Source organism: Lepidochelys olivacea, assembly GCF_965140295.1.
Source record: "Lepidochelys olivacea isolate rLepOli2 genome assembly, chromosome: 3".
NCBI lineage: Eukaryota > Metazoa > Chordata > Testudines > Cheloniidae > Lepidochelys > Lepidochelys olivacea.
Window position 1 is genome coordinate 143,583,445 of NC_140413.1, and position 72,089 is coordinate 143,655,533.

Below are 72,089 nucleotides of genomic sequence, written 5' to 3' on the forward strand. Positions count from 1 at the left end.
CTCTCCCTCCCTCCCTGGCTATGTGAAAGACGAATCTGAAAAATGAGGACCTGCTATTTCAGAAATACAAAACAAGTTACGAAAACCAAAAAGCAAATATTTTTTCTGAAAAGTTATGAGGACATTTTAATGTATCATAAAGGAGCACTAAAAGGCACAAACAACTTTGATTTCATTTTGCAACTCACTTGAAGTGTTTTAACTTTGATGCATTAAGTGACCAATTTCACTGTAACACATGAGTGAGTGATCACATTTGCCTATTATCTGGGTTACAATATCTTGACTAATGTTATTGCTGATCACTGCAAAAGGAGTCGTTGCTGACTCTGGAAGCTGTTAGTTGCAGAGGTAGATTGCCTACAACTGTGAGGAGTACTGACAACTGGAAATGCAATGTAGCCAGAATAGTGTGAATGGATACACCATCGTCTTTATGATAAGGAAGCACACACTTTCTAGTCAATAATATTGCAGCAGTGACTATTATATATCATGGGGGGCGGGGGAACTTACCATCAGTAGTTTCAATAAACCTGTTACTGGAAATATATATGCCAGGAAATTATAGCTTTGGGCAAAAGTACAGAATGTAAATATTGTCTACATATGCTCTCTCCAAACTTAACATAATGCCAAGATAGACAGAGACAGTAATCAGAGATATACTCTAAATCACGTTTAAAAGCAGGAGTTTATAGTTTGAACCTATTGTCTGTTCTGTTTTATATTATCATTTTTTTCCAAGTGTAAAACATTTATACTCCACCTGCACTCTAAATTTTGTGTACACCATGTGTGTCCTCTCAGTGTATTCTATCATTTCTTTTCAAAGATCATTGTCTTTCTAGTCTGGGAAGACTTCAGCTCCAGGCACTAAACGTACTTGGCCCTTCTTTGTGGGTCAAGAGTGCTGCATAAGGAGTGCACTAGGGCCCCTGGATGGGGGAAATGCTGCACAGTGTTCTCTGGGGAGCAATTCTGGCTGACTGAAGGAACACTGATGAAACTGTTGTATGATGGCCTCCAGAACCAGCCATGTCCAACCCTCTTTAAGGGACGGATGGTAACTATAACGCAGGGCTTTTAAGATTGTTGAGAAAAATAAGGCAGAAAGGAGGTATCCTCAGGATTCCCAAGGCAAAGAGAGGGGAGAAAGGGCCTGATTCAGTCCCCACTGAAGTCAGTAGGAACTAGGGTGACCAGATGTCCCGATTTTATAGGGACAGTCCCGATATTGGGGGCTTTTTCTTACATAGGCTCCTACTACCCCTCACCCCATGTCCCAATTCTTCACACTTGCTATCTAGTCACCCTAGTAGGAACCTTCCCATTGACTTCAATGAAGTGGATAAGACTTCAAATATACATAGAAGTGGCTTGGGTATCAATCTATAATTATATTTCTGTTGCTGATCTTTCTTTTCTTAACCACTCTCAGTTTTCTGTAGCTAGTGTATGATTTCTTTAGGTTTGCATTGCAGCAGGAACACAGTGTCCTGGGTCAGATATCTTTTGAGCCGAAGAGCTATATTCCAGTGGTTGCATAGGACTTTCTATCTACAATAAATATTAGAGGTAATTGGATGTAGGTAGAGACCACTCCCCTCCCAAACATTTGCTGACGGATGAAGCGTTGTTCATGTGACAGGAGTTAAATTACTCATATTGACTAGAACAGTCATTTTATTTCAGACCCAATTTAAAGAAAGCAGCACTCATTTAGTTCTTAGCGCTGTGATCTGGAAGTCAGGCTGGGAAAACATTTCTAACATTATATACAATGAGAATTCTCTTTGAAAATAAGAATTACAATTGGCCTTTCCAAACCACCTGTTCACAGCAAACATCTTTGCTGAAACATGATCTCACTTGTGACATTGGTACTGCTACATTTTAGTTAATCGCAAAAGAATATAAGCAAATGTCATGCTGCTTTAATACTGATTCATCAAGGCAAGTGGTTACCAGCTGAATATTCAAAAGTTTGATAACAATGCTGGGGGGGTTTTAAACACTAATTCTTTTCTCTTTATGTTTTCAGGAGTTTCTGAAAGTATCCCTATGCAAGAAGTTTAGTACAATTAAATATTCAAGGCACGAGAATGTGTAATATATGAGCCAAATTGTCATGGACCACAACCTGCTCCATGGTACATTGTTGAATTGGGTTGGAGCAGTGAAGGAGTTAGGGAGTCCCTTCTCCATCTCATTCTGTGCCAGCAGAGCAGCAGGGTCGCCTACAAACTTCTTGCCTAAGAAGGTGGTTTGCTGCTAGGAGACTGAAATGGCTACTGCATCAACTGGTGGAGCACACTCCTAAAGGGCCATGAGCTGCCAGCCAGAAGGCGTAATCAGCTCATCAACACATATGCTGCAACATGCAAAAACTAGCTAGGGGTATAGACTGCTCCTTTTTTAAAGGGCCTGACCATATTTCCCATGGATTTCAGTGGAAACAGGATCAGGAGGACTTGAAGCAATGTACACTGCTGCTCTTTTACACTGCATGTCAACCCCATCTGTCCCAAACCACCCAGCCTTGCAACAGCAAGATGGCTATGAGAGTTTACTCACACTCGTCACCACCTACAAAATAACTAGGGCAAGATTTGGCCTTTGCTTCATGTACAGGAAATAAAAATAAACACTCAACATTATTCTAAAATACTGTACCAAAAGATTAACAACCCGCAGGCCATTCTCTCTCTAGTAACTAGCCTGAGCAGACATTTTAAAGGACTGATATGCTTTGACCTCTAAAGGTAAAACCATGCCAGAGAAAACACTATTACTTCTATTACCAAGAGATGAGCACATCTACAGTGAAAAAAACATTTCTAATAGTCCCTGAATGGCACAAGCAACTACGGCTGAATTCTTCTGGACCTCTGAAAGTTGACCACATCAGCACTTTGCTTTTGAACCTAGGGAACTCATGTATGTAATGACTATGTACACAAGCATTTAAAAAGTAAGGAAAAAAAGACATCATGGATCATGCCTGTCCCTATGGTATTACTGTCACAAGAACTACTACTGTTTTGTTCTCATTTTCAGTAGCTCCATAGCCCACTGCTAGGAAGCTTCTCTGAATGGCATCAAGACTCACATCTCTCAAAAGTCTCATCACAAAAACTTTTTTCTCAATTTGAACATAATTTTACATCAGAAATTCTGAATCATGAAGTTGTTTTTAGAAAATATTGTTTATGCCAAAGTAATTGCTCTCACATCATTTTAACCTCACTGAACGAAATCATTGCCACAAAGACACAAAAAGCACAATACAAAGGGCCAGATTCTGGATCATTGAAGTCAATATAAATGTTGGCATTAACTTCACTAGACACAGTAAACAGTTCTTTTTGAATTAGCTTGAATGCAAGGACCCCTAAATTAGGGTAAAAAATTTAAACAGTAGATCAGCTACTTCTATTTCCTGAATCCTTTCATGATGCATATTTTCTTCTTGGTGCATACATAAATTATTATCATGAACTGGAACTGCATGAGTGGAAAGAGCATCCCTTGTGTATCAGACATGTTGGCTAAAGAGGAGTGCTTTATCATCAGTTCCTGATCTCGCTTCAGAATCCTGTAAGAATGTTCAACAGACTGGACTGTCTGCATTAAGACCAAGAAGATACATGTACTTACCTTTCATTTTATTTCTTTGAACATATGACAAAGGATTCTCATTCAGAGGGTTTGTGCTCCAAGTACAAGACAGGGCAGAACTCCTCTAAGGTTTTTGACCTTCTAAAGCAGGGGTTCTCAAATTGGGGGTCGGGACCCCTCAAGGGTCATGAGGTTATTACACAGGGGGTTGCGAACTCTCAGCCTCCACCCCAAACCTCGCTTTGCCTCCAGCATTTATAACTGTGTTAAATATATGTCAAAAGTGTTTTTAATTTATAAGGGGGGGGTCACACTCAGAGGCTTGCTATGTGAAAGGGGTCACCAGTACAAAACTTTGAGAACCACTGTTCTAAAGCAGTAATAGAAGTGGTCTTTGTGCATTCTCCTCATATTGCCCAGCACATGCTACCAATGGCCACTATTTTAGTGCCTACAACCTTCTTGTCAGTTCCTGAAGAGAGGAAGCAAGCACACCCAGCTAGAAAGAATAACTAATGTAAAAATGAATCCTTAAAAACTATCCCAACAGAATTATGGGTAAATAATTTTTCTGACTCTGAAGTCATCCTTTTACAGGCTTTTCACTCTTGGAAAATAAGCAGTGTGAGAGATATCTCACAATAACAATACTGCAACAAGGAGTGTACAAATTAGACTAATATTCAGCATGGAAGAAACAAGAACATTTGAAATTGTTAGGTAACAGTAGGGATAAAATATCCCTCAAAGAACCAAGGCACGAACAGAAAGCCTGGTTGGAGGTGTGCTCGAGAAAACAACTTTCAGAATTAAACAGACTTAAATAAGGGACAACCTGAAAGAAACAAAAACTCTAGGGATCTGGACAATTTGGGTAACAGGTTCTGCATTACTGAAAGAATAAAGCCGGATCCTCCCTAAAGACTGAATCCATGCTTTTAAGTGTATGTAGGACCATCTGGCTATCTTACATATGTCCAACATTAAAATATCCCTCAGAGGCACTACACTAGATTCTAAAGCTCAGTTATGCGTTGCAGCTGAAGTTGCCATCACTAATAAGGTGGCCTTTCATGTAAGAAACTAAGGCTTTCACACTGAGGACTTCTTCCTGGTCCAGCTGCAGGCTGAACTCATGGCAGTCTCTTGTGGTGGAGTGAGAGAGAATGGGGGTGTCTCTAGAATGGATTTGATGTTCTCCATGAAACTTGATGGTTTTGGGTAACTTTTCAAGGCAGATCTCTCTCTCCCCTCCTCCCCCACCTAAGTCAGGCTCAATTCTAAGGCTGAGGAACTAGTAGCTGCACTTAGCAATGACCAACATCTTTCTAAATCAAGCATTTCTTTTGAAACTGCTGGTTCTCTTCATTTCCTTGAGGGGATGGAGGAAGAGAATAACATCCTGAAAACAAAAGAAATGAACTACAGAAAAACCACACCAAACCATCAAGAGAAAGTACCAAAGTATTGGGAAACTATACATACCACCACTATCAAGAGAAGACACCCAGAGTTGCCAGAGGCACCAATTCAAAGCTCTGAGAAAAGTGTGTGACAAAATGCTGAGGCCTCAAGACAAAATGAAGCAGCACTGAATGGAATACAATGAACGATAGAACTGGGCACAGAAATGCTAGGATATGCTAAACAATTCTGAAAAAGCTCCAAGTGAGGAGTTGCAATGGACCTGAGCGGTAGGAGGATTCCAGGCTGAAATGAGAAGGCACTCTTGGATTCAGATCATCATGAATAGGTGCCATAGATTGTGTGAGAAATTAATTTCTAAGAAACAGGCTGTCAGTTGGTGAGAGCTAGCACAGCATTTGCTTAAAGTTCTCCTGAGGAGAGCACCTTTGTGGGCTATGGTCAGAAAAGGAATTGAGGGCTCCAGCAGGTAACCCACTTAGAGGGTGCGCTAACCACTGTTCCCAGCGCCACAGTAGGTCCAAAATCTTAGAAGAATTTGGCCCTGTTTCAAGCTGGAAGCATGAGATCCAGGAATAAGTATACTGCAGTGGTGTTATTTTTAAAAGAAACTAGTAACCTGTAGTCAAACAGAAAAACAGAAAGGTAATTCTGTTTTTGTAATCAATAACATTTTCATGTGTGTGTGTACACAATTATGTAACACAAACTGATTGCAAGAATCCCTTTCTTTAATGATATTTAATGTTATAAAAGAGGGGTCAAATCCTTCTCGCCTTTCTAAAGCAGTCCCACTGAGGTGAATGGGTCTGCTCATCTAAGTAAGGCAATCAGCATTTGTCCCAAAGAGTATGTTACCCTTCTTTGAATTAGAAGAGCATGTAATAGATCCTCAGTGAAGCTGGAACAATGTTGTTCTGGTCTTCAGTGAAGGTCCTTTTAAGATTCTTATATTTGGCCTCTTAATTCCTTTTCCTTTTTGACATATTTAAACAGGCACCTAGAAATTCTTCAAATTAAGCCAAAATCAAGGCAACCTTATAAAAAAAAAAGTACATGTATATCTGACACTAGAGGTGTCCTGTTCTCACAAGACAGGCGGTTCTATCACAAGTACTTCTCATTAAGGGTCTATGATTGCAACAGTACGGGAGGCTAGTCTGGGGGTTTTTCCAGCAAAATTATCAGCGTGATTAGTAGGCTCAGAAATTCCAATTTTAATTAGAAACTTTATTTGGAAATACATTACATAGTTTACATGTGGTGAGAAGTGCTTTCACCATGAGATATTTCAGAACATTGTGCTGAGCAAAATGGCTATAGATTTCCTTGGAACTTTCCTTTAAAAAAAACAAAAAAACAAAAGTATCTTCTTACAGAACGATGAGGCAACTTAAAAAATATTTGTATTTAAAGGCTAGGACTACATTTACCCGAGGGTAAAAATATGTAATCATTCCAAATACCTGCATGTTTCAGAAATGACATAAGTATTTGGCATTATGACCAACAGAAATTCAAGTTCTAAATAATCCTTGAATTCACTAAAATGTGGAAGAGAAGCAAACTAATGCTAATTTCAATGATCAAATCATTTTTGCTAAATAAGGCACAGTCATCAGAAACCTTTGAAACTTTATAGAAGAGTATACAAATTCAGATTTATTTGCACATATTTGTGAGATTTTCTTTGATAAAGCCTGAAAGATTATTTTCTATCTGCTGCTGAGAGTTTCCAGGAACAAGTCAGAGCAGCAAGGCAACTAATATAGAGAAGCCATGCAAAGAGTGAAGACTGATGCTTATGATGGCATAAAAATATCTGCAAAGTAGTTCATTTTATAAATGGAGCATTCACCTGATATCACTGAAGTGGTGACCATCCAATTAAGGGAAAATTAGATGCAGAATTATTTCTGCAAGTAGCGTCTACATACAAAGATGTTCTCTCCCACCCAAAAAAGCGACAAGTATGAGACATACAAAGGTCGCCTGACAGTAGACCAAATGTCAGGGAATGTTAACTCCATTTACTTAAACAGTAACTACTGCCATTGCAATTTGCTCTACTTAATAAACAAAATGAAGACGTCCAAAAATGGTATTAATTGAACAAACAATTACCATTATTTTGGTTGGATAAGTGCTCAAGAAACCCATAAGATGTAGTGATGTTTCAAGAGGTTGGAAGAAACAGAATTTTTTTAAGATGATTTCTTATTTAAGCATTCAAATGTGAGGAATTTTTTTTTTCAATCAAATCCTTAAGGAACAGTTGCATGAATGTAGCACTGTCTGGCACGTATGACCTATGAATGCTGAATATGTTTTCAGAATTACCTAATTGGCAGACTTCTGTTTTCAATTTTTCTTATTGCAATTAAAGTATTGTATCCATTATAATTGAATAATCAAGTTTTGACATTAAAAATGTCACTGAAATCATTATTTTGACACAGATTTGTATCACATACCAAAAGATAATTTTTATATGTAGTTCTGTGAAATAAATGCAAACACTAAAATATAAGAAAGATTTAAAAAATTAATTTGCAAAGCTGAACTCATACTTCAGCTTTGAGGTAAAAAAAATTCTGTAAATGAAGAAGTCATGACATAAATGTGGAATATAAAATACATTCTAAAGTATTTTACAGAATGGTTGAGTTGCTCATCAGGCATGAGAATCTGGAGGAGAATGATGTTAATGAGAAGCAGTTCACATACAGAACACAAAGCAATAAGTTTAAATCAGACTATTTTGGTTTGTGTAGCCCTTTATTAGCAACTAAAATAGAAGATATCTGTTGTACAACACGGCTAGTAACGGACTATACTGGAGTTTTATTATATTCTAATACAGGATCATTTATAAATGCTTTTTCTTCATTAAAAAGCTTCCACCCTTTTTCTGTTTACAACTGGCAAAACTATTCTGAAAGCTGAGTACATGTGCACAGGTCTGCAAAGAGTGCAAATTTAGGATATGGTAAATGCTTTACATGTTATATTTGAAAGGACTGTCTACCACCATGCCTTTACAGACATCATCTTTTTTTTTAAATCACAAAGTTTTGACACGAGCCTTCCTTCCATTGTCTTAACAAGAAAGCATTTTTAAATGAGTTGAAACTAAGGAAGGACTACACCTACTAGAAAAGAAGAAAGTTCTATTAGTTTGAGGTTTCAGTATACCCGAAGACCAGGAACCGTATCTTTGTAAGGGCTAGGCTGGGACCCCGTACATAGTATGTGTGCAGGTGGCATCCCTGAGTGTTCGGAGGTTCAGTGGACCATTAGTGCTCCAGCAGCATAACTTACTGAGCTGTCTTGCCAGTTTCGACACTGGCTTGACTGGGCATAATTCAAAAATGAAAAGCTCATATTCATTCCATTCTTCTGGAGCTCTGTTATAGCCTACATGGAAACAAAAAAAGAAAAAAACAAACACGTTAAGGACAAGTTATTCACCAGGCTCTGCTACTTTAGTTCCCACTCCCCTCCTTCAATTGGACTTAATGCATTCCTGCAGCTCCTTCCTTTCCTCAAAACCCCAAAATACTCCATGGACACCTTTTGGAGAGACCCCATCTATGTGACTCCCTATTATTCATGCAGAGAGACCCCTCCCTGACCTAATCTTTTGTGCAGTAGGACATTTTTACAAGAGGCAAACTGAATACTGGTGCTTGTAGTCTTTGAGACAGTTGAACCATTAAGAGAAGGAAAATGCAAAGCAAGAGAGACAACAAAATTTAGGGGCCTAGATTTATTGCTAAACTGTAGACTTATTCTTAACATAAAGACCTCCTGTGATTTTGGTAACATGGTCAGAGCTACAACATTTAACTTTTTTTTAAAATACTCTTCCCAGTAGAGACACTGCAAATAGAGATCTTTTCACAGGCCCCCTCCTGTAGAGATTCCCCAATGTGTTCTCCACAGAGATCAACCTCCCAATGAATAACACCCTCCCTGGTTAAAATAAAAAAAGAATAATGTCCCTCCCATTTGTGTTTTAAATTACATTTAAAAATACAGGGCTATACTCACCAGTACTGTCTAGCTGGTTTGCATCAATCCAGCAATGCTGTGAAGCAGCCACAAACCCACTGTGATCAGCTAATTAAGCCAAGTTTACAGCTGCTTTGTACCACTAGTGGAGCACACAATAGCCAGAATATAACATAGAATCTGGCCCATAATGGCTATTAATTTAGGAGCTAGTTCAGTAACGCTGTGTTCAACTCCCCTTTGAAATATTGTCAGAAGTGACAATACGTTCACAATCACCAGATAAATAATATATAGGCAAACATACTTTCTTTAAAATATATGTGCTACAACTATTGATTCAGGAATTGAAATTGTACATTTCACTAGGGATGGGAATTTCAAAGGAGAGAGTTAGGTGCCCATTTCACTTTGAAATTCAATGGAACTGGATGTTTATCTCCCTTAGGCACTTTTGAAAATCCCAGCCCTGGTAAAAGGTAAGTTTGCCTCGGTATCAGCCTAGAAAATTACAGAGTTTGAAAACTTGGGAAAACAAACTGGATTCAGACTTCCAGTCTCAGAGGTAATAGGCCCTCTAGCAATTTATTGGTGAGAGAAATTTAAACAAATTTGCAATAAGTCAACATTTTCACAAACAGTGGTACTTACATTTAATAATACCCCAATGGGATGTCTTCCACATATTGTATTATGGTATTTCTTCAAGTAATTGCTAAAAGATACAGGATCTAGCTGCTCTATAATGCTCATACCCTGAAAAAGAGTCAATAGCAATGATTACTGCCTACCTCGTTAAAATGTATGAGCCTTTTAATTAATGGACATCACAACTACATGATGTGTTTGAGAAGGAAAAACCTCAATTCTGAATCATGGGAATCTCAGTATATGAATAGGATTTTCTAATTGTGGGTTTGCCTTGCTCTCATCCCTTATAAAAAGAAGGGACGGGAGTATGACCTTCCAAAGCCATGAATGATCTGACATTCATGGGACTATCCTTCAAATCTTGAGACAGCCACATAAAGGTCTATTGCCTTCCCACTGCCTCTGCCTGTTCCCCTGGCAACACTACTCCCTGAGCAGTTTTACTCCTTTGGGCTTCTGAAGAGTAGTAGCACCAAATCCTAGGCAGGCTAAAATCCACGTGTGAAAATAAAACCTAATCACATATCCTAACATTTATGTTTATACAGGCACCAATAAAATCCCACCAGTGTTCCAGGCAAAGGCTGCTCTTTCCTTGTCAAATAAATGTAAAATAGCTTAAACAAATCTACCTTACTGCTTCTACTTTTCTCAGCTATTCCCCAGCTGCCTCTTGCCAAACCATGCTAGGTCCTGTCCTACATTCTCCTGTCTGAGAAATGCTTAGTCCTTAAAGTTGCCAATGGGTTAATGAGGTCCAGCTACTGATGGGTCAAGGAAATTCCCCCTGGAGTTCAGAACAGGACAGTAAAGTTGTCATGGGAGTGGAAATAAGTTCCTGGGGGATGGGGGGCAAGAGAGAGAGAGCACGTGTGCAATGTTCATGGTGAAATTCTCCGGAGGGGCTTTTTTTTGTTTTTAGTTTTAGGGGAAGTTAGATGCAAAGAGGAGAAATCATCACCCCAAGAGTGGCCATCCTCTCACACCCAGTCAAGTCCACCCATCCCCCACAACAACAAAGCCCTAAACATGGTGAAGGGTCTGCTGCAGAGTTGGGGAGATGACAATGCCACTTACATCTTCCCTCAAAACAAAGAATGGCCCGTTCTTCTAGAAATGCTGCAATTTTCTTGCTTTCCAAGCAATTTTCAGGAAGGCCTGCTCTGGCCCTTAGCATTTCAACTCATACAGTTATTTCCTTTCCTGCTAACAGTCAGCTAGGGTACCAACTGTGATGTGAATACTTGTCCACTAACTGGATTGTGACCAGCTTGGTTCACATAAAACTATTCAGTGGTGTAATAAACTTTCGTTCACTAATGACCTAGGAAGGATATGAACTGGTAAACAACAATTTGAAAGACAAGATAATCTCCTGAGCTGTCCAGTTTTCTTGTAAATTTTAATTATTGTACAGCTACGTAAAGTAGAATCAGCTTAATTGCATACCCAAAATGTAATGAGATTAGCCAACTGCAACTGTGATTATGAATAGGACACCATGTCTGTCAGGGATTCCGTGACTTTCCACGACCTCCATGAATTCTGCAGCGGCTCCGCAGCCTGCCGCTCGGGTGACCCTGCAGCCAGCTGCACTGGCACTGCTGGAGCGGCCCTGGGGGCAACCGCACCAGCTGCTGCTGGGGTGGCCCCAGGCAGCTGTCCCCAGGGACCACCTGAGCAGCAGCAGGTGCAGCTAGCCCCGGGGACCACCTGTGCAGAAGTCCTGGGGGCAGTGGTGAGTGGGTGGCCCCAGGAGCAGCTGCTGCTCAGTGGCCCCTGGCAGTAAATGCCACTGCCCCCTCCCCCACTAAGATTTAGTCAGGGGTACATAGTACAAGTCATGGACAGGTCATGGGCCGTGAATTTTTGTTTATTACCTGTGACAGTCCATGACTTTTACTGAAAATACCCGTGACTAAATAGTAGCCTTAATTATGAACAGGAGAACACATTTTGTAGATAAAAAAAAAATTATTTCATTAATGTAATACAGAAACCACGGTGAGGTACAAGATTCATGTCACAGCAATAAGCCACTGAAATATATGGAACCCTATCTGACAATTTAGCAGCTGTCCTCACTAAATGGTCACTGTATTTATCAGTGTCAAATAAGCTGATTTTGATACAAAAGTTATGACCATGGAACATTTAGAGTTGAGCTAATCGTCCCAAACGAATACAAATAAAACCTGCATTCCATGATACATCATCATGCATTCTCCACGTTTTACCGAAACATATCTATTTTAGCAATGGTTTATAGAATTTTAAAAATTGCACTGGGATTATTTTTTGAATCCTTGATTTCAAAATGAGTACTGCCAATCTTGATTCTCAGGCCAGTGTAATGTACAGGGGGCAAATCCCACAGTTTGACTGAATAAGGAAATGCTGCTGTCACCTGGTATTTTGTGTTTTTGTTCATTCTAAATGGCAGTTGCATTAAGCTGTTTAGAAATCTGCAGGTGTCGAAGGAGTCCATCTGGACATGAATTAGAGAAAAGAGTATCACACAGCTCTGCAATTTATCATGCGGATACCACAATACCACCATATATGTAGTATATATTGGTTTACCAAACACACATTAAATGACATCTGCAGTGCCCAGGGATAATGAGATGGAGAATATCTAACATAACAAAATTCATTTTTAACTTCTGGTTTAGTAATCAATGGGGCTACTCACATAAGAAAGAGTTTGCGAGATGAGGTTCTTATTTTATATATAGTATTTCATACTATAATGTCCAATAATATTATATTCAATTATATTTGTTGTCATTTTCCTAATATCTACTTTGTTTCTAAGAAAAGTAGGACAAGAGTAGATTATGCATAGAAGTAGAAATGTCCAAACAGTTAACAGTTTATGCAAATAATCTAATTATTTTTTCAGGTCCAACAGTCATTTTTCAAGTTTGCTCACTTTTCTCAGCTTATAACATATCCAGACCAGAATTTTCAAAAACCAGCAATGATTCTGGGTGTCTCAATTTTTTTGTGCCCAATTTGAGATGATTTTCAGAAGTGCTAGGCATCCTTAACTTAAACAAAAGTTAATGGGAGCTGAAGGTACATAGTACCTCTGAAAAGCACACCTCAAAAGCACCCACAATCAGTGGCTGCTCTTGGAAACTTTGGTCCTAGTAATGATATGAACTGATGGATTTGTAACCTGAATCTTATAAGTGAAAAAATAAAAGGTGATGGGATATTAAGTCTTCACTAGCAGATATTAGCAATATTATGGAAAATCATCAACACATTTCAACGCAGTAAATCTCCTTTTGATTGCCCTTTTCTCCCTGTTACAATGTTACTGAGATAGGGATACAACTGAAGGAAGAGAAATATTTTAAAAGAATGCCAATTCTTGATTAAATAGTTTAAATAAAATGCTAATAGCCCAAGCAAATAATACTTAAACTAGGCTTCAAGTGAAGCCAGATTCTGATTGCTATTACTTGGGCATTCCCCCACTGATTTAAATGGAGTTATCAGATTTACACCAGGTCAACTGAGGTGAACAATCTGGCCCTGATTGTGCCAGGTAGTTTTTTCTAGCCATGAGCAGAACAAATTACTCTTCATTTTTTTTCTAAACAAATGCTCCCCCACTTTTACATCAGTAGATTATGGCAAAATGTATATATCTATGGCTCTGCTTAAATCATAGCAATCCAAACCTCAAATTATGGATAACAGGCTGGTAAAACTGCAATGTAAATTATATAATCTAGTTACCTGCTAGCAGGGTGGATAAAAATCAATGATTTTTTTTAAGTTAAAAAAAATCTGATTTTTTTAATTTAAATTGAATTTTTCTGATAAAATGCTTTTTGAGGAAAAAACCTATCTAAAGATAGTTTTAATTAAGATACATTATAGCTCAAAGATATCTCATCATGGAATAGGGATTATAAATTATAATTCTATAGTAAGAGACAATATATTCATGTAATGTTTAAGAAAAGTTTTGTAAATGAGTTCCAATAGTTCATGGATTAGGGACCCAATCTTATGGGGATCCAGGGGCTTCTGGATAGCTTATTTAGGTTAATCTTTCTATCTACCCAGTGGGACTCAGTGCTCAGTCTAGAAGATACCATCAAAGATGCTTAGTTTTGCAGTTCTCAAACTGTGGATGTGTCTCTCCGGAGGTAACATGCTCGTTAACAGCAAAAAAAGTTTTTAAATAAATAAATAAATATATAGAGGTGAAAAATAACAGACCTCAACCCTACTGTTGCTCTGCAAATTTGTGTACACAGAGTCGATCCCTTACCTCTCTCTAAATGTGCAAAGTTTCAAAAACTTCAATGAATTTTTTGGGGGCGGAATAAGGAGAAGAACAAGGAGAAGAAATCTGGAAATAAATGTGAGAAGGGAGGGACAGGCAGTAGAAAGAAAAGTGAAACTGTTTGAGCAGCATATTCCAGAAGTCTTGAGGTCTTTCTGAGTGTAGCCTTCATTGATCTGAGATCTATCATACCATTCTCTCACTAGAAAGGAAAACCTATAATGGCTGCAGGCCGTAAAAGAGACCCAGTTTGGGAATATTTTAAGTTCCTCTACCTGTGGGTAAGACAGGCATGCATGTAAAATGCAAACAGTACAACAAAGAAATGTAAGGCCTGGTTGCCCGAATGAAACAACATCATGAGAAGTGTTACTTCTCAGGAGGAAGCTGTGTTGAAGATGATGAAAGAAACATGTCTGAACATGCAGGATCTTCAGGTTGGTAAACCTTTTTATTTCATACTTCTTTCTTAAGGACTGCCTGTCTTCCTTCTGGACTATTCTTGAATTCTCATGTTTGAGCAAAAAATATAGTTGTTACTCTATCATTTTAGATGCAGTTGTGATAAAAAGTAAATAGCTGAAATAGGCAGATCTTCCTTTTACAATTTCACCTTTAAAGTAGTACTAGTTGTCAGTGAATGCAATGAGTAATACTAAATGAGCAGTATGGTAATAATAATTAAATAACTGCATTGACTTATTTTGTTTAGGAAAATCCATCCTCAACATACAGGATTCTGAAGACTATCCACCTTCAAGATCACCATCATTTTCTATAGTTTCAGAGTTATCTGCCAATGATAGTGTTTCAGTCACATCATGTATGTCACGTAGCCACAGTATATCACCTGTAGCAAAAAGAAAAAAAAATCTCCATCATCCAGAAACATCCATAGATAAGTTTGTGATAAGAACCAGCAGATTACAAAAAGAGGTAATTGATGAAAAAAATTGCCCGGTTTGTTTATGCAACAAACTCTCCTTTCCGTATGATTGAGAACCCACACTTCATTAACATGGCTCAGTCATTAAGACCAGGATACAGTCCACCCAACAGAGCAGATGTCGCAGGCAAATTGCTGGATAAAGTGTATGAAAGACAAATGGAGCAGTATGAAAAAGGTCTAGAGGGTGAAATTGTTAACCTGAGTCTTGATGAGTGGAGCAATGTCCACAATGATCCTGTTGTATGTGCTTGTGTGACAACAGAAGAAGGGAATGTCTTCCTTACAAAAACAATTGCTACGTCAGGAAATGCACACACAGCAGAATACTTACAAGAAGTAGCAGTAAAAGCTACAACAAACTGTGAAAAAAAATTCAAATGTCTAGTATGCAGCTTGGCAACAGACTATACTTCAAATGTATCCAAGATGAGAAGAAATTATTTAGAAGAGAGTGAAGAGAGTCCCAAGCTAATAACAATGCTCATTTGATGCACCTCCTAGCCAAAGACTTCAGTGTTCCAGAAATAATGGCTAATGTTGTTGAAATTGCAAAATACTTCTGTAACAACCACTTTGCAGCAGCTGCTCTGAAAAAAGGGGGAGGAACCAAGCTAACTCTCCCACAAGACATACGATGGAATTCAGTAATGGACTGTTTTGAGCACTATATCAAGAACTGGCCTAAGCTGATGACAGTTTCTTAACAATATAGTGAAAAAATAGATGTCACTGTCACAGCCAATGTTCTCAATGTTGGGCTTAAGAGAAATGTTGAACACATGCCGAGTACCCTGAAACCTATTTCTGTAGCCTTGAACAAAATGCTGGGAAATAGCTGTTTTATTGCTGATGCTGTTGAAATTTGGAAGGAACTGAGTGAGACCTTAAAAAGAGAAATATGCAATGACCGAGTTAAATTACAAGCATTAAAAAAAAAATGGGACAAGCACTATCTCCAATATATTCTTGCAAATATTTTCAATACTCGGTACCAGGGTCAAACCTTAACTGCTGAAGAAGAGGCGTTGGCTATGACATGGACACCCAGCAATCATCCCTCCATAATGCCAATTATAACAATCTTCAGAGCTAAGGGTGAACCATTCAAGAAATATATGTTTGCTGATGATGTTTTAAAGAAAGTTACACCAGTGAACTGGTGGAAGTCACTTAAGCACTTGAATTCAGAGACTGTTGAAGTGATAATCTCACTTTTAAACAGCAGTAGCTTCTTCTGCTGGTGTAGAAAGAATATTTTCTTCCTTTGGACTAATTCATTCCAAACTGAGAAATCGTTTGGGACCTGAACAAGCTGGAAAGCTTGTTTTTCTTTTCCAGATTATGAACAAACAGGAAAATGAAGGTGAAGATGACTGAGTTAGCTGCAGAAGCCAATATTTTAAGTTTCTCATGTTCACCTGGCTGACATAGTCAATTTAATTTTTGTGGGTTTTTTTCAATATCTCATTTAACTATTTTAGTTAAAAACAATTTTAACAAAAACATATCTGATTTTAAAAAACTTGAATGTTTAACTAAATTCAAAAATTCATAGGCTTGTTTTGTTAAAATATTATATGTTTGCTGTTGAAGAAAAAAAATCCAGAATACATAACGTTGTTGTTTTAGTTAAATAAAACAATGTAAATGTCTGTCTGGTGATGTTCTCCTCCTAATACAGCATGGCAAGAAAATCCTCCAGATAATACACATTTCAGGGATGTGTGCCCTCCCCGAACAGTGAATACACTGGGAATGTGCATCACTGACTGGGATAGACTCCTGACGGGTGAGGCAGTGCTTAAATCCCAGAGATCCTGGCATACCCTGGAGGCAAAGGGGATGAACCCCAAAAGGAACTCTTCCTTTAAAGTGAAAAGAAGTATAAAACAAGCCTCGGGCACAAAAAAAATAAGCAAAAGCATACAGATGAATTAAAGGAGAAGTAAATAACTACACTAAACTAAAAATTAGAAGATTCTAAAGCTAAATTTTGAATGGTAGAAATGGCCATGCTACATGCTCCATCTCAGGCCGAGGCACTTGAGAAGAAACAAGGAGTGGTCTGCCTATATAGCCCTATATATAGTTGGTATGGGGCACAAGGATGTGCAGGGAGATGCACAGACCCAACGGGCACTGCTACTGAAAATCTCTGATCACCTGAAGTGAAGCACCCATAGGGACACAACTCAAAGAATGTAGTAACAGGACAGTATTTAGAGTATTTTCTCTGTCTTTTAAAACCATACAACAGCCATAAATAAGGTTAGAAGCCAGCCTACGTGACCATGCATCTTCCACAGCACGCCAGTGCTTCACAGACCACATATTGAGAATCTCTGCTCTAGAAGAATCTTCCTGGTTTCCAAAGGCCATTTTTTCCCCACTAGATAATAATTTAGAGATCTGAGATTCAGAACAGGCCTAAGTCCTCATGTATTTTTGGGACAAAGAAGAACCTGGAATAAATACCCTTTCCTCCTTGATGCAGTAACATGGTGTAGTGGGGTGGTCACCCGCTCTTGCCGGGAGGGGCTTAAACCAGCCCAGGAGAGGGCTGTGGCTGGGGGCAGGTAGCTCCCAAGCTGATTGGGGAAGTGGGCACAGCTGTGGCCATGCCCCAAACAGACCACAGCCGGCCCTTACAAAAGGGTTGTGAGCTAGATGCTCAGAAAGAGTCTCCTCTAGCTGTGGAGGGAGACAGGCCTAGCTCCTGGGGAGGTGAAGCAGGGCTGGGGAAGGCCAGAGGAGCTGGGAGGCTCCAGACTGGAAAAGACCCAGGCTGCAGGCCTGGCAGACAGCCTAAGACAGGGTACTGGGGTTGCAACAGGACAGCCCAAGGGTAGGCAGAGGCAGCAGGTCCAAACCCCCCTTGCCTATAATGACTGGCGAATATAGACTGCAGTCAGCTGCAGTGAAAGGGGGCTAGATGGTGACTGGCAGTAGCCCATAGGCTGAGGCAAGGTGGGGATAGAGGGTGGGGGGGTTCCCCGGGGAGGGGAGACCCAGATTTGTGGGGTATTGCCTGGAGGGGCAGCACCCCAGGAAAAAGGGCACCTGTGTCCGGGAGGGACATGGGGGCCAGCGACGGCAAGACACCAGCAGAGGGCGCTCCAGAGCTGGTAAAAAGAGCTATTCCCAGAAAGCCAGCAGGAGGCGCCGCAGGGGTGAGTCTCGCCCCATTACACATGGGCTCAGTGACATTCTCTGCAAGGAAGTATTGGATTTCCTACAATGTATCTTCATGATAATGTTGAACGTAAGTGCATTTCTTAAAGAAAGGCAGCTGACGTAATTTTTCTTTAGTAAATTCTGTGGAAAATGATCCCAGAAAATGATCAGGACATATGGATCTGAGACAACCATGAGTAACTGACACAAAAGGCTTCTATCGTTCCTCCAGGTTCCTTCAGAATGGATACTGACTGACTGGTCACTTCAGTACCTTAGAAAAACCTAGAAGGGCTTGCTGCTTTTGGGAAATTGTTTTTTTGGGATCACCCAGGTTCTCCTGGAAGAGAGATCAGAAGCTACCTGACTTTTGTGTATGGAGCACATCTAAATCCAGACCCAAATATAGGCTGGATTCTTAGGCCAGGTCTGCACAAAAAAGTTAGGTGGGCCCCACTACATTTGCTCAGGGGTGTGAAAAATCCTGAGTTATGTAATTAAGCAGACCTAAGCCCCTAAATACACAGCACTAGAGCAATGCAATAATTCTGTTGACCTAGCTACCACCTCTTGGGGAGGCAGATTAACTACAGTGACAGGAGGGTCCACACTTAAACCTGTACAGAAACACAGCGGTAGGCCTAGGCAGGTGCTTTTTGCTTCCATGTTTTACAGAAGGAGGAGAGGATGTGGGTGACAGTCCCATTGGAACACAAGTGGCTCTAGTTTCCTTGGCCAGTGTGACCCTTACTTTTTCCCCATGATAGCTGCATCAAATCTACGGGCAACAACAAAGGTATGATCCCTGTATAATGAAACTAGCACTATTACAAATGTAAGCTACCAAGACTTTACGTTCTATGTCATAAGGTTTATTGCTTCCCCTAAATATAGATCTATCTGCATTTAAACAGAAAAATTACACTAAGGGAATTTCAAGCAGTCAGGCAAGCATTTTTCCTAATAAGGAATATTTACATAATTACATCCACTATACATTGTGCACACTCAGTAAAGTGTATGATACCAGCTGCCAACACACTGACTACAGTACAGTAGTAAAAAACCCTCTGTATGACAATTGAGAGAGAAAAAGCATACAATCAACAATGTATCAAATCTTGAATATCTTCTTAGAGAGTCTAGAAGCATTCAAAGTCATGTGAAGGAGAAACTTATTAGACAATTAACTGACCCAAATCTGAAATCTTACCATTTTATCTAGGTGCTCAATGGATCTATAAATCTCTCCTTGGGATTCATCATAGTAACTGTAACGGAACCTTTGACCTTGAAACAAAAATCATGGACAAAATAAAAAGGGACAAATTAGTAGCTAGAACACCCCCCAAAAAATAATTTCAATTATGATGAAAAGCAAAGTACAGCTGAACCCACACCTCTGGTAGCCAATCTAACATAATATCAATTGTAAATCACAAACTGGAAGCGATACCTTTATGATATTCATTAAGGAATGGTATTTTCCATTATATCTTTCTGTTCCATTGAAGTCATTCCAAACACCACCACAGAACCTCACCAGAAACACAGAAACTAAAACGATACCACTTAAAGTGCAGTTATACTTTGAAAAATGACCATATAAAAATGGCATTGTGTGGTCCCATGTTAATTGCCTACCAATGACTTCATATCAAATTTGCTCAGTTTACAAGTAAACAGATGGTTTTTCTCACTGACAGCCCTGCAAAATCAATCTGGGATCTGAAAGTCATAGAATCATAGAATATCAAGGTTGGAAGGGACCTCATGAGGTCATCTAGTCCAACCCCCAGCTCAAAGTAGGACCAATCCCCAACTAAATCATGATGTTCTCTCCTGCCTGCACACCAGAACCAGTAATAAGGGGTGGGTACCTTTTTGAAACAGTCCCTTTGAATCAGCCATAACCACACATTAAAAAACTACATAAACAAAGTGTTATTGGTTAATAGAACAAAATGGAAGTCAGAACTCCTGGATTCTGACTCTGCCACCAACACCTGATGTATGATCCTAGGCAATTCACATAAGTGCTGTGCCTCAGTTTACCCATCTGCAAACAGATATAGTTACTTCCATCATAGGGATGTTGGGATGTTTCATAAATCAGTTAACTAATTTTGTAAATTTCTTTTAAATCAATAGAACAACAACATAAGAGCAAAGGACTACAATCACTGTTACCAGGCTGTAATAGTGCAGAGAAGCATGTAACACATACCTTTACTACCTCCCCTCCCTCTCCCATCCCACTGATAAATTAAATTTGGCAGCCTTTGAGTTAACATAATTTTCCAAATAAAAATTCACTTTTGGCCTTACAGAAGGCAGAAAAACATTTACGTTCAAAGGATAAATTTACCATAAAGTTCTAAGCACCAAAGAATGTTTAATAAAAGGGCCTGCTCAAATATAGCTACAATGTAGCTACCACATTGCTATAATACAAAGAAAACCTGCAACTTACCCCAATGGCAGAAGTCAGAAGAAACCACAAAGAGATTACTAGGATCTGCTAGGTATTTGCTGAAGAGTTTTCCAAATTCCTGTTCTTTTGACTCACTCAGTGCTCCAACCAATACTGGAACAATGGTAAACTCATCCTTATGGCTTATAAGCAAAAGAAAAAAGATTTAAAAATTAATATTTTAAATATAAGAATAGAGTTCTTTGTCAAGGTATGATAACTGAAATTATAAATCTGCTCCTTAAAAGGACACTATTACCTGAAATGTAGCTAATTAAAAAACACAATTAAAAATAGCTTTATATACTGCACCTTCCCCAAGACCCCTGTCAATGGTTTCCTATTTTGCAACATTTTCTTATTTTCAAAAATCTTTTTTCTCTCCTTAGTTGCAGTGTAAGAAAGCCACAAAACCAACAGAAGAAACCAACTCTATAGCAGAAACAGCAAAAAAAGTGACTATGGACAAAATCAAAGACGGAAAGTCCCCTATGTAGAGGAGCAGCACAATGGATACACACCACTGAAATTGTACTTAAGCCGCAAGATAGGACATAAGTGATGCGTAGTTATGTGCTGACCTTCTACACCAGTGGTTCTCAATCTATTTGTTACCTGGGCCGCAGGTTGAGAACCACAGCGCCCCTCCGCACCGACCCCTATGCTCAGCACCCCCTGCCCAGAGACCCCTCCACAGAATGGGACCAGGAGTGGAGTCCTGGGTAGGGGCCGGCAGCAGGGGCCCCGGACCCTGCGTGGCCAGCTGGCTGCCCTGATGCCAGCCCCAGACCCCATGGGACTGCCCCTGGACCCTGTGGGGTTTTCCTTACTCTCCTTTAGTTATAGTAATCATAGGAATCACCTGTAACAAAAGTAGCTATCAACTGACACTGATTTTTAAGTTGCCAAAAGTATATACAAATTTTGGAAGCTCAACAGAAAACAGAAAACACTATTTAAACTTTTTTTTTTAAATTGGGCAAATGGTTTAGTGAAACAGTCACAGAATGATAACATTTAGAGATATGGAAGACTTAAGTCATCTCTTACATATTTCAGGGCAGGACTGTTCCCTATTGTACATTTACAGTATTAGTATTTTGTCAAGTCTTTTACATATATATCTCTGCATGGGAGATTTAATTTTACCTAGCTTTGCAAATAAAAATTCACTTCTGGCCTTACAATAAGTAGAAAAACAATTTACAGACTTGTAGATGTCACTGTCAGGAAGTTTTCCCCAAAATTAACCCTATTCACAAGTCAATATACAATACTAACTACTTTCTACAGGATGGTCAGATTTGATTGCTCAGCTGCTTGCCCTGCTCCCAGTTTCCTTCCTACCAAGAAATATCAAGTCTCTAATTTATATTCTTAAATTTTTATGTTAAAAAATTATCATTCTCTCACCAAAAGAGGATCACTTCTTCCTACTGGAACACACATGCAGTTCAAATGTATAATTACAGGTGTTGCAAAATAAGCTTTTAGCCATATTACCTTTCCATGGCTTTAGCAGTATAAGGCAAATGCATTTCAATACTGTGTTCATCTTCATCTGTCTGCAGAGACATACGCTCAAACATTCCAGTCTTCCACAATTCTCCATAAACTGAAAAGATTTAAAAATATATTAAAATGCTTTACCAAAAATTACATTACATTAGCATATCTTGTTAGAAGTGACACAATAAAATAATACTCCCTGCCTCTGGGGGCTATGATCACAGAACATTCTCCATTGTAGCTTTCTAATTGAAGTGTAACTTGCATTTAACCCAAGTTACAACATTTTTAATTAAGTTTGTATCTTACAGTTAAGAATGCTGTGTAAAGCAGTGACATCTTTAGCATCTTCGAGATGCTTTCTACAGTCATTATGGTACAAAAGATTTAAACTGTACAAAAATATATTAAAACGTGTACTCATCCACATAATCTTTGTGTTTTTAGATTTCCACTAACCATATGATTCTATATTTGAGAGGAAAAGGTGATCAAGTGAGCTGCTGCTGGATGTGTATGTTTATTAATATAGCACCTTAGCCATCGGCCACTGCACAAAACACAGACTGCTGAATGTGACAAAAAACAGTTCTCTACCTGTTTATGAAGTTACATGTATTATCTTGCACTGGTAATTTATGGACTTATTCTTCTAAATACCCGCCCCACCCCAACCACCCAAAACCTAGGGCTCGTAGGTGTTGCAGTAATACGAATAATTTAAAAAATACAGAAATCTGAAAAATGCAAGCTTACTATATACATACTCTTTTGATCAATTCGAAGATCATACAGAGGTGTTCTATATAGCTCCACACTGGAAAGTGCACATCGGGAAAGGGGCACATGATGGGAAGGCCCAAGAATGAAAATTTTCCGGCTAGGATAATTAATACAAAAACCAAAATCAGAACAACTGTACTCCTACAAAACCCTGTGTTAGAAAAAAAAAGTTGAAAAAGAAAATGATAAACTGAACTAATTTTGGGGGGTTAGACTGGTGGCTAATGGTAGTGCTCTACTTTGCCAGGGGCAAGAGCATGATTCAATTCTTGGTCCCTTACACTCTGATGCTGCAAAGTGCTGAGTGTCTGAGAGGTGATCTTGAAGCCGGTTCAGTAAAAATTGGTTAAGGCCACCTTAAATGACCTAAAACAGGGTCTGCCCTACAGCACAAGCCAGTTTTAAAGCCTCCTTTAGATGATGAAAACTAGTTTAACTGAGCTGGTTAGAAAATATCTCTAGCATAGTGCAGGCCTTTACTGATAGATGATATTTGATTCTCCGGGATTAGTAATGAGTCCAACACAACTCCCATGCTGCACACCATCTTAAGTAGCTGAGGGTTGGGTGGTATGTTTCTTATCAATTACTCAAAGCCTTTTCTGATTCACATTATTACACACAATTTAAGCCAGTTGCTTTTTTTTCTCCAATGCTCTAGTCTCCTTCAAGCACTCTGTTATCTGTGAGTCAGTTACATGAAAAAGCTACATAGACCTGCATGTCATTAGCATACTACTGGCACTGCAGGCTTTGTCTTGTTGTGGGCAAGACGTAGTCATTTCACCAGGTCTCTGGTCCTGATTAAAGGTCAGTCTTTGCTGCCAGAGAAATTTTCAGAAGCAGTCTTGCCTTTGCATGGGAAATCTATGATAGTGCTTCAGCAGTTAGATACCACCAATTTTGTTTTGCTTTGTTTTTTGTGCAAGCAGTGGTGGAGCAAAGCAAAGGAAAAAATGCTGAAGTGCTGCATCAATCCACTTTGAAATCTATCCAGAAAATACAGTTCCTCAACTGAGGCAGAATGAGGTGCTCCTGAACGTTTTAAACAAGCTATGTGGTAAACAATAAGTGACGTAGAAAAAAATCCAGTAATGCAATGCCATTAAATCTGGGAAGTAGAACTTGTTCTAGAAATGTCAATGCAGAAAACATACCTGTATAGTGTTATCAATTGTTTTCCTTTAAAAAAATTGTTCTCATTTTGCTCAAAATATATCAGAAAGAATCAGAATAACTTTACTACTTTTGGACATGGTTTGCTTTTTTTCTGATAAACCACTGAGGAAACAAAAAAGAAACTGGTTTATTATTTCTAACACTAATTATCTTAAAGTATCATTATTTAGCTTCAAAATGCATGTTTGAATCAAACACTGAAGATACTTCAAATGAGAATTGATTGTTAATACATGGCAGGAAGTTCTGAAATATGCTGCAACTAGCAAAATACATGCAGATTTTAATTTTTTAAACTAGAGTAACTGGCCCTGTGGTTCGGCAGGCAACTGCAGCCCAGTTTTGTGCCTGTGCATTTTCAGAACAAGTACATTTGAAACAATTAATAGCTCCCACTGAATTCAGTGATCATATACCATTTTTTTCCACAGGACCTCATTCTATGCACAAGCTGGACCTGTTTTGGGGACGAGTCACGATTCTATAGTGAAGGAAGCTGTTGTCTGTAGGACTCCTGCATCATTTGTTGCAGGAGTTGGAAGGTGTGTACCTATTGTAGGTCTGGGGAAAATGCCAGACCTAGGTCCTTAGCCAGGGGGGAGGGACCAGTGGACCTGGGCCACAACTGAATACGGGGGACAACAAATGAAAAAACAGAGAGGTAAGTGAAGGTCATAGGGTAAAAATCAGGGAACAAGAAGGGGACACTGAGCAGAAAATGCCCGACAGCACCCATCACTCTTCAAAAACATCTCCGGAGTGAGTGGATGTCACCCAGAGGAACTCTGCCTGGAGGTGTGATTGGACAAGAAAACAAAAGTAGGCCCCACAGTTGCAGAGCACCCCCTCACCCAGCCAGCTTCCTCTTCCTCACATGATGGATGGTCATCTTGGCCAGCGCCAGGAGGAGGTTCACAAGTAGGTCTCATGACATAGTGGGGTCACAGATGGGGTGTGCCAAAATCGGGAGGTGCGGGGAGAAGTACATCTCAATAAGAGATTCTGGAGGAGCTAGAAGAGGGGCTGCAACCTGACACTAATGTGTACCAGGGTCTCCCTCTTGCCACAAAAGGGGCAGGGGAGTTTGTGAACCATACCAGTTACACGCCCGTGCTTGTGGCTCTGTGAAAGAGCTGCCAGCTTTGGAAGGTGTGTCGTGAATGAGGCCACTGATTGCAGGAACGGAAAGGACTGCCTCATTGTTAAGGCAGCCAAATGCTGTCCTGGAGAACTGGATTCTATTCCTGCCTCTGCCACAGAGGTTCAATGTCACTTAACCAAACTTTCAGAGGTGATCACTAATTGTGTTGTACAGGCAACCTTAATTCTGGCATCTTCTACCTTCTGAGTTCTTGACTTTGCACCTTTTAATGTTCTTTTAATGTAGTTTTTTTGTGTAATTATACTTATAGAACACCAGAGAACTTAAGACTGGATGTCTTCCTAAAGGATATTTTCTATCTCAACCAGAAGTTATGGACTTGATTCAGGATTTACTTGGTGAAATTCTATGTCCTGTGGTATGCAGGAGATCAGACTAGAACAGGGATTCTCAAACTTCTTTGCACCGCGACCCCATTCTGACAACAAAAATTACTACATGACCTCAGGAGTGGGGAAGGCCAAAGCCCCACTGCCCCGGGCCAGTGGGTCAAAGTCAAAGCCCAAGGGCTTCATCCCAAGGCCGGGGGGAGGGGGAAGGGAGGAGCCTGTAACCTGAGCCCCACCGCCCAGGGCTGAAGCCCTCAGGCTTTGACTTCAGCCCCAGGCAGTGGGGCTCAGCCCCAGTAAGTCTAACGCCAGCCCTGGTGACCCCATTAAAATGGGGTCCCGACCCACAGTTTGAGCACTGCTGGACTAGAAGACTGTAATGATCCTAAAAATCTATGACCATACAGGTCTAACTGCCAGTGAGGCCAGTGAGAGTGCATCAACTGACTATGAAAGGGAGCTGGATCAAGTTCACATAAAGAGCTACCACTGAATTACTCCAGTTTTATGTCAAGTCCAGTTTCAATGGAGTTACACTGTAATAAAACCGGGAGAGACAGTCACAGTACTTTAAAAATATTGTGCCAAGTTCTGCCATCTTTACTCACATAGAATAGCACCTTACTTCCACTGAAATCAGTAGGACTGCATGTGAAATATGTAAAAGTAAGGTACTAATCAAAGCATGCCATTGAATCGGGCCCATTTGGAGCTAACAGAATCTTGCTACACATAGACCCTAATCCCAAAATGAGCTCTATAGGGGTAGACCCCTGAATCAACAGAGTTTATTGCAGGATTTAGATCTTACTTTCATGTTCTTTAAAAAAGTAACTGTAACCAAAGAAACAGCTCAGACTCTCTTTGAAACTGAGAGGTATCATAAACAACAAACAATAAATATCAAACTAATGTTATTACTACAAAATACAGACAGAAAGAGTACATTCAATTTAAGAGGCAAGACCCAGAAAGTTTCAAGTTTAAATAAGTTTCCTCTCCCCAAATGTTCAGAAAAAAATCTAATACAAATTTTCATCTCCAACAGGATTACACTAAATATTTGATATTTTTATTTTTAAACTATGCATTATGGTTATAGGAGGGAAAAATAAAGGTTAGGGAGTATGCTAAGGTCTAAGACATAAAGTAATGAAAATATGTTTTTGACACCTTTCCAGATGGCAGAGTTTAGCCAGGAAATATGACAATTTTTTATAAAATGTACTATCAATCACAACGGAAAAGTCAACATTTCAGAACTTAATCAGAAGAGCTCCAGTCAGCTTAATCTATGCTGTTAAAGAACGTCCACTGTAAAAAAAATTTGCATATAAATATACATACACATTTTATATACACACTATATATATATATTTATATCTATCTATCTATCTATATATATATAATGGAGATATTTTAGTGCTACTTACGTAACAGTTGGATCCACTTGTTTGTAAGCATGGGCTGCACATGACCCACAGTAAGTATATCCAGCATGGCTACAAAACACATTTTTTAAAATTAACTTTTAGGTTTAAGACTGAGAACAAGCAGAATATTAATATTAGCAATCTAAAAAGAAAACTTGTTAAGAGAATGATCAAAACAGCAACTTGTGAAATAAGAGTTGTCAAGTATTAACCAGGGCTGACACTTTTAAAAGGCAATATTAGGTATCTGTGGGATGTGCTGGTTACAATATGTTCTAATAATTTATTTTTGAAGAAGTTCCACTGTTTTCCTTATGAAAGGCTACTTAAAGTAGTAACAAAACTGACAGCTTATTTGAAAATGGCAAAAGAAATGGAAATCTTTGTAAGACAAAAAACCTAAATAAAAACACAAAACTGAAGGTTAACCGGCACCTGACATCCCAGATATATTGTACATATTGTATTTACTCCTATTTATAGGCATTGTACCTCTCATTGCTAAAGGCAGCCCTTGGCACTAACTAACATGTATTACTTATCTAAGATACTATAACAAATCCATGGTCACCTAGCTCTCCATGTTTGTCAATATGCTGCACACCATACAGCTGTACATCATTAGAACTTTGTGGCAACACTGAGTAATGAATAAGAAGAAGGTGAAAGCAATACCTATATTCTAGCACTAAAGGGCTACTATATGTGATGGAAAGCAGGTAGGAAAGGAAGAGAGGGGATCTACCTTGGCAATGAAAGGAATACATCTGCCAGAGAACAAATGGATGTGGGGTAAATGCATGGAATCTAGCACAGTAAAGGTTACAACTATTGGGAAATTAAATGAGAGGAGTGGGGTTGAACCCTGTCATTTCCTATCACACTCTGTGGCCATCACTGGCTGAAGAGATGCTCCTTCCCTTTCCTGGTTTTCCGGACCCATCATATACCAAAAGGTTTCCAGTCATTTAGACTATTTGTTTTTAATCCTATGTCTAGATCTAGTGTCCACACTTTGAAAAGAATGTTGAAAAATTGGATAGGGTTCAGAAAAGAACTACAGGAATGATTTGTGGTCTGTAAAACACACCTTTCAACAAGAAACTTGAGGAGATCAATCTTACAACAGAAGTGGTCAATAAGCATCTATGCAGAGAGAAGATATCTGACACAGTACAGGGGTCTTTAATTCAGCAAAGGCATAACAAAATCCAATGGCTAGAAGTTGAAGACAGAAACCTTCCAACTGGAAATAAGAAATTACCAATGAAAGCAATTACACATTGAAACAAGATTACACAGTGAGTTGGAAATCCTTTAAATCAAGAGGGGTTATCTTTGTAAAAGATACGCTGCAGTTCAAATTGTTGGGCTCAATGCAGGACAACTGGGTGAAATCTGATGGCCTGTTACATAGACCAGAGTAGATCACAATGATCCCTTCTGACCTTAAAAATCTGACTACCTCGTCTGTAATTTCTCTCTACACTACTTATTCCATTCAATGATCTCAAACCATTTTTATCAAGGAAAGTAGGCATCACTGTCTCATTTTACAGGGAAGAAAGCAGAGACACTGATGAATGAATGATTTGCTCAAGGTCACAAAAAGAACGAGTAGCAGAGCTGGAAATAGAACTCAGGTTTCCTGACTCTCAGTCCAGTACTTGTCCACTTGACCACACTGTCTTCCATAATGTTAGCAGGATTTGGGTCCAGTTTCTTACTGTAACTTCTGTGATATTGTTATAAATATACACCAAGCATTACATTTAAATAAAAGTACAGGGGTATTTAGTTCATGGTCCTCTTTGATCACTGAAAAGACAACAACATGCATTACCTAGAAGTCTAGAATTAGTCAGTGTCACTGCTCTTTTGGATGAGGAGGAATATTAATAAGCCACTTTTTCCTGCTATTTCAAATGTTTGAAGAGAATTATCATTTGGGCTTAACTGTATCTAGCTTGTTCACAGCCCAAAGAGTAACTTTTTTGAAAGTCTGGTACAAATTCTACTTCATCATTCTGAAGGCATTTTTCAGATGCAGACACACCAAGCAGAGTCATACAAAGATATTTCTAGAACCCAAATCAAATATTATTTAAAAAACATTTAAAACTGAAATTCTTATAAAGTGAAAAAAAATAGAAGCAAAAAAGGATAAACCTGAACTGATCCACAAGTCAAAATGCATATTAGCATAAGATGTTTACAGAATCTAGGTAGCCATTATTATTATTAATATAGTACCAATTATGTGCTTGGTTCTATACAGACAAAGAAAGAATCACAGTCCCTTCTTCTGATGAGTTTGTAATCTTTATACTATCACTCTACTACATCACCTCTGAACTGGCTTGTAGGATCAAACCTTTTTCTGGGAAAAGGAATGCTTTTATTATCTCATCTGTCCACAGAAACTAATAATCAATCACATATACTGTGCACAGGTTTTATGCCTCAGTTTTCATGATATTCAGAGTATTTTCAGTGGTTTTCAAAATTTTTGTATTGGTGATCCATTTCACACAGCAAGCCTCTGAGTGAGATCACTTTATAAAATAAAAACGGGGGGGAATTTAATTTAATGGGGGCAAAGGGCTGTCAGCCCCATGGAGCTGACAGCTCACAACTCCCATGTAACCATCTTGCAACCCACTGAGGGGTCACGATACCCAGTTTGAGAATCCCAATATAATTGGAGCCCAGTCAGCATACTACTTAGGCAGAAAACAACACTTTAAGAAAGATCTGAAGAAAGGACTTAATATCTCAAATGTTAAAATACAGATATGAAACTTACGGTGCAATAATGGCTCTAGCAGGTCTTTTTGTAGATTGTACTTGAGAAAGCCAACCTTCTAGCTGTGCATTCAGCTGGGGTCCTACAAAAAGACAAGGAAATATTGAAATAATGAAATAATTTATCACAGTTTAAAATATAACCAAGTACAGTAAGTAATCTTAAAATATTGCCATGAGATTTAAAACTATTATAAATAAAATCAAAGGTTTGTGTTTCAAGAGTATAAAAAATAAACAAGCAAACAAAAGTTATAAAAGCAGCATGGCTCATATTGCTTAAGGTCATGTCAGGAACGTTTTTAGCCTCCAAAACTATAATTACTTCATCATTTGCGCAACAAGCTTGTTCTTGTTCGGTGAACAGAAGACACACACATAATGTGCCCAGAGCCACAACTATCACTGACAATCTCACAAGAGGGTGATGTATACATTCAATTAGTTTACTTTGTTAATTATCTACTGTTTAGATTTCAAAATGAATAATTAGAACTATGAGTGCTAGAGAAAACAATATGAACAAAAATGAATGTGACCAAAGGCCTCAGCTACCAAGTATTACCGATTAAATATAATTCCAAGAAGGTGGCCAATAGCTATGATAAGTCTGCTTGTTAACGATCCCTAATTGAGGGATAGCTCAGTGGTTTGAGCATTGGCCTGCTAAACCCAGGGTGGTGAGTTCAATCCTTGAGGGGGCCGTTTAGGGATGAGGGGATGGGTCCTGCTTTGAGCAGGGGGTTGGACTAGATGACCTCCTGAGGTCCCTTCCAACCCTGAGATTCTGTGATTCTGACTATAGCAAACTGTGAGCTAGAAACCTGTGAAGCAGATACCAGGCTGTCTAAAGTGAGAAAATTCCAGACATATATTAAGAAGAAGTACAGTATCTGAAGTTAGTTCAGAGTTCAGTAAACAGCCCTATAGAATCAGTACTCATACCATTTCATTTAATAGTTTTCATTTTAGGGCCCAATGCCACACGTTACTGAGCACCCTTACAGGTGCTGAGCATTTGCAACTTTACTAGCCCTTGTGGGTTATAAGAAATTATTTCAATCAGAGATATTATTGGCAACATTAAGAAAATATGTTTTAATATATTTACATCAGAGTACTCCCTCTTGGTGTAAAATTACTCTTGGGAAACTGATATTTACCATATTATAACACAATGTTCTTTATTAGAGAAACACAATTAACTTTTTAAAAATTTTACTTCCATCTGAAAAATGTTTACTTACTATTGTTACAAATAACACATAATATACTATTATAACAAAAAGAGTAAAGAAACGTATATTTTTTCAGTTAGTTTACTACATGCATTTGACAGAACTTTGTCTTAAGTCAATTTCACTTGCAATGTATTGTACAGAAAATCAGTATCCCCTGTTTCTGTGACAAATATTGGCAGGGAAACTCAGGGACAGATGTAGCACCTGAAACTATTTTACAATCATTTTTCAAACTGACTAGATTTCAAGCTGACAATTTCTTCGAGGATTTGTTTAGACCTCTAAACAACTTAAATAGTGGCATGCAGCCAGCATGACAGCCAGGGCTTGTCTTCCCTACAGGCTAAATTGGTGCTGCTGTAATTGATGCAGTGGGCATCGATTTAGCTGGTCTGGTGAAGACGCGATAGGTCAATGGGAGAGCGCTCTCCTGTTGACTTCAGTACTCTGCCTCCCAGAGAGGTGGAAGGTATGTTGATGGGGGAGCGTTTCCCGTCAACATAGCGTGGTGTAGACACCACTGTAAGTCAATCTAAGGTATGTCGACTTAAGTTACATATCTTAAGAAAATACTGGAAACAGCTATTACTAGACACAACCAAAAGCCTCACTTCTACCAGGAGGATTACAAGTAATTAATCAACCAATAATGGTGAAGCAGCAGTGTTAAAGCAGACACTCTTGACTATCCAGAAAGGTTACACATGCACTTTTATATTTTTCTCCTTTCACCCACTCTTTGAAAACTATCTTTTCTTGTCACTCTTTCTCCCTCCTTCATTCCACTTGTCACTAGCACTCCAAACAATCCCTGCCACACTCTTCCAAGCACAACCACCATTAAAGATTTAGTGCTAGTAAAAACTAATTTTAAAAACTATTTCACACAGCATGGTTTTGCTCCCAATGTGGACAGAACATAATTTAGCTAACAGTGATTTTGAAAACCATTCAAGACTAAGCAGTAACGTAGTCTTGAGAACAAGCTAGGACTTAGGCTACAATATGCTTTTTTGAAAATGGTTTCATTTTTTCCCTGTTTATATCAGTTGGCCAAACACTGGAATCTGTTGAGTACCATCAACACTCAAAGTCAAAAGCCTCACAGGGGAAGCACTCAGTAAATCTTCAGGGTTGGGGGCCAATTTTTGGAACCAGGTTATCTGGAGCTGTATTTAAACCAAGTTCAAATATGGTTCAACATACAGTATAGATGCAGCTTTTAAAGGTGCCTCTCAAAGGAAAAATATAGGTTTGTGCCCTCTACATTTTTTTTTTACAATCTCCTTATTCTTTGAGCCCAGGCATATCCAAGGGGAAAAATATACAGAGTCTCTTATCTACACTGTGAATTAACTTGAAAAATATCATGTTTTAAAAACAGTTAACAGAAGGGCATGAAACTGACCAAATGCAAGCAGGGTTTTTTCCTCAGATTATACCTGGAAACTGAATTATTTACTTTAAAAATTCCTTCCATTCTGAAAATTTCTTAACCAGGTAACAAGCAAAAGAAAATTAACAGATTAAAATGCATTACGAAAAAGTAAGTGAAGAGACCAAACCAAACCACTATGCTGCTAATGTCTGTATCAGAAACTAAAGCGGTCACTTAAAAGCTCTTCTGATCCCAGTTTTGAGTTCTGTTTCAGATTTACACAGACAAAAAGTATAATGAGTTTATCACAAGTCAAGACAAGACCTATAGAAGGTTGGGGAAGATCTGGGATAAAAGGCAACACAAAATAGTGTGTTGCTTCCTGCTTCCATCAGTTAGAAATAAAGAAGTTTCTTTAACTGACAGCTATTATTCCTTCCCGAGGCTCTGGAGAGATGGAGCCCCCAAGCAGGGTCCAGGGACAGAACCCTGGTAGAAAGCTCAGCAACTTCCTTCTTCTCAGTAGCTGTTGGGAACAGAGCTGGGCTTTTCACATATTCTCTACTCCCTCACTCAAAAGATTGCACCTTAACATTACAGCAATGGCATACTGCAGATCTCATACTGCAACCTTAACCTCTGTCCCTCCTGCACATGTAGATTTACCAGATTATTTTCTCCTCTAATACTAATAGTTGTGGGTAGTTGGCTGAACCAGTAAAGATTTGTGTGCAGAAGGACAGTTAAAGTGAGGGATGGAAAGCTGCCATAGCTAGCCAAAGTTAAAGTTGTGGTATGTGGTAGTTTTGGTAATTGTAAGGTCATGTATTAAACCTTCTCTCAACAGAAAACAGTAGCTCCTGACTGAGAAGAACTGCAATCAAAATTGCATCAATCAAGCTCTTAGGTGCCTTCATAATAGCCTGGAATGTGAACACTGAAAAAAATTAACTCCTCTTAATGGATTCTTCATTGATTATTTCCAAACTGATCCAATATATGATCCGATTTTATTTTCTAGTGGAGGGAGGACTGCTTTGGAAACAGATCAAGAGTTCATGCCATAAACACCACATATACTCTTTCATTTCCACTGGAACCTCACTTTACTTGTGGTAATAGCTGGAAAATCTTTTGCATGTTACTTAAAAAAGCATGAGCTATTTGTATCAATTTTCAAATTTTCCTTGCAATTAACCACAATTTTAAGATTCTGTGCAGTTTGAGTCATTGTTGCTCACTGCAAAACACCAATTCCTCTGTTTTTGCATGATGAGTAACCGTATACAAAAAGAATTTGCACTAGGTGTTACATTATAATAAGCATCACCAGGTGTGCTATTACAGTATCCAAATTATTTTTCTTAGTATGTAAGAAAATGTTCAGACTTGAAAAGACATGCAGTGTTAGTCTTGATTACGCAAGGTTCTGTGCAGAGGCCCTTGGAAAGGGAGCTGTGTGAATAGCAGTAGAGTTTTTCTCTGCCTTGGTATCCAATTATTCATTTCTTGAGACAGAGCTGCTCTCTGGGGACGAACTGGGCACTGGTGCTGGGTAGAGATTCCTGAAAAAAGGGATTGCACTACATGCTGTTGCCTATCACTATTACAGGACTAGTGCATGTGTTATACTTAGAATATACTCAGACTCTGCATCACTGATTTCTCCTGCATTGGAAAGCCAACTTTCAAGACACCAGTCATCTGCTACTGCTTGACAGTGGAGAAACACTGGTGTCCGAATGGAACAGTGCTGTCCAAAGAAGGTGCAACAACCAAATTAGAAATGTCAGTGCAAAAGAGTCAGGAAATTCAAAAATTATGGTCCTCCCACAGATAGTAACATAGTACACAGTAGAACCTAAGAGTTACAAACTGACCAGTCAACCACACTCCTCATTTGGTACTGCAAGTATGCAATCAGGCAACAGCAGAGACACACGCCAAAAAAACAAAGCAAAACAAAAACAAATACAGTACAGTACTGTGTTAAACATAAAAAGAAAAGGAGTACTTGTGGCACCTTAGAGACTAACCAATTTATTAGAGCATAAGCTTTCGTGAGCTACATAAATTACTAAACATAATACTAAACATAAATTACTAAAAAAATGGGGAAAGTTTAAAAAGATAAGGAAACTGTTACTGTGTTTGTTTCATTTAAATTAAGATGGTTACAAGCAGCATTTTTCTTCTGCATAGTAAATTTTCAAAGCTGTACTAAGTGAATGTTCAATTGGAAACTTTTGAAACAAAAATCATAACATTTTGTTCAGAGTTACAACATTTCAGAGTTACGAACAACTTACATTCCCAAGGTGTTCATAACTCTGAGGTTTTACTGTATTGCACAAATATTTTGCATTAGAATTACGATGTTAAATGTAACCCTTGGTACTCAGGGAATGAAACAGAGCCAAATTAATGATGCTGTGGAAACCCCAACTTTTGATTTTTTTGGCAAATAAATTCTCAATCTTAACGGCACATCAAAGAATTGTGAACACTGAATGACCTTATTTATGTAAGAAAAAATTATACTGAAACACACATTTGAAATGTGTACTCTAGCAGAAGTTGCATTCAAAGAATCATGTCATTAAAGCAAGGATAATACACATTATATTACAAATCAGTTTCTTAGAATGTACAAAGCAGTATCATTTTAAGAAAGGTCATGGATCCAATTGAGGTGTTGACTGTCTCAACAGATTAAACCATGAATCAACACATTCACCTGCACTGTAAACCCTAGACACAACAGATAATTTAAGATCACAGAGACATTCAAGTAAAAGTCTGACCAATGACTAACAACAGCTTTTATTTCACTGTTCTTGATTCCAGACAAATGAATGCCAGTAATGCATTTGAATAGCTTTGTAAAACGTTAAAGTTAAAAGCTAAATTTATTAAAAGTTGCTAAAAGTTAAAATTATGTACTAAAGAAAATGAAGTAAACAGAACATTTGCATAATCACTTCAAAAGGTTTTTAACTTCTTTATTTCTTAACCAAATTATCACACTCAAAGCTAAAATGATTGTCTTCACTATGGATTACGGCAGATACAAGCCAAATCTGAAGTTTAAAACAAAGACAAAATTACTCAAGTACCAAGAAAGACTGCAAAAATCGTTAGCCTTATATAAAAGAGGCGATACCTGCCTTGAAGAGCTTACAATGTTTATAGACATGACAAATGCAAGCAACAAAAAAGGGTGGGAATAGGGAAAAGTGTAAAGGTTACAATAAGTTCAGACATATATGCAAGGTTTGCTACGTGAACATCTTAATAGATCCACAACCCTGTGTGTGTGCATTCCCCTCAGACTAAGTTTCCTATAAATGCTTACCACTTTGGTTAAATTATTTGTATTGAAGTAACACCCAGAGGCTCCCGTCACAATCAGCATCTTATTGCACATTACATAGTTAGAAAAAAATTCTGTCCCCAGGAGCTCGCAGTTCAATTCAATGTATTTTTCACTAATGCCATCTTGCTTTCAACCCTCAAAACTCTTATTTTCCTCTTTTACTTCTCTTCAGCCTCCTAGTTCACCCTTCAGTAACAAGAGTGTAATGATTACTTTGTACCAGAGCCATGGGGATACCTAATGAAACGTTTGAAATGGAAGTCTAAGATGACAAGCTGAAGGCTCCCATAGTCCCTGGTCCAGTGGCAACTCTGTGACCGGGACCTACAAGCAGGGCCTTGCATATTCTGCATCTGAAGAATTTGCTATGGAATCCACCCACCCCTTAGCATAGACTTATTGCCAGAGTTCCAACTTTCATTTTATGATTTTTTAGCCATTTATGGTTGTGATCAAAATATACAGAAAACATGAATCAAGATAAATCAATGCAGTGTTGTCTTCATGAGTCAGCAGGGAACCTAAAACAGATAAAAGATGTGTGAATTAGCCCATATTAACTTCTATGGGGTGTTTATTTTGAAACCTGAAGATGACAATTCCAATATGGCTAACCCAATTCACTGATAATTATTTTAGCAGAAACAGCCAGCAAATATGCTTATCCCACAATCCCAAACTGCCTCTGATGCCTACAGGTGCCAACACATCCAGCTTCACCAAACAACTCCTACAATGCAGCTATGTGTTAATAAAAAAAGCTTTGGCATAGTGAAAATGGAAGATGTGCAAACAGTGTAAAACAAACTGAATTTAATACACTAAATAACAGGAGCTCTTATACGGACTGTATTTAAAAACTTGCATTTTAAAATTTTATTAAAGTTGTCATCTAATTTCCAGTCTGTGTCCCCCACACTGGTCCTGCAGATCTTGCAGCAGAATTTAGATTCAGCTTGCCCCGGAGTTCACAGGACATTGCTTAGAAGCAGACAGCCACCGCAATTTATTCAGAATGAGGTAGAGAGGGGAAAATATGTTAACAGAGCTGTCTGATTTGCTGGAGGTTTTGCATCTCAGGTATGTCCACACTGCCCACCTTACAACAGCGCAGCTGTGCCACTGCAGCCATGCCATTGTAAGGTGGGCTCTGTAGCAGCTCTTTATCACCAGGAGGCGATAGCCAAAGTGCTGTCCACACTGGCACTTTTCATTGTTAAAACTTCTGTCATTCAGAGGGGTGTTTTTTCACAATCTAGATGGAAAGATCCAATGAACATCCCCTGGAAAACTGGTGCCAACTACAAGAATTTTCATGCCAAAATAATAGCTTCTCTGCTTCCACCCCACCCCGTTTTCAAATTTTCTTACATTAGAAAATGAGATGATCTGGCTTTTTCTCTTGCTCCTCCATCCAAGAGCTTTAATCAGCTCTATTCAGTGCAGCACTATAAAAAGCAGGACTGTAACACTTTAATAATGTGGTTTTTACCATAAAGCCAACAGCAAATCACGTCACAACATGACTTCTACCAGGGTAGTTTTTGCAGTGTACAGTCTTCGATGATGCATCTACGTTAACCAAAGCTATTGTAAAGGCAAAGGCTGCATGAAATTTTGACTGGCTTTCTTATCCTTACAATGGTTCAGCTCATCCCTCATCCCCACAGCAATATGACTTATTAATGGGCTTTTCTTAATGTATTCTGGGACTCTTCAAGCACCTCTCCAGAGCACTCAGCATATTACTCAGAGCTCATGTGCTCAGATACATTCCAAAATGGAGGCCTCCAAGGAGGGATGCATTCTGGAACTTTAGTGCAAGGTATCCCAAAATTCACCTTCCTTCATTCAGTATCCTCATAGTTGACTCCGACTTGCCAGCAGCGGCAACTTTTTACAACAGCTTTGAATTTTAAATGAGATTACATGGCAATAAACTGTCACCCAGCTGATGACAGCTGGAAAGGCAGTGAGCAGCCAAATCCTGGGACATGGTAAACCAGACATTCCTCCAAAAGCAGACTTGGAATGAGCAGCAGCATTACAGACCAGACATAACGTTCACTATGCCTGCTTTACAGTGACCAGCTTTCCCCAAATGAAAAGCAGTGGCCCCACTCTAACTCGATGGCGGTACGAAATAGCATTAGGAAGCTAGGGTGACAGTGAGTACCTTATACTTTGCTGATAATTCACTGATCAGGACCATTGTGGTAGAAGTATGCAGACCAGAAAAAGAGTTTTGATTACTATTAAAATTAGAGCTGACCAAAAATTGATTTTGCCACATACAACACACAGACTTTTGAGAACATAGGGTTGTATTAGAGGGCAGACTATGAAATACTTTTCTCATTTAACTCTTGATATCATGCTTTTCCTTTTGCTATCAAGCCTTTAACCAGTTTATATCAACAGAGACACATTGCTTCAACTACTGTAACACCAAGAGTCACAAAGTGGCCGTATGTACTTCAGATTAGGGATGTTAATTGGTTAACAGATTAACCAATAAGCATCAGTCTTATCGGTAAAGTATTCTAGTTAACATTTAAACTCCGCTGCAGGACTCCTCTCCCAGCCCCACCCCTGGGGTCCCGGCTGCCAGCCCCACGCCCTGGGGTCTGCACGGGGTGGCAGCAGAGCCCCGGGCACGCAGGGCTGGCAGTGAAGCCTAACGGTTAAATGTTTAACCAGTAAAAATTAATAGTTTAAACGTTTACTTTTTTTAAACGTTATTTACATCCCAACTTAAGAAAGGTGGAGATAACTTCTACTGTGCGCAAGACATCTGTGAAAGCAGGTAGAAGGTTTTATATAGGAAAGAGTTCAGAATAAGAAAGAACTACTACCTGTCAGCAGCCTATGCTTCATGAGCCTAGTACTGCTACCAGTGTCAGGGAAATTCACATGATGAGAACAATTTTAGCCAGAGCATCTGTAGAAGGGGAAGAAAACATTAACTGAAATCAAACAACCAACAGAGCTGCTTTAGAGCTATTAATTAAGCTGTGTATTATTTGACAGCAGTTGCCTGAATCCTGATTATGGATGATGCCTGAATTACTATATCAATCATTGCTGAGAAAGAACGGATGGAGGGCACTAACGCTCTTTCCACTGCATGAGGATAGGTCAGTTTTAGTGAGAAAACGAAAAAAGACTCTGCTGCATAATCTGGTCTCAACAGAAATTGTAACATTGCATGTCATTAGAAATTGGGAAAAAATTAAATCTAAAACCACAAATCTGCACTAAATATCTGTAACAATCCCATCTACTAGTGGTGGAAGGCTTGTTAAAATTAATATTTTTTCTATTGGGCTACTGATGCCACCTGTAAAACATAGCAGGGACAACAGATTTGACTTTACTAATACTGGTCTCATTTAAAGTTGATGGGGCCATCCTGAGTAAAGACCACCAATAGGGAAAGACTGATATGCTAGCTTCTGCTTTCACGGCTCCTCTGAGGTACATATAACTGGAGTAGATAGAATAGGAGCTCTCTTAACCCTTAATTTAAGCAGCAGACTGATGAATCCAACAAAAAAATTCCTCCCAACAGTTTAGACATCTGAGTTAAATCAGAAGGAAAAATCAGATGCTTTAAATGGGCACTGTAAGTCTCTTTCTCTCTCAAATAGTCAGGTTTTGCTTATTGGGTATGTGGTATGTGTGATGTCATAAACCTACTAGTCTCCAGCAACCTAAAGATAGTTCTAGGAAAAACAGTGCAACCAAGACTTGAACTTCTAATGCAAATAATGAAGCAGAAAAAGTATAAAAAGAAGATTTGGTTTTGGTTGTTTTTAAGAGGAAAACAAGGCACGAATCCCAAAAGTATTTTCCTTTTTAAAATATGCTAGAACATTCAGATTTGGGGAAAGCAGTATAAACCACTGAAAATCTAAAACTTCAAGTTCCAGTTTTAAAAAAACAACAAGTTGTTACACTACAACAAGGGAACCCTTGATTAAAACTGGAAGGCAACAAATTTAATACTAATGAAACATTTTACACAGTATCTAAATTAACCTGTGGATTCTGCCGCAAAATATTTTCCAAGAGTTTAGCAGGATTTTTAAAAGGATTAAACATTTATACTGTATAGCCATGTGAAGCTCTAAGCAATAGCCAAAGTACTGGAGCACTAAGATAACACTACATCCTTTACATTCTGCTTCCATTTAGAAAAAACTTAGCAATCATACTGTGAGTAGATTTGGCTTGGGTTTTTAGGGCTGTCAAGCAATTTAAAAAATTAATCGCGATTAATCGTACGATTAAAAAAATTAATCGCGATTAATTGCACTGTTAATAAGAGAATACCATTTATTTAAATATTTTGGATGTTTTCTACATTTTCAAATATATTAATTTCAATTACAACACAGAATACAAAGTGTACAGTGTTCACTTTATATTTATTTTTATTACAAATATTTGCACTGTAAAAAACAAAAGAAATAGTATATTTCAATTCATCTAATACAAGTACTGCAGTGCAATCTCTTTATAATGGAAATGAACTTACAAATGTAGAATTATGTACAAAAAATAACTGCATTCAAAAATAAAAGAATGTAAAACTTTAGAACCTACAAGTCCACTCAGTTCTACTTCAGCCAATCGCTCAGACAAACAAGTTTGGTTACAATTTTCAGGAGATAATGCTGCCCATGTCTGGTTTACAATGTCACCTGAAAGTGAGAACAGGTGTTCACATGGCACCGTTGTAACCGGCATCGCAAGATATTTACGTACCAGATGCTCTAAAGATTCATATGTCTATTCATGCTTCAACCACCATCCCAGAATATATGCATCCATGCTGATGACGGGTTCTGCTTGATACCGATCCAAAGCAGAGCGGACCAACGCATGTTCATTTTCATCATCTGAATCAGATGCCATCAGTAGAAGGTTGATTTTCTTTCTTGGTGGTTCGCGTTCTGTAGTTTCTGCATCAGTGTGTTTGTTGCTCTTTTAGGACATTTGAAAGCAGTCTCTACACCTCGTCCCTCTCAGATTTTTGAAGGCACTTCAGATTCTTAAACTTTGGGTCACGTGCTGTATCTATCCTTAGAAATCTCACACTGGTACCTTCTTTGCATTTTGTCACATCTGCTGTGAAAGTGTTCTTAAAACGAACATGTGCTGGGTCATCATCTGAGACTGCTATAACATGAAATACATGGCAGAATGCAGGTAAAACGGAACAGGAGACATACAATTCTCCCGCAAGGCGTTCAGTCACAAATTTAATTAATGCATTATTTTTTTAACGAGCATCATCAGCATGGAAGCATGTCCTCTGGAATGGTGGCCAAAGCATGAAGGGGCACATGAATGTTTAGCGTATCTAGCACATAAAAAGCTTGCAATGCTGGGTACAAAAGTACCATGCGAACACCTGTTCTCACTTTCAGGTGACACTGTAAATAAGAAGCAGTCAGCAGTATATCCCGTAAATGTAAACAAACTTGTTTGTCTTAGCAACTGGCTGAACAAGAAGTAGGACCGAGTAGACTTGTAGATTCTAAAGTTTTACATTGTTTTGTTTTTGGTGCAGTTATGTAACAAAAAAAAATCTACATTTGTAAGTTACACTTTCATGATAAAGAGATTATACTACAGTACTTGTATGAGGTGAATTGAAAAATACTATTTCTTTTGTGTATAACTTCTACAGTGCAAATATTTCAAATAAAAAATAATAATATAAAGTGAACACTGTACCCTTTGTATTCTGTGTTGTAACAGAAATCAATATATTTGAAAATGTAGAAAAACATCCAAAAATATTTAATAAATTTCAATTGGCATTCTATTGTTTAACAGTGCAATTAATTGTGATTAATTTTTTTAATCGCAGTTCATTTTTTGAGTTGTGTGAGTTAATGGAGATTAATCAACAGCCCTAGTTTTTTTAAATGAAACTTTCAATTGTCATCATTTTCTGCACTCATCCAGGAAAGCTTTCTACTCACCACAAGCCAGCAGATTTGTCAAGTCTTGTACTTCCCCATTCCTAACTATTACAAATGAGATTCAACACTATGAAGTGTTTATAATAAAATACTAGTAGATATGCATTTATTATTTTAATTCTTAATACATAGGAGGGAATTAAATAATCAATCTAAGTAAACAGTGCAATCTTGTGGATTGGCACATGACTAGTTACTGTCCCTCAATACAGTAATAAGTAGACTTAATGGCTGGCACTGAACAAGTTTTCTTCCCGTCAGTATGAACCTTGGAGGGGAAAGGAGAACATTTAAACTAATTTACAGACAAAGTCAAATTTGATATATCATCCACCAGATTATATTGCCTTCTTTAAAACTGTGGCATAGAACAAGTATATACACCCTTCCTTACCTTATACAAGGAAAATTAAAACAATGATTCAAAGGACACTGGGATCATTTGATTAGCCACTGTTTCTGACAAATCCTGATCAGCACAAGTTTTATCTACACAAAAACTAGGATTTGGCCCTGTGAGACAGAAAACTGAGTCTGAGGGACTATTCGTGATGAGCATATATACTGCTATTACAATATATACTTCTACATTACTGGATGCCAGCATAACATATAGATCAGACACCAAGACAAAACTTATATAAACCTAAGATTGCAAGTATAGGCATGAAAACATTAGTATTATGTGTGTGATCTTTCTTTATATCTTTTTAAAATTAAATTATCCTATCCTAGGCTTGAAGTCCTATTTTAGATATGTAAAAAGAACAATAAGCAGCAATAAAGATAAATCAAAATGTGAACAGAATGAAATCTATACAAAGCCACTGAAGGACAGAAATTGAGATGTACAAGTAGCAACCACCACTCTGTAACAGAAGCCACTTTTTGTGCATTCCATTAAGAAGTCCTTCTAACAAGCTTTGCAACTTACTTGCTTTATTGCAAATAATCTTTTAAGTCTCCATTCATTCTTCTCTTCCACCACTAAAAAAAAAGTTAACCAGCACTCAGTCTACATACTTTAAATTACAGAGCAAAAACTCCACCCAGCTCCTCAAAGAAGTACTTCACTTCAACAATCTGCTCTCCTGCTGAAGTCAATGGGAACCTGTACAAGTGAGGTACTACTACTGTGTAGCTCAGAGGAGAATTTTGGCTCCGATAAATGAATGTTAAATATAATGCAAACTGAAAAGGAGTATGCTGTAGGCTATAGAGGCCTATTGTAATAATATTACTGGTTATACCAAGAGAAAGACTATCAACTTCAAATTTAGGGTGAGATATATTAAGGGTTTGAATTCTTCATTTGGGATGTCTCAAAGTACCTGTTCAGAATATATTCAGTGATCCACCTAAAGAAAAGTCTGAAAAATTGTATTATAGTACATGAAACAGTTTGCCATTTTAAGATTATGTAATCTTAAATATCACATTTTAATTATTAACATCATGTTCCACCACAGTGTTGTCTAAGTCTAGAGTGAATGTAAGAAAAAGAATTCAGGAAAATAATGTGATTATCCAACACTTTTGTGATACTCATTTCCACCACTTGCCTGGGAAGGACTTAAAAAGAAACCTGTCAGTTAACATTCCATGTTCAAGGACAGAAACACAGATACGAGTGAGAGATTCTTTTTTGATTACTCCTCCAGGGACAGAAAAACAGGTGGGGAAAAAAAAAATCTGTGGCCTGTCAACCTCCAGGTGAAGAATAGTAGGACATCATTAACTTGTAAGAGCCAATGATGACATATCCACTCTCTACAATCAAGTTCCAAAAAAAGGTGGAAGATTAATAGTAAGAGGAAACACACTCATTTTGCTCAATGTCTTGAAAGTTCATAAAAACTTGAATTTTATTTTTAGGTTTTGCAATATATGAACACAGACTGTAATTAAAATAATGCTTTAGATTAAAGTTTGTATGTGGAAGGCTCCTGCTAGTGGTCACCATTTGGTAAAATGTTGCGCAGCACCAGTGGTACCCACGACCCTACTAGTCCACATGAAGCTCCTCTCCACATTACCCATTGGACAAGACACAAAGTGCTCCAGGGTGCAGCTCTCCATAGGCTCTTGCACATGTGCACACACAGACAAACAGGAAAAAGGTTCTCAAATGGTCTATAAAGGTCCTTGCTTCCAGAAGACACCTCACACAGCCTTTGCTAGCAGGGCCGTCCCTAGAGATTGTGGTGCCCTATGCAGCCCACCTGTGGGCGGCTAGCCCCAGGCCTCAGAGGGGTGAGGCATTCCAGGCCTCCGCCGGGGGGAGGAGACTGCGCCCAAGGGCTCTGGGAGGCATGAGCAGCCAGTGCAGGCAGGAAGGCAGCAGGGGTCGGGCCCCCGCCCCGTACTCACAGGGCAGCGGGAAGTGGAGCAATCCGGCAGCAGCCTGCTCAGCTTTGCTCGCACGGCTCCCAGGCTTGGGGGAATGGAGGGGAAACCGCCCCCCAACACTCACCAGCGGCACGGCTGGGAGCCGGCGGAGTGGAGCAGGCTGGGGCCGGGTTGCTCCACTTCCTGCTGCCCAGTGAGTGCAGGGCGGGCCCGACCCCTGCTGCAGTCCCCCGGGATTCATAGCTCAGGGGATGGGATCTGGGGGAGAACGAGCAGAGTGGGGGCAGGGCTGGGATGGAGCAGGGGCGGGAAGAGGCGGGGCAGAGGCAGCTTTCCTGGGCCCTGCTTTGTGTAGCCCACAAGGGGCTGGCTCAGCCATCCGGGGGATCGGGCTGGCCGCTGGATGCAGCATGCAGCTGCGTAGGGCACCAGGAAATTTGGGGCAATTTGATGCCCCAAATTTCCTGGTGCCCTATGCAGCTGTGTAGTTTGTGTATAGGTAAGGACAGCCCTGTTTGCTAGCACCGGAGAAGCAGCCTTAACAACCCCTACATCCTGACAGTCATTGACACCAATATTAGGCTTTCTTGAATTCTACTGTGACACAATAACCATATCACTACCATACCTCACTTTACTGTTCTCTTCACCTATCTCATCTTATCTTTTTACCCTTTCGAATCATTACCACAGCAGTGTTTAGGTACAATGGAAAAAGGTGCTTTACATTACCCTCTACTCTTCCAGTTCTTTCCTTACATTCCTTGCCTCTCCATCAACAGTCCACCTTCCACCCCACCCCCCAAAAAACCCTCGCACATTAAGTAAATGCTAAAAAAGAATGAATTACCACTATAAAAGGTGCTCAATCAAAAAAATAAGAATCTTAGTAGTATAGCCGTGAGTATCCCTTTCATTTACACTCCCCAATGATATATCACTACTTGCCTCTTAAGACTGTCAACTCTTCAGGGCAGAGACTTTTATTACTCTCAGTCCAGCAGACTATAGGCACTATATACATGTTAAATCAAGTATTTATTAAACTAGAAGGGTAGGACACAAAAGCCATTTCAATGCTCCTCTGAACTATACAGCAGCTATAATTTCAATATAACCCATATTCCTAACTTCCTGAAAAGCTCTCCTCAGAACATTTTCTAAGCTAAACAGTAACAGGCAGCTGAAAAAAAGAAACCTTCCAAACTTTACAAATACACAGACCTCACTGAGGAACAGACTTTTCATTCAGCTGAGGAAGAGGACTTAAAAATAAAGTTAAGCAATTATAACGAAGAGCTTCTCCGCTGGAATCTGCCAAGATTTTAGCAGCCTATTTAAGCTCCTCTTCCCTTTTTGATACACCGTGTTCCAACTGAGTTGAAGAGACTCGAAGGCTGCAGCTGGCCAAGTCTGCAGAAGACAGATTGAGTCTTATTGAAATATAAACATCAGAAGTGTACAAAGAATGAAAACAAAGGACCAAAAACACTGCAACCCTTAACCACAGGATTAGTCCATACTCAGGTAATCCTAGTGACTTTAGTGGGACTGTTCACTGATATTATAAATAAGAGCTGCAAGAACAAGCACAAAGTTTACCTCTCTGATAATGTTTTCACTGGAGAGTTCGATAGGGTCCATGACCCATTAGCCAAGCCTGCCTACAAGCATCCACCCTGCAGAGCCACACTCAGGGTGGATAAAAATCAATGATTTAAAAAAAAAAATTAAAAAATGGATTTTTTTTATTTAAATCGGATTTTTTTTTGATAAAATACTTTTTGAGGAAAAAACCTATCTAAAGATAGTTTTAATTAAGATACATTATAGCTCAAAGATATCTCATCATGGAATAGGGATTATAAATTCTGATTCTATAGTATGAGACAATATATTCATGTAATGTTTAAGAAAAGTTTTGTAGATGAGTTCCAATAGTTCATGAATTAGTGACCCAATCTTATGCAGTTCCACAGGCTTATATACAGTTTAGGTTAATCTTTCTATCTACCCAATGGGACTCAGTGCTCAGTCTAGAACAGGGATCAGCAACCTTTGTCAAGCAGCCTGTCAGGGAAATCCACTGGCGGGCTGGGACGGTTTGCTCACCTGCAGCATCCATAGGTTCAGCCAATCGCAGCTCCCACTGGCTGTGGTTCACCGTTCCAGGCCAATGGGGGCTGCGGGAAGCGGCGCGGGCCAATGGATGTGCTGCCCACCGCTTCCCACAGCCCACCTGGCCTGGAATGGCAAACCACGGCCAGTGGGAGCTGCGATCAGCAAAACCTGCGGACGCTGCAGGTAAAAAAGCTGTCCTGGACTGACAGCGGATTTCCCTGATGGGCCGCGTGCCAAAGGTTGCCGATCCCTGGTCTAGAAGATACCATCAGAGATGCTTAGTTTTGCAGTTCTCAAACTGTGGATTTGTGTCTCCAGAGGTAACATGCTTGTTAAAAGCAAAAATGTTTTAAAATAAATAAATATATAGAGGTGAGAAATAACAGACCTCAACTGTATTGTCCCTCTGCAAATTTGTGTACACAGTCAATCCCTTACGTCTCTCTAAAAGTGAAAAGTTACAAAAAGTTCAATGAAAAGAAGATTGTTTGGGGTGGAATATATTTGGACAAGGAGAAGAAGTCTGGAGATAAATGTGAGACGCGAGGGACATATGCTTGTTTTGTTAAAATATTATATGGTTGCTGTTGAACAAAAATATCCAGAATACTTAACGTTGTTTTAGTTAAATAAAACAATGTAAATGTCTGCCTGGTGATGTTCTCCCTCTAATACAGAGTAACAAGAAAACCCTCCAAATATTAATGATTAACCTGTAGAATTGGAGATAGTTCACCTCCCAATGACTTTATAAATATCTGCTTCAATTACCTTTGGTAAATTAAATAACCAAACAATTATTCATTTTCTGATATAGCTGTAAAACTAATCTGAAAAGTTTTCAAAATACATCACTGTTTAAAAATGTATAGTGTATACCTTCTAAAAATGAAACCTACATCTATCTTTGAGTTGTGAAGAGTATGTATTAAGGTTATAAAAACCAACAAGAATGCACTTCTATGTAGAAAACCATGTTTAAATCAAGTCTTCCTGACTAAAAGAAAAAGGAGGACTTGTGGCACCTTAGAGACTAACAAATTTATTTGAGCATAAGCTTTTGTGAGCTATAGCTCACTTCATTGGATGCACCTTCCTGACTAGTGATTTAAATCAAATCCACCCTGGCCACACTTACATCAGACTCATGTAGACACATCCACAGTGGAGCTACAGCAACCAGGGGAAGGTGCTTTTATTTCTAGGGGCACATCTCAGGTTTCTTAGCACCTCACTAAACTGAGTTACTTTAGGAACTGTTTTATGGTGCATTGTGGAACAACTTGTCTGTCTTTTGAGCTCCTGTGCAGAAGCATTCTTAGTCTGCCAACATATCAAACTAAAAGTACTTCTGGGTGTGCATGCTCACTTCTCTCTCTTCCAATACTGGAAAGGCCTGGTTGCAACACAGCACAATATGTTATTTCTGCTTTTGGCTGCTCTGTTAATGCAGGACGACGCAGATAGAGGGTATGAAACATAGCACAGGGCATTATGGCAGCAACCTGCAACTCTAAGAAGACAACAAGAAGTCTCAGCCAGAAGATCATGTATGCTGGGTGCATGGCACAGGAGACAGATGATGCTGGTTGTGATTGTTGTGGATTCCTCTTAAGCTGACCAGTGGCCTGTTACAGGACCACAAGCACAGAGTGGCAAGACTACATAATTATGTGTTCCTAGGATGAACAGCAGTGGCTTTAGAACTTTTGCCCAAGAAAGGCCACCTTCACAGAGCCACATAAAGAGCTTGCCTGACCTTCAAATGAGGGAGGCCACACCAGTCCAGAAGTGGGTTGTTATGGCCTTCTGGAAGTTTACTACCCCAGACTACTAGAGGTCTGTGGCTAACCAGTTTTGCCTTGGCAAGTCAACTGTTGGGGCAGAGCCAGTGGATGTGTCTGAGACCGTGTGAAAGGTGACCATTACCAGCAGTGCAACCTTTTGGTCAGGCAGCAGTATGGTCCCTCCTCCCTGACATCTCCCCTTTTCTCTATAACTCCATCCTATGGAGTTGATCCCTTCTTTTGCAGCTCAGTCCTTCAGCCAGGTAACATGTTCCCGACCACCCCTTTTGGGATATACAAAAAAGAAAAGTCCAATAATGGAAAAGGCTTTGGATGTCCATAAGGGCTTCAGGGCTGTCTCCTTAGCTTTGGGACTTGGGGACTGTACCCTAGGGTATTTAGGGCCTCCCCTAGATGGATTCCCCACTAAGAGGTAGTCTTTTACTGTTGTCCCAGCTTTAAAGGTTGGTAGGAGAGCCCTGGCCTAGCCTTTCCACCAGGCTCTGATGGTGAGCAGGTAAGTTCTGCACCATGGGGTGCTAAATAGCTGCAGCCCTTCCTACCTGAGTCCTCCCTCCCCCCCAAGGATAAATGAAAGAATTGAACTAAAAATAAAGTTTCTGATCTTCCCAAACAGTCACCAATCTCTCCTTTGCAGACTCGGTCAGGTCACAGGCAACATGAGCTCCTGGGCTGTTATTTATCCAGAGCTCAGAGCAGACGTCTCTTCCCTTCCACTGCTTGCACCATTCTGAGCTGCTCTGCTTCCCCTTTTAAGCTCCACCTCTAGCTGATGCAGAGTCTGTGGGTGCCGGCAGGTTCCAGAACTGCTCCTTAACCCCTTGTTCTCCAATGTGGTGTTTGCATACCCCGTACAGGCCATTATTGCTGTGGTTTACCCACCAATGGTGGATAATGCTAATGTTCTTGAACTAATAGCTCCTGAAACGTGAGCTATTACTGGCACCCATGTACACGGCTGCCCAACACAAGGAGCACATGAAGACATCAACCTGAAAGTATACTACTTGCGCATTACACAGATCTTGATCAATCACAAGGGCCAGTTCATGAACACCAATGTAGGATACACCAGCAAGATGTATAATGCCAAGGAATTCATAAGATCTGGCATACCTCTGTTTGGACTAAAAGTGACTGTATTCCACCCAAATAAAATGGTTAACAATGGGCACAGAAACCCCCTTGATATTTTAGAGGGTCCATCTACCCTCTGCTGCCCTGGCTCATGAAGTCATATGCTGATGTAAGAATACTGGGCAGAAGACGGTTTAACTGAGCAGTGGTAGGATGGAGGCAGAATGTGCATTTGGCCAACTGAAGGCAAGATAGCATAAACCATAAATCTGTTTGAATGCCAGCATGCCCAATGCCATTCATATTATTGGGAGTGTGCTGTGCACTACATAACATTTGTGAGGACAAGAGAGCTCTCACTGGGAATGGGCTCAACAGACTGCTGTTTTGGAGGTCTAGTAAAGGCAACCAGAAAGCACATCTCTGATGACTAGGGATGGGTCCAGGAGAACAGGGAAAGTAAGGGATGCTTTGCATGCAACATCCTTGAACTGCTAGGGGAGATGCACAGGAAATGTGATGCCATTTAGTGTTTAGTACACATACCAATTTTTTACTACTTTTATGGGATTTTGAGCTACCTACTAAATCTTTGGATAGAGGTTCCAGCCTCTTCCTCGTTTCCCCAAATATTCACACAACAATAGTGAAAAAATACTTTATTATACAGTAGTACAAATATACTTTAAGAACCTTACAGGCAGCCCAGCTGCCAACAACTGGGTAAACTGCCACAATCAACGCCATCTCACTGATAATGGAACTGCACATCAGTGCACCTGGTCTCCTTGTCCCACAAGGCATGAGGGTTGCGTGAACAGCATACATCTGCCCATACACACTTCCATTCCAGGAGTACATGGAATGGCTAATAACCAACACCAACCCCAAGTTGTCCATCAGTTGCAGGACATGGTAGCGCAGACGAGTGTCCACTGACACTGCTGTCTGAGCAACTGGCTCCCCCGATGGCAGCAAGCTTCAAAACAGCTCCTTCTGGAGATGTCAGTCTTGCTCCCTCATCCTTTGATCATGCTCAAGATAGTCCATGATCAGTTTCCCTCCTCCTTCCTGTTCCTCCCTAGCTGCGCCTTCTGGAACTCAAGGTGCACGTCTAAACTGCATCCAAAGTCATTAGCCATTTCTTGCACCAGGCCTCCTTTTTCCTTAGGAGTCCTTTCCCCAAGAAGCCTGGGCCCAGCAGAGGTGAAAGGTCCTAACAAGACAATGAAAGAGCATTATATTTTTGACCATGGAAAGAAAGAAAAAGTATCTATTTTACATTTGCATAATAGAAAGGCCACAAGAAAATACTTCTATTTACTAGGTATGGCCTTATTTCAACTACAAGATATTTAAATTATTAGAAAAAGCTGCATCCCAGGTTACCAGTAAACAGATGCAATTTAAGTATTTTATATTATTAAAATATTTTTAAAATTGTGGGGGGGAAAGGGGATAGTAAGGCCTATATTACCGGGGCCTGTTACTAGTGATGGTCCTAACATTATTTCACAATGCAACAGTGTTGGGGGATGTTGGTCTACTTGGGATCCCAGACTGGAAGAGGATCAGCTTTATATATGCCAAGGTGTTATTTAACTGCCTGGTACCTGATCAGCATGTCAATGACTGGACAAGGCTAGTAAGCTCCAGGGATAGGCATAGCAAGTTTGCCCTGCCGAGGAATTTCACTGACAAGATTCTCAAGCATTATCAGCTTTTTTTTTTTTTTTTTGGGGGGGGTGCATTTCAGCAAACATAAACAAGGTACTGAACTAGGAGGAAGCACAGCCTTGCTACAAACAGATCTGCCTTTTTATCTTCATTCCTCCATCCCACCCCAATCCATCTCCCCTGGCCTGGACAACATATCACAAACCAAGGAGGCCAGATACCTCCATCACCAAGGGACATTTCCACTTAATACAGCCAGTGAGGCAATGCTTTAGTACTAATCCCAGTAAAAGTGTTATAAACAGAGTGCAGAGTATCCATATTACATATGTATTCATTCCTGTTAAACCTGTAATCCAATGTTGAATAAGTGTGTTATCAGCAACCAGTTAAATCATAGTTAGAATAAATCACTAGTTGCATGTTTAAATTCCATCCCATTCCCATCCCAGATCACACATGGATGGAGTAGGAAGAGGGAAAAGGGAAAAAGCATAGCTTCCACCCTCAACTGAAGCTAATTCCACCTCGTAGCATGCAATATCCTCTGTAATATTTGCATTGGTCAAAGGTCAGCAAACCCCACCCTACACTTATACCACAATTTCCCCCCATAACAATAATAAAGGTGATAGCTGTCTCTTACCGGACTGTGGCTCCACCTCTGACTCTGCTTCCTCTACATTCCATTCCTTGGGTACGTCCTTGAACACGTCCATGGAATCCAGCATAAGGACACCCTCCAGTCACTCTGGCCATGCTGACTACTCCAGCTCTTCTGCAACGAAGTTCCCATCTGCCCCTGGTCTAAATATCAGACCATTCCACTTCAAAAAGCCCATCAAGCCTGGCACTAGGCTCCGTACTCACAACAGCATCAAACATCTGGTCAAACATCTCATAGGAGGGGTAGGTGAATGAGAAATTGCGGGACATTCAATTGGTATCCTTTGCCTTGCAGTAGGTATCATTGAGGTTTTTAATTCTCCAACACTGAATTGTCATCCACCTGATTCCTCTCCTCCCCCAGTCTCTTTGAAATATTCCTGCAGAGATGCTAATTCAACTGCATCGCCCAAAACTGTGTTTTCCTTACTGTACTTACACCAGAGAGCAACCAGAACCTTGATGTGATCCTCTGGCCGGCTAAGAGCACCCTGGGACGGCATCTTCTCATGCTGTTCAAATGAGCTGAACTTTGCAGAAATGGAGCATGCTGAATGAAGAGTTAAATGCCAACAAAGTGTACATAAACCAGCAGGTGACTTCTGGTGTAGAGGGGAGTGGGAAGTGAGTAGGTAAGAGGACCAGAAAATATAGCCCCTGCAGAACTATGGGAATGCACTGGAGGACTATCATAATCCAATCTTCAGTTGTATTCTCATTGCAAAGTAGGCAGGTTAGATCCCGCATTAAAGTGAAACTTGAGCTTTCATCTATACCTCCTGCCAGACAAGCAAGCCCAGATTCAAAGAACATTCAAAGCCGGATTAAAGGTTTGCATATGTGTGGACAATGGGGGGGTAGGCTAAAATCCCATCAAGCTATCAAACAATGGCTCTTTCCCTTCAAATTTCTTTTATTTCTCAAAAAAACTAAAAGAAATAAAGTAACAATAAGGCCCCATCCAAACAACAAATTTTGACCATGATTTTGTGACAAGTTAGAATATGGTCCAGTTTGAGTTCAAACATCAGCTTTTCTATCTTCACATGTGCGTCTGTGTCTCCACATCTAATACTCTGCTATTTTTTTCCCCTTGAGAAAAGTCTCTGGCCAGCTATCCCATACTGTCTTCTCAGTCAATACCCAGAAAACATGCATACAAAAGCATATAGGCTAATGCACTCTTAGGTGTCCTACTGCAGAGAACTGGGTGAAGCAAAACTGAACAAAAATAGTTACATGGGCTTGTTGAGGTGCACCATCTGCCCAAAAAGTGTGTGCTGAACCAGTCCAGAAAGACAGTCATGTGTCAACCTAGGCCTCTCTTAGCTGACATGGTTACTAAATTCTAACTGTGTTGTGTGCAGACAATAACCATGTTTAGCTCCAGCCATGCAGCTGCAGCATGGCCACGTTTAAAGATAAGAGGGTGGGGAGGGGGGGGTGGAGAGATTTTTAAATCACCTTATCTTCCCACATTACATATCAGTTTAGTAACCTAATTAGTAATTTAGTAACCTAATTAAATAAAAGCAATCTGGGCAAGTTAATGTTACCATGAAAGACAATTTTTGAATGTCCTCACTCGTGTTGAAATATGTAACCTCGTATTCAAATAAATGTATTATTTGAGGTGTCTATACAGAACAGTTGGTAAAGCATTAGAATTTTATTTTTTAGATTTAATGGAAAATTGATCTAAAGTCTTTGCCTGGAGTGGATCACACCTACAAATTTCCCAGCGGAAAGATTGCTACTACACTGAAGTAGATGGACGATTCCAGGAAATAAAATTCAGTTACAAAATATCCCCACTAAAGTCAAGCTACTCATTTCATCTCCCTGTCTCTCCCTCTTCTTATGTTTTCCTGTCTGTATGTCTTCCCTCGTCCTGGATTATCCAAGACCTCAACATTCCAAAAAGGATGTGACAAAACTTGTTCTTAAAGTTGGATGTGTCACCAGGCCATCAGTACAACTTCCTTTATCCAGCTCAACCTTCACTGCCTTCAATCACAATCACCTGTTTCTTACCACCACATATAGCACTTTCCTGAAGTGCCAGCAGACACAGCTTGAAACTGATCAGATCACTATCTATCACTTTACTGCAATCACTAAGAGGGAGAAGCCATGTGCAATAGCCAATGACAGACTCCTTCACTGCTGCTTGGACTACAGGAAAAGACAATGCTAGTGTCTCTCTCACCCCACCAGCTCTATAGAGTGCACCCAGCACCTGCATCTTCCACTTCCCCAAAGGGCCAGCACAAAGAATAGGAAAAACACAGGAGGATCACCAGAACGGTTTCACTGTACTTTTAGCCCATTTCTGATGGCATTATGGAATATGTGAACAAGTAACAGCAGTACAAATGCTAGGGTTCCCCCCCATACGTTTTTTTTTTTTAAATGCTGGAAAAACTCAGCTATGATAGCTAATTGTGCCACAAGATCCTTGATTCTAGCCAATATGCGACATCTACATAACTAAATTCACTATGGAGGTGGGGGGGGGCAAAAATAATAGTACTGTTTTTACAATATTAAACACTATAAAAACATTTTTGTTTTGAATTATTGCATCAACACAAAAATAAAAGCTAGTCTATAGTATGTGATAGTGAGTTCCCACATTATCAATCTCAATAATGATTTTCAGTAAGATGATGGGATGGAAGAAGAGAAACAATGGAATTGGAAGTCAAAAGTTTTTTTTAAAAACTGTTCATGGTCCGCTTACATTAAAGAATTTTCATCTCAGCTTTGAGAATTAAGCAGTTAACATAATGGGTGTAAGACTACTTAACTTTATGAGGCAAGACTACATGCATATATCCATTCATTTATGCACTCCACTTCGCAAGGAGTTTCAGATGCGAGAGATGCAAAGGCTAAACTATGTAAGCCAGTTTTATTATACATTACAATAACATGTCTGATTATATATGCCATTACAAAGTAAAATCCCAGTTAGTGTTTTGCAGGCCAAAAAAACCAAACTACTGCTTGACTCTTTGAAATGAATTACTCCACAGACTATTTTCAGATACAGTAATACAATGCAATCACCACACATTATAGAGGGAGGCAGTGGAGGAGAGAAAGACTCCATTAAATCATTAGTCCATCTAAACAAGTACAGGATTAGTCTTCAATGAATTCTTTTATTCCTTCTGTTCTACTTAGGTTCACACATCAGACTGCATTCTGAGCATCTTAGCTATGTTTATTAGGGTTACACCTTACCTAAATTTAAATGGGGGCTTTCATCATTACATGTTCTAACATATCTCAACATTAGAAAGTTATTTCGCAAAACTCCCTTATGACTAGTTATTCCATAATTGTCCACTACAGTTTCTCACACCCACAAGGTACCCAGCATCCTCCGATACTACCGGAGGTATTATGCGATCCTAGACCACTGGTTTGACCCTGATACAGCAATTCCTACGTTCCTACCATCAATTTACATTTCCCCTTTCCTAGTCGTACCACACTCCGCTGCCCGCCTCGATGCTTCGGGTACGGCCGTGCCTGGGACACGGGCAGCTCGGGTCAGCCAGTTAGTGGCACAATGAGCCCTTCCAGTTCTATTTTACTAGCCAGTTTGCTCTGCAGGCGCACTCGGGGATTTGCTGCACGGTTTTACATGAGGGAAGGGGACTGCACGTGCAGCCCGCGGGCTCCGGAGCTTGTGCGCGACGGGCAGGGGCGAGCCCGTTGCCTGGGAGGGCACTGCCTTTGCTAGCGTGTGGACGGAGGCCAACGCCATGTGCCCTGCACGGCCCCCTCCGCGCCGCGGCTCCCAGAATCAGCACCGGAGGCCCCTCCGGGGTGGAAAGCGCTGACTCAGCCTCTGGCTCCAGCCGGGCCCCCCAGACCAGCCTGGGGCTGGGAAAGGGCCGCAGAGCCCGACACCCGCCAGCGCCGCAGCTGCCGGGACCACACTGCACACCCCTGCCGGGGCCGGCCAGGCCCCTCGGAGCGTCCGCTCGCAGCTGCCTCGGCCCCGCGGCGGTGACACCCTGCTGCGGCCCCCCCCACACACACACACCCGAGGGGCACCCCTGGGGCGGTAACCGGCCCGCCCCCCAACCTCCTGCCCCCCGCCCCCGGTGGCCGGGGCTGCGCCCGGCCGGCCCCGCTACCTGAGGCTGTGTACCAGCTGCCGGCGTGGCTGGCCTCCCGGCAGAGCACTCGGTTGGACATCTTGGTGCCTGAGCCGCCTATGGTGTTCGGGGGGGAGGGGGCAGGAGACGGGCCCAGCCGCGGCGGCAGCGCTAATCCCCCTCCTCCCCCGGCAGAGCCCGAGCCCCCGAGAGGGGGGGCGGGGCGGCGCCGCGGACCGGGCGGCTCGGGGAGAAGCGCTGTGAGAGGCAGGAAAAGGCGGCTCGGCCCCCGACACGAACCCGGGCGGGGAAGGGGAGCCGGCCTGGGACAAAGCCCGAGGCAACCGCCGGCTACTAGGCGAGGGGAGGGGAGGGGAGGCGAGGAGGAGGCCGCGGCTGCCGGGTTTGGCCCTGTGCGACTCCCGTGGAATGCGGATTGCACAGAAGCGGGCAAAGCGGCTCCCCATTGGGTGACGAAAGCAAAAGCCCGGCAGCGATTGGACGCCCTTGCTCCTCCCCCCGTCTCCCCCCGCCCCACAGGACCGATCGCGGCCTGTGATTGGACAGCGCCGCTAGAGGGGAGGGGAACGATGGGGGGCGGGGCGGCGAAAGGACCAGAGGCGGAGAGCCACTGTGGATTGGTCACCAGGGTTGCCGGGGCGATGGCTTCTGGCCTCGCTGATTGGCGAGTTGGTGTCTCTGTGGTGGCAGGGCAGAAGAGGACAGGGTGGCGTGGGGAGGCTGGGCGGACCCCTGGGGAGCGAGGCCCCGGCGGGGACTGCGGAGCTGCCGGGCTAAGGCCGTGGGGGCTCGGCCGGCGGGGCCCGTGCGCGCGCCGCCTTACCCAGGCCAGCCCCAGTGCGGGCCACGGGGACAGCGCTCCCCCTGGCCCGCCTTTCAGCCAGGGGGGCTGTTGTAGCCATCAGCCCCGGGGGCCTAGCGGGTTGGGGCCTGGAACAGCACGAGCAGAGGTCCAGTTAGGAGAGGTTTCGGAGTAGCAGCCGTGTTAGTCTGTATTCGCAAAAAGAAAAGGAGGACTTGTGGCACCTTAGAGACTAATAAATTTATTAGAGTATAAGCTTTGGTGAGTTACATCCGATGAAGTGAGCTGTAGCTCACGAAAGCTTATGCTCAAATAAATTTGTTAGTCTTTCTTAGAGACTAACAAATTTATTTGAGCATAAGCTTTCGTGAGCTACAGCTCACTTCATCGGAAGCTTATGCTCAAATAAATTGGTTAGTCTCTAAGGTGCCAAAAGTACTCCTTTTCTTTTTGCGAATACAGACTAACACGGCTGTTACTCTGAAATTAGTCTCTAAGGTGCCACAAGTCCTCCTTTTCTTTTTGTTCTAGTACAGATGCCTTCCCTAGGGCTTAGAGCCCTGTGGCATTGGGTACCCTGCAAACACCACAGCCCGGGCCCAAGGGATTTACCCCTGGATTAACTAGCAATGTGCAACGGATGGGGAGAGAGAGATACTGGGGTTTTGCTTTGTAATCTCACACACACACACTTTTCCCATCTGCCCCCAGACTAGCTGTTAAACATAGGCTGATTTCTCGAGAGTGTGGCAGAAGGGGGGCTTACAGTAAGCCTTGCAAGCACACATCCACCAGTGCATGCTGTAGGCTTCCATTTACAAACACCGTATTTTCACGTGTGAATGTGTCACTGAGCTCTGAATTTGGCCCTTCAGTCAGCACTTAGTAGATAGTTATGTTAAGACGCTATATCAATTCCTCTTATTCGTGCTGGGTACCTCAGAAGACGTTGAACCCTTCCATGACCTCCACTTCTCTGTCTCTCACCATAGTTTTAAATGAATATTAGCTTATCACTACATACAGTGTATTGAGAGGTTTATTTTGTAATAAATATCTTGAAGAATCATGATGATGACTACTTCAATATATAATTACCCCCTATGCTGGCACACTGCAGTTATAGCTGTATCCCAAAATTCCCAAACCACATTCCATAGCTAGGTCAGTACTAGGAGTACCAACTTCTGAACTAATTAACCTCTCAACAGAACCAACTATGGGGATAAAGTTTTACTCAATGGTGAGGAACAATTATCATGCTGCTATACAAACAAGAAAAGTCAGGTCAGACAGCAATTCAAAACTGTCATAAACTTCCAGCCCATAACCAGTAAAGCAAAATTTAGGAGGTTGTTAGTAGTTCAAAAAAGGTTAGGGGGATCTAAAGACTGTAACTTCTCCCAAAAAGTTTTGAAATATCCAGTGCCATTTTTCTACTATTTAAATTAAAAGATTTCCACACCTATTTTAAAAAAAATGAAAATCAATAAAGAAACCTTCCTAGAAGTCTTCAGGACTTCTTTGTAAAAATAGTTTACCAGTGTGGCACATTAAATAAGCATGCACGAATGCCAGAGATCCAAATGCCCTTGTATATTTCCAAACATGCAAAAACACCCTCTAAAAGCCAGAATCAATAGAGTAAAACAAAGCAGGTTATTTCCCTTCCTTAGACATTAGAACATTGCACTCCTATATCCATCTCACCACTGGCTTTCCCAGGAACATTCAGTCCACAAAATCATATAATCCCTGCTGTGGATGTAAAATGGTTGTCACATTTAGACACCAATTTTTGTGGGGTGGGGTGGGTTTAAGAGCGGTAAACCACACTTTCCCTTCTCTATTCTCTTTTATTTCCTTTCTGAACTCAAGGATTGCTTTCTCTCTGTCTGCTTGTCTTTTTTTCTTCAGTCTTTCCATTTTAATAGTCCATCGCCTAAGTGCTATTCCTCATGCCTCTTCTCTTTCCTCTCCCGCCCCTTCTATACAGGCCCCTTCTCTCCTACAGTCTTTCCTTTTCCCACCTATTTGGCTTTGTCTAAACTAGGAAAAATGGGCAATTTTAGGTCAGGTTTAGCTAACGTGCTAGCTAAACCCAGCACAAGAACACTTTTAGCTCTATTTTAGCAGGTCAAAGCTCTTAAGCAGCTTAGCTTGTATTAAAGGCAGTGCAACTTGTCCGTGCTAAACTTTCCCTCAACTCTTTCCAAGTGAGCTTCTCACCTCTCTTTGCCTTTCTCTCCTCACCCTAGGAATGTTTCACAATCCATTTTCCCTCTTTCCTTACCAATGGGGTCTCTCCCTCCTTTGCTTTTCTTTCTAGGAATTTTTCACTTTCAATTGCAGGGTGTATTTTACCACCTTATGCTTCTCTTCAGGGGGTCTCTGCCTTTACAAAGATTCAAACCCTTAGCTCTCTAGATAGTGTAAGCCAGGGCAGGTAACTGGTTCCCCCCACTAGTGTTTCAGTGAAATAAGACCTGGGGCAGAACCAAAGAAGCACGCAGTTGTTCTTCAGAGGAAGCACAATAACACAGGCCCACACAGTGCTGGGAATACAGAGGCACAGGATCATCTTGCCCTGTGCTGAGCACTTGGCCCAGTCATCCAAGGAGGCTGTGAAGCAAGCCCTACTGTCTCCCTGTAGCAACAGCCTTGATGTAACCCACCATGAACACAAAGAAAAATACAAAGAAAGACTTGTCCAGCCAGATGGATATCTGTCTTTTTTTTTTTTTTTTTACAACCACACTCTCTGGTTCTACTGCTTTTTCCTTTACTTCCTCATATTTTTCTCAATTTTCTCTTCTCTGACACAGCTCTTCTCACATATTACCCTGTTTTCTGTCACCTTTTCATCACTGCCTGCTCCCAGTCTCTCCCCTCCCCAGGGAGCAGCTCACCGCTGTGGCTGTTGTCTCAGCTCTCTCTCTCTCCTTTGCAGCTGTCCATTTCAAACTGCCATTCACAGTCTACAGGGAATCTGCTGTTTCTAATAGTCTTCTGCTGTTAAAAGAAAGTCACCCACCACACCCACTCATTGCTGTCTAAATCAGAATATAGTGGAAAAGACTATAATTTCATATGTACCTTAGTAGTACAGAGGGATGGGGGGTCATAGAGGATGATGCCTGCAACACTTCAGCCTACACATGATTGGCAAAATAAACCCCAAACAGCCTGACTAGCTAAAGGCTTATTATAATCTTGTCTTTTAAGCACGTAGAAGCCTGACTGCTGCCAGTTATTAGGCTTGTTAACACTCCTCTCAAGAAACTTACTGGTTTATTAAGGCGAATTGCCAAGCAGACACAGGATGTCCTAGAATAGAGACAGGTTTCAGAATAGCAGCCGTGTTAGCCTGTATTCGCAAAAAGAAAAGGAGTACTTGTGGCACCTTAGAGACTAACCAATTTATTTGAGCATAAGCTTTTGTGAGCTAAGGTGCCACAAGTACTCCTTTTCTTTTTTCTAGAGAAGAGAGAAAATCCCAGCAGGAAAGGGGATGCAAGACACCCGCATAAGCATCTGGATAAATGGATTCCTTAACTCCTTAGCCACCGTTGATTCAGGACTGCTGGAAACTTGATTCTTCTGTTTATGGGACCCTGGGTACATTTGAACCCCAGTTAAAGGAAGCCTTAATTCTGCAGTGAAGATGAGCAGAGGCTCTGCTGACTTCCTCTCTCATTTCTGTAACCTGTTACTGCAGCAATTGACTTATCACACTGTCCTGTTGTATAGGACAGGCATTTCAGAGTGACTTCAGATTGTGTGAAATGCTGTAACAGGAGAACACACACAAACAAAGGCTTGGCTGAAAATAACTTGTTATATAATTAAATGCAATGATCAGAACAAAGACATAAGTATATTCTAACAAGCATAGCAGAGACCTACAGGGTGCATGTGTTTCTACTTTAGCCCACTGGTTTCAATTGCTCCATAGATTGCTGACATTTTTCCTTCTGGGCTGAAACTTTGCAGGCTTGGGCTCTGCCTGAAAGGGATTACTTTTCACTCACCTATTTACAGAGGCTGAAGTGGGTTTTCCTCAAAACATACCTGGAAAAAAAAGCATTTGCCTATTTTAAAAAATCTTGTAAATAACAGCTCAACAGTTAAAATGGCTGCAGATAGAAAGATTTTTGTATTAAAAATAGCCCTCAGTTGAGTATCTTGGTGAACTATTTCTGATTTGACTAACATCAATTTGAAAATCAGGTGCTGAAGATTATATGGATTTTCTTGCCATATTACCAGAACAAGTAGCTAACAGAAGCTGTGCTACATGTGCATGGGTGGCTAACTGTATATTGAAAACTACAATGATGCGGAGCACTAGTTGAGCCAGAGCACTGCAGGAACTGGAAGTTCCAGTTCTGAAATATCAAGGCTTATGTACCACCCCTACCAAGACTTACACACATGCTTAGCTATACAAGCTGTATGTAGTCTCGTTGCAGTCAAAGTTAAGTGTAGAAGTGTGGGTTTACTTGCTTAATGGGTGGGCTGCGTGAAGCTTACAAGATTTCAACTGTGAATGTTTAAAGGATTGGTCAGATATGCAAGGTTACAATACGCAGTCGTCAGTGAGTGAATCTATAGTATTTTAGAGAATAGTAGATCGTGTGTTGCAGGCCTTACAAAATCATGTCTTGTTTTTTGGATGACAACCTTAGTAAAGGGCAGTGATACATAAGAAACTTAAAGAAGTTTGGCAAAGGTTACAAATGTTGGTGTTTAAAACCAAAAGTTTCCAGACTCACTATTTATTTGGGGCATAAAACACACAAGCAAAGACAATGCATACCATAAAAGAGAAAACATGAACCACAGAGAATGTCTATATGCAAAATAGTTTGGAGCTAGACTCACTGACCCTTTAAAAATATTTATTCCAGTTGTATTAACAGTCTTTAACCGTCTGAAATGGAAAGGAAAAAATATAATGTAGGTTTAACCTTGAAAGTCAAAGATAGTCTGTTGAAGAAGCAGCATGTTTGTTTCAAACTATTGGTACTCTTCCTACTATTGGCATACAATGGTGAGAGCTGATATCACATATTAGAAGCAGTAGAAGAAACTCCATAGTTACAATTGAAGCTAGCTTTCCACATTAAACCAATTTTAAACTGCTCCTAACCTCTCTCCTAAGAAACTAGTCTCCTTATCATTTGAGATGCTCCATCTCTTAATTAAAACAAAATACAGGGGAGGTGTGTGAAGTATGTATCTATAACATATGCCTTCATTTTCTGTGTGCTGCATCTTTACATTTCTAAGAACTCTGGTTACTGTGTCTGGACTAGAGCGGGATGCATTTTTTTCAGCAAATAGTAAATTTACCCCCAAAATGCAGTTTTTCAGTGCAAAGTTATTCATAACTACAGGTAGAATTTGGCAAGTAGTTTTAGGCAAACAAAAAAACCACACACACAAAAACAAGTGTCAAAAGTAACCAGTCTGTCAACATTCAAAATGTTTCACTAGATTAACAGTCTATGCATCCGATAAAGTGGGCTGTAGCCCATGAAAGCTTATGCGCAAATAAATTTGTTAGTCTCTATGGTGCCACAAGTACTCCTGTTCTTTTTGCAAATACAGATTAACATGGCTGCTACTCTGAAACCATTTTTTTTCTGTGAGAAAACAAAATTCCACTTGGGCTCAAAGCAAAAAATTGTTTTGGTTCGGTCGCTGAACAATAACAAAACCCTCACAATTATTCACTCAGCTCTGGACTATTCTTAAAGTGGCCCTGGTAGAGTTGATGTTAAGTGCAATCAAAGTAGAGGGGTGTGATATGGCTTTTAAGAATTGCTTTCAGTAGGAAATCCTTTCTTTCCACTGTCACTTTAGAAGCAAAAAAAGATAATGGTCTTCAGGGAAGCAAATACTGCTAAGCCCAGGCCCATCTCATGTACTACAGACCTCAAAGCACCATGCATTGCCTCCAATTCTTCCAGTGTTACTGGAAAGGCATACTGTAGCTGGGGTGGTTCACCTGCTTTGTTTGCCATATTCAAGTTGTGGTCTTAGGTTAATCAAGCATTCTGATAAGATGGATTGGTCAAGAGTCAACAGAGAGATGTCTTCAGGCTATGTAGATCTGGGCTGAAATGCTTTTTCAGAAGTACTGCTTTTTAAAAATTTTTGACCAATCCTCTGGTTTCCCGCTGTTAATGATTTTTCTAACTTGTAGCTCCTTTGATTTTTTTCCCCAATTTTAATTAGTGTAGGTTTCCTGGAGTGGCATCTGTTTTTCACACTTATTTGTAAAATCCCTCAATTAAGATTTACTATACATTTAAAAAACAAAACAAATACACATTTCATTTTTACTGTATTTTCCACTGAATGCAACCAATGAAGTGAGCTGTAGCTCACAAGAGCTTATGCTCAAATAAATTGGTTAGTCTCTAAGGTGCCACAAGTCCTCCTTTTCTTTTTGCGAATACAGACTAACACGGCTGCTACTCTGAAACATGACATTTCATTTTAGAGCCCTGACAAAACTAGCGTTTCCTAAGAAAAAATGTTAACATTGTTTTGGCTTAATTATAGGTTGGTACTGTAAAACATAGCTAGACTTCTCACTGATCACAGTTGGAGGAGTTTAAAGAGAAATCCTTTAAGAAATTGGACTATACCATTACTTCCTACCCCAGCACCCGAACTCTATTTTGGACACTGCATTCACTTGATATGAATATTAAAATAGTAACTAGCTACTTTTTCTAACCCAGGCTGTCTGAGGAAGTGCTGCATGACTATCAAGTGACACAAAATTAACAAATAAAGGCTTAAAGGAATGCAGTTTTTAAATAAAAAGAAATGGGGTCCTTGTGGCACCTTAGAGACTAACCAATTTATTTGAGCATAAGCTTTCGTGAGCTACAGCTCACTTCATCAGATGTCTGATGAAACTGTCTGAAACCAGTTTTTAAATACATATCCAAGATATCAATTCTAAAAAGCCTTTTAAAAAAAAACTTATAAATTGTTTCATTGCTCTTAGGCTCAAGTTCTTAATTGTTCTCTTGTATAAAGCCTCCCTGAAGAGACCTTCCTAACAGTCATTCTTCAACAACATTCCCTTGCAAAGAATAACTTTTTGTTTCTCTCAATCTAGCCTAGATGGAAGCACAGTTAGCAGGTGACATTGACATCAGCATTTATGAGTACAGCTGAATGATAGGAATTCTGATGGCAAGTGACAGCTGAACTGGAGACTAGCATAGATGCTCTGAGCTTGGAAATTCCAGGCTGACCTAGCATAGCAAGCTAAACTCTTTACCAAAAGCTATTTTGGAGAGTGAAGGGAGAAGACATGAAAGTCATTTTACTTTGAACTTGCACAGAACCACACCTCTTGGAGGAAATTTGTTCTGTCCAATCAAGACTGAGATGAGGTCTTGCTTCACATAATTTTCTGTTGGAAACTTGTACTGTGTATTGAGATCACTGTGGAATTGTTGGTCTTTAGAAGTTCAAACACTTTAGATACTGCCACCCACAGCTGAACTCCTTGAATGTCACAGTACCTGTGAATAGCAGCATGTCCTTTTGCTCTGTTACTCCACTTCTCTTTAAGAAGCAACAAACACACTAGTTTCCACTGCTGCCCTTTTGTTTTTGCAGCTCCCTGTATTCCAGTTGCTGTCTCCCCTACCCCCTTCATTTTCCCACCTGATTGCACTGGTGAGGGTCGGGGGGAGGGGGAGAACAAAAACAGAATAGCAGTTAAGATGAATGAGCTAATTTGGCTCCTGTTGTTATTTGTATTCAGTGTTTCAACCAAATTAACTCACCCATTGTGAAGAGTTCTGTGATGCTATCTAAAGGGGAAGATGACCATCTACACTAATATGGTCACCACTTTTACAGACTTGTGGTAAATCTTGTATAAAGTATGCCTTGGGAGGTATCATTGGAATAGTTGTAATCTGAGTATTATCTTTTTATGATGTGTCTATCAACATTGTGTGTGGAATTATGAAATTTTGCTATATGTGTGTAACTCAAACATGTTGTGGATCTGCAAAATGCCCACAGGTTAATTCTTCTGGATTAACAAAGGAGCTGTCACCAAGAGCTTCTGCATGTCATCCCCAAAGACACCTCAACCAGCACATACGCAGAAGGTGCAGGCAAAGATTTGCAAGTCATATGAAGGACTGATGACAAAGCACAGCAAGGATTTTGCCAGCAAAAAGGGTCAAGACATAAAAGGGGAGAACAAAGGACATTGGCCACTTCTTTCCTACCCCAGCTCTGGATGGGTGAATTATGACAGGAAATTTTGAACAAAAGGAGTGAGGTACCTAAGAACTAGTTGGGCAATTCAGAGAGACTTATAGAAAACTAGGAGATTTAACATGACTTTCAAATATACTTTGATCCAACTGTAACGTATTTTATTTGCTTTAAGCTTTTAGTAACACATTGCTTTTTCTTAGTTAATAAATCTTTAGTTAACTGAAGGATTGGCTACAGCATTGTCTTTGGTGTCAGGTCCTGAGCATCCATTGACCTGGGTAAGTGACTGACCCCCCGCCATCATCACAGAAGTTCAGTTTGTCTGGGTGGTAATATAGGCTGGAGCGTCTAAGGGGACTGTCTGTGGCTCCATGTTAAGCTAGTATAGTGACCCAGGAGCACACATTTGTTGCTGGTTTGGTTAAATCTAATTATAGAATATACCACCAGTGTGGCGGTGTCTGCCCAGTTTATTGACAGTCTGAACCACGATTGACCCTCTCAACTGTGATCCATACCAAACCAATAAAAGTACTTCAACACAAACCCTAGCAAAGAAATAACACTCAAAATCAACTGTATAATAAAGGGAGACTTTACTGGGAGCTGGGAAGATACAATCTGGGAAAGGAAAGGGTTGGGGTTTAACTAATAAGTATCTACTAAACATTAACAAATCAGTCAGTTCCCTGCCTCCCAACCCCAGCTCCCTCCTGGGCACCTTTCTAAGCAGCTGGCATGCTGAGGTTGAGTCCGGGGAGGAGTACTGCAGTGCTGTGAACATTGGCCGGCTTCAGCAAAGAACTCTTACTGCATCTTCAGCCCTGGGCAGAATCCCTTCAGTGTGTCAGACCCCCCAGGGGACTTGCTCTTCCTTCAGGATAGTCCACCTGGCCTCACAGCCTCCCAAGACTACAACTCTGGGGCTCCAACACTCCTGCTTCATACAGAGATCTCTGTTCAGTGAATTCAACTGACATGGACTCCTGATAGAAACTCATACACGCTCCAGGGATTAGTGCACCTCAGTCAGTATTTGCAGGGACACTCAAACAGCATTGTCAAAAGAACAGGATTCATTAGTCAACTGGACCACAGCATAGAAGCCCTTATGTTAGTGTAGAGAATGGAGGTTAAACCATAGTCCAAGTCCATCTGGTTAGCCCAGAGCCAATCAAGGTGTAGCAAACTCCACGTTCAGGCTCTGTTTCTCTCTGACTTCCTTAAACAGTTTCCTGGTAAGACCCCGGTCTCCCTCCAGCAACCAATTCTTGTCCCCCCATCTTACATTTCCCAGTCCTTTGTTCTCAAGCTAGGGGACTTTGCTCAGCTTCCCTGCCAAGAAGCAGAGAAATACATCTTCCACCACCTCCTTGGTTGCTAGGTGTCAACTTCCTGGTGATGAGGTTTTCCATTGTCTTCTCAGATTCTCCATTGCAGTGTTTTTCAACCTGCGGGTTCTGACCCCCAGGGGGTGGTCAGAGTGGGGATGGGGGAAGGGTCAAAAGCAGGGCCAGCATTAGGGGATAGAAAGCAGGGCAATTGCCAGGGGCACCATGCCACAGGGGGCTGCGCAAAGCTAAAATACATGTTTTATCCTCACGCTCTGAGCTGGCCTGAAGCCCCAGGCTTGAAGAAAGAGGGCTGCAATTTTTTCCTAAGGGGTAGTTTTTTAAGTCCAAAGGGGATTACCAGAATAAAAAAGTTGAGAAACACTACTCCATTGATATGAGCTCAGCCCTGGCAGGTCCTTTTTAATGATCCAGTCAGCCTCAGACAGCTAGGCAATATTCATACCTAGGTCTCTTAGCCTGCCCTAGGAGCAAACAGTCCTTTTCTCCTCACCACTGGGTAGCATGTGAAATGTAGGGGAAACTGGGGCACATAAAGGATTCATAAAAATATTACAGAAGATTCCACATATCATCATAGTAGGCTCCCAAGTCCCAGTTTTGGCTCCTTTGCAATACACAGCACTCCCACCGAACCCTGTAAATCCCTAAACTCACTAGCTGAGTAAGTTTTCAGGGTAAAAGTTCCCACCTCTGGGCATGCACACTGCTTCCTCCCTCTAGGCATCCAGACATCCATCTCTGGCCTAAGCCCAAAACAATTCACAAACTGGGAAATATAGGCACTCAGCTGCCTAATTCCTGTGTAGGGCCCAATCTGGTAGAGGTGCTCAGAGATCACCTACCAGATCAGGTCCTGTTCAACCTCTGGCTGGTGGAAGAGGGAAAGAGAGGAGTGTGTGTGTGAGAGTGAGAGAGATCCACTGTGGATAAATATTTAAATAATCGCTGGGCCAGAGAGAGAATGACTCTGTAGTCCAGCAGTTAGGATATCCACAGAGGTGAAAGTAAGCTGGTATGCCACGGTGTGCCGTACCGGGGTGGATCAGCTTCCCCAGGCAGCTGGAGCCCCTGGCCCTTTAAATTGCTGCCAGAGCCCCGCTGCCAGAGCCCTGGGGTAGCAGCGGTGGGGCTGGGGTGGCGATTTAAAGGGCCTGCGGCGGTAGCAGCGTCTGAGCCCTGGGCCCTTTAAATCATCCCCGGAGCCCAGCCACCGCTTCCCCGGGCTCCGGCAGGCTCTGGAGATGATTTAAAGGGCCCAGGGCGGTAGTGGCGGCCGGAGCCCTGTCCCCGGAGCCCTGTCCCCGGAGCCCTGGGGAAGCGGCGGCGGGACTCTGAGGACGATTTAAAGGGCCCAGAGCTCCGGCTGCCGCTACTGCCCAGGGCCCTATAAATCGCTGCCAGAGCCCCTGGCTGCTGCTGTTACCCCGTGGAGGGGGAAGGGTGCACTTGCCAATACAGGGTGGGCCAGGGCTGGCTCTGACCTCCCCCAGCCCTACCCCTTCCGGGGGCCAGAGCCAGCCCCAGCCCAGCTCCGTACCAGTAAGTCCCTAGACTTACAAGGTTGGAAATCCTGGGTCCAATCTCCTTGCTCCAATCACTCATTTATTTACAGTGGAAAGCTTCAACTGAAGAGACTGAGAAGCCCCACATCAGGCTATCCCCTAGCTCAATGGTTAGAGCACCCTCCTGAGAAATAGGAATTGAATCTGGGTTTCCCACACCCCAGGAGACTGTCACTGCTTTAACGACTGGGCTGAGAATTACAAGGAACGACCTCTGGCAGTCCGTGTGTGTGGAGTGAGGCAGGCACCTAACTCATTCCCACAAGAAACAGCTTAGGTGGCCAAGGCACCTCCAGGAGACAGGTTCTGTTTGCGCATCACTAAGCAGAGATAGGCGCCGAAGTCAGAGCTACAGGATGCTGCTTATCTCCATGAGAGGGACAGAGCTTAGCATACTCCCTCTGGTTGGCACTTTCCCTCAGCTAGTTTCTGAAACTTGTCAGCTAGTTTAAGTGGCTCCCCACCTAGCATGCTTGCTTTTATGTCTCACTTCTGAGGTGCCTCTCTCTCCTCATTCACTGTATGGTGAGTCTAGGCACCCAGCTTGACTTTGTGGGGTGTGGCACTGTTCCTGTAATTTTTTAGGTGCTTAAAATTTAGTCATCATCACGCTCAGCATTGCAAGTCTGAGCATTGCAACACCTAAGTCCTTTTGTAGATCCCACACCGGCTCCTACCAGGCTCCCTGATCTGGAGTCCTGTGAAGGCCTCAGCTGGCAGATCTCCGGCTGCCACTGTGGATATGGGTCTCCCTAGTGCTGGAACTGCCTGATCCATGCAACTTTCCCACAACAGTTCAAAGACTCCCTTTGTGGGGCGGGGGAGTTAATCAGACTTCCCCCTGAGCTGTTCTGTCTGTCTGTCTCGGTTGCCAAGCCCAAAAGACAAAAAACTGAAAGCTTGTCTTGGTCTGAGTCAAGCTGTCCCCTCCCACTCCGGGGGCAGCACAGTCCTAGTTCACCATTAGCCCAGGAAATGGTTTGTCCATTTCCCCCCATGCAGAAGCCTCCCTATTGGCTTCAGCAGGAGTTTCTCTCCATTTGATCCCAACCCCTGACTCCAAACATGCTGGGAAATGGTGTCAGAGAATTATCAATAACTGCCCAACCCGCCCCCCACCAAAAAAGTGTGTGTGTGTGTGTGTGTGTGTGTGAAGAAATCACACCACACACTTTTCACAGATAATTTGCATACTGAAACAAAGGCTAAGTTCTTCAGATGCATTACCCTCAGTGAAAAATTCCACACTAATTTCTATTACCCTAATCCTGGCATCTGGCAGGATAGCAACTGCTACTCCTAGAATAAAAGTAGTGCTTCATTTCTAACAAATTATCTCTAAAACAGTGATACTGCTTAGTACTAAACGTCAAAGTGGCACAATTAAATTGTAAGCAGTTGGGGAAGGAAAGGGGCGGGGCACGTAGAACACATTAATTGCCTTTTAAGCATCAGAGATTTTGAAGGAAACAAGAAGAGCTTTTAGTGATACACAAAGGAGGGTCATTTTTCACCTGAAGTTAGATCAAGAAAGGGGAAGGGAGTGGGTGTAGATTTTTAACATCACCTTTTTCATAAGTCAAAACACTCCAGTTAAAATCCTTTAAATCCCTCCCCCTCCGTTTTTGAAGAAGAATTATATTGTCATTAATCAGGACACCTGACGGAAGTTTAGAACTAACAGTCTCATTCTGTAACCCCTTGCATGTCCAATCCCTCAGACAGAGACAAACACCTACAAGATCTCTATCAAGCATTCTTACAACTACAGTACCTGCGAAAGTGAAAAAACAGATTGACAGAGCCAGAAGAGTACTCAGAAGTCACCTACTACAGGACAGGCCCAACAAAGAAAATAACAGAACGCCACTAGCCGTCACCTTCAGCCCCCAACTAAAACCTCTCCAGCACATCATCGAAGATTTACAACCTATCCTGAAAAATGATCCCTCACTCTCACAGATCTTAGGAGACAGACCAGTCCTCGCTTACAGACAGCCCCCATACCTGGAGCAAATAATCTCCAGCAACCACACAACAAAAACACTAACCCAGGAACCTATCCTTGCAACAAAGACCAATGCCAACTCTGTCCACATATTTATTCAAGTGACACCATCATAGGACCTAATCACATTAGCCACGCCATCAGGGGCTCGTTCACCTGCACATCTACCAATGTGATATATGCCATCCTGTGCCAGCAATGCCCCTCTACCATGTACATTGGCCAAACCAGACAGTCTCTACGCAGAAGAATAAATGGACACAAATCTGACATCAGGAATCATAACATCCAAAAACCAGTAGGAGAACACTTCAACCTCTCTGGCCACTCAGTAAAAGACTTAAGGGTGGCAATTTTGCAACAGAAAAGCTTCAAAAACAGACTCCAATGAGAAACTGCTGAGCTTGAATTAATATGCAAACTAGATACTATTAACTTGGGTTTGAATAGAGACTGGGAGTGGCTGGGTCATTACACATATTGAATCTATTTCCCCATGTTAAGTATCCTCACACCTTCTTGTCAACTGTCTAAATGGGCCATCTTGATCATCACTACAGAAGTTTTTTTCTCCTGCTGATAATAGTGCATCTTAATTAATTAGCCTCTTACAGTTTGTATGGCAACTTCCACCTTCTCTGTATGTATATATTATCTTCTTACTATATGTTCCATTCTATGCATCCGATGAAGTGGGCTGTAGCCCACAAAAGCTTATGCTCTAATAAATTTGTTAGTCTCTAAGGTGCTACAAGTACTCCTGTTCTTTTTGCGGATACAGACTAACACAGCTGCTCCTCTGAAACCAGACTTAACACTGCTTTTCTTCATAAGTCACTCTGCCCTCTACTGCTATTACACATGGACTACTGGAATCAAAAGTTTCCTTCCAATTTTTCATGGTTTCCAATATACTATGAGAGGCTGTGTTGACAAAACCATAATATTAGAGCCTGCAGCCAAATCTCCTCCCTTTGAATTCTTGGGCAATACAGGAGTTTTCTTCTTCACTCTCAATATCCTCCCTCTTCTGACCACTCCTCTGCCAGCACTTTAGAGCCATTGGCGATGCAACCCACACTTTTACATTTTCATTGAAACACTAACTCCCTACAATGGCATCTGCCTTAGGGAAAGATGAACACTTGAGGGGAAAGGATCACTCTTATATATGTGTGGAAGGAATATCTGTAAATATTTGTATTTTAGCAGACAAAAAGGGAATATAGCCTGAAATCATACAAATGAATCTACTGATCCTCTCACTTCCTTGCTGGAGATCTGTGCTCAGGTACTCCAGGAAAATTTCAAATATGGCGTCATAAACATACAGCTAAGGGTAGCATAAAATCCCTCCTTTACCTGTAAAGGGTTAATCAGTTCCATTAACTAGTTGGCACCTGACCAGGACCAATGGGGAAAGAAGATACTTTCAAATGGGGGGGAGGGGGAGGGAATTTTTGTTTGTGCTTTGTTGCCTATTTAGCTTTTTAAGAGTTAGACACAATTAGATGACAAGAAGGGAATTATCTGTTGAGGCCTTGACAACTTACTAGAATATTCTCATTAAATTGGAAATATGGAAAAAGTGAAAAATGGGAATATTAGGGAATCAAAGAATCAAATAACATTGTGAACATAGAAAATTTCTATTGGTGCTCTTACTTAAGAATTGATGACAGTCAAATCAAATTCTACCATTTCTGTTACTATTAACCAAGCTTTTAACCTTACGATTGCTAAGGAGTTGCCAGTCTGGATTCCAATATCCTACAGCAATAGTCATTGCCACATTCACTCATTCTTGCAAGTTTTGAAAAAAACAGAGAATTGGTATTTCTCAAGTGTTGCATCCACACAATTCCGTAGTTTGCTTGGGTTACCTGCAAGCCAGTGGGCTATATCACCAGTCCATACACTAAAGAATGCTCTCCAGCCACAGGATTTCAGTCTCTTTTCTTCACAGCTTTGGTTTTATTACTTTGAACAAAATTGTTAAACACAAGTTCAATATCTCAATCACATCCTCTCCCCTGAGCAAAGGTCTTTTGCAGGAGCTTATCTATTCCCTGCAGCCATCCTGCTTTTTCCTATCCTGCTCCCTGTAGAGCTACATTTACATCAGAGTTAAAGTAAGCTTCTCTGGTCCTGACAGGAATACACTCCATAGTTGGAGGTGAGTGCTGAACCCTGACTCCCTTAAAGTGCCACCCCACTCTCTGACATTACCTAGTTGAAAAGGAAGAAGTTTAGAGCCTGTTAAGTAAAATGTTTTGCATGCAGGCATGATGATCAAAATGCTATATATTCTGTTATGTAGTATTACATAACATTAAGTATTTATTCTGAGACAGATACCAAGAAAACATTGGATGAAAAAGTTCAATGCAAAGAAAATATGAGTAACAAACTAATCCTCAAAGAGTTATAAAAATGTCTTTCATAATTATAAG

General features: G+C 40.8%; 1 protein-coding gene across 2 annotated transcripts; it reads right to left on the bottom strand.

The window, feature by feature from the left end:
- Positions 1-7,805: 7,805 nt before the first annotated feature.
- On the bottom strand, positions 7,806-56,061 carry MEMO1 (mediator of cell motility 1). 2 transcript variants are annotated; one of them, XM_084622676.1, is made up of 10 exons: positions 55,660-55,769; positions 38,667-38,752; positions 29,818-29,899; positions 27,012-27,080; positions 22,893-23,005; positions 22,120-22,231; positions 20,617-20,759; positions 19,357-19,433; positions 9,712-9,816; positions 7,806-8,463 (listed from the first exon to the last, which is right to left on the bottom strand). In XM_084622676.1, the coding sequence occupies exons 2-10, from the start codon at positions 38,686-38,688 to the stop codon at positions 8,332-8,334; spliced, it is 855 nt and encodes a 284-aa protein (XP_084478802.1). In that variant the 5' UTR covers positions 38,689-38,752; positions 55,660-55,769; the 3' UTR covers positions 7,806-8,331. The 2 variants fall into 2 exon arrangements, with proteins under 2 accessions (XP_084478802.1, XP_084478803.1); XM_084622677.1 differs by lacking the exon at positions 38,667-38,752 and having other exon boundaries at positions 55,660-56,061.
- Positions 56,062-72,089: the final 16,028 nt, after the last annotated feature.

Coding starts and splice junctions, on each gene's coding strand:
- MEMO1 (XM_084622677.1), bottom strand. CDS start 55,720: ATGTCCAACCGAGTGCTCTGCCGGGAGGCCAGCCACGCCGGCAGCTGG. Junction 27,081..29,817: donor GCTAGAGCCATTATTGCACC/GTAAGTTTCATA, acceptor TGTGTTTTGTAG/CCATGCTGGATATACTTACT. Junction 8,464..9,711: donor CCATTGGGGTATTATTAAAT/GTAAGTACCACT, acceptor GTTTCCATGTAG/GCTATAACAGAGCTCCAGAA.